Here is a 69,157-nt window from a genome sequence, read left to right on the forward strand (position 1 = left end):
GGACTTATCCGCTGCGACAGGCCCTCACCCCAAATAACAGGCAGAGATGATGGGACTGATAAAAACTTCAGAAACTTTATGGACGTTTCGACAGTACACCGGCTGACCGATGTGGCAGTGCACTGGGATTTGTCCTGGTAGTCGCTATGGCCAGTCCAACTATGTTGGAGAGACCTCTGAGAGTTGAAAGGCATGAAGATGGATGCAGAGTTTGTTCTTGTTTCTGCTTGATAAATTTGTAACATTAGCTTTGCAAACAGGCCAGTATAATTTTATCTTGTTTTCTAATGTTTGTAATAGCTAACTGGTTAGTTAACAGGCAGGTCTCACTTTGTGTGTTCGGTAACATTAAATTACTTGCCTATGGACATTCAGCTTAATTGCCAAGATACGCTGTTGGTATGATGTTAGCTATGATGTTAGCAGGAGATCTGTGAATGTCGCTGTCTGTAGCTAGTGTGCTGGCTATGGGAAACCGTCCCGTCCTCTCTGCAAGCAGCAACAGTAGCTGAAGTTTTATTTTGTTGTTTGCTCTGTATCATGTCATCTATTTGTACAACATGCAGAAGGTTTGTGTTTTGGATTGGATTTTGGATTTATTTGGTTGGATGAATAATTCAAAATGCTATGCCAGGTAATGTTACCTCCTTGTTAGCTTAGCTACAAACCTGTGGCCCTCTGTTTGGTCACTGTAGTTTTGTAAAAACAATCTAAACAACTAACTCTTTCTAGTTTTTACTCTGCTGTGTTTATGGTGCTGTGTTTGTGTGCACGTCATTTATTTGATGACGTTTTATAAGGTTTGTTTTGCTTCAACTATGAGGGTATCCGCTTCCACACAGTAGCCCATAAGACACCACTGTAGCAATACATGTCCATAAATATTTGTTTAGCTGTTGAGTTCAAATATCAACAGTCTGTCTCAGGCTCCAGCACTGCTTACTCTACCTTAAGAGTAACAGCTGACAGCAGCACTCTCACCACTGTGCTGCCACTATCACTTAAAGCTACTTTTTTTTTTAAGTTTGCTATTTCCTTGGTTGACTTTGATTTATGTACTATTACTCATTTGATTTTAATATCCCATTTTACTTATTAAACATGAAAATTATATTCTGCTCTTAACTAATAAAAGGCAAGAAAAAGAAAAAAAAAAGAGACCAAAGAAAGTCACATATTTAAAGTATAGCCTATTAATGTGACAGTGGGGAACTGTGAGTTTCCAGTGTTTGTATGTGTTCAACAGTGGGATGAGGTTGGAAACAACCATAAAACATGGGTTAGCGCAGGCTCCCTGGGAAAAGATGGGAAATCCAGGACTTTGCTGTCGAAAATCTCTGAAGATCTTTTTTAAGTCTGCTGATGGAAGCAAAGAAGTCTAAATGCTGTTGTGATCGGACTATCAGACTTGCATGAGCCACTGTGTACACTCCCTGAACTTCTGTTAGGGATAACTTCATTATGTCATTTATCTTTACTACATGGTCAATTTAATATGGGAATCTCTTTTAGCAAGTTAACAGATTCCCCAAATCCTCTGCAGAAACTGTAGCATTAACTATTATCTATGTTCTGCATTATAAACTCTGCAGTCAAATAACCATGCCTCACATAACCATACAGTTTGTCAATCTGACGTTTATTCTTTCGCTACCATTACCAAGTACTGTTAAAGGCGCAATACCGTGGTACAACCAGATCTCATCTGATGTTACCGATGTTAAACAGGTAAAGAACAAACAGATGAAAATATTTATCATAATATTATTAACAATACAAAACACAGCCACACAGGGACAAGTTTCAACTCAAAAGTACATTAAAATTCTGCATAAATTAGAGACCTAAAGAACAATATTCCAGAGAGGTAATATAAAACTGTACATGACAATACATTTGCAATACATTACAATATTTATTCAAATACGGCAAAATAGCACCAAAAAATAAAAAATTCTCATTCAAAACCAAGAACCACACAGTTGTAACAGTAAATACTGCATTTTGTAATGTGAACAGTGAAAGCACAGAAGGCATGTACAGAGTTTTGTTGACAGTCTGTTACCTGTGTTGATATTATATGGATGACAGCCTGGTGGTGTACTGTAAAAGCAAAGGATGTGTTGTACTCATGTGCCTTCATGTCATTACTTTGTTAACTGTGGTTATGTTTTGATCAAGGGAATTAAATTTATAAAAAATTCAAGACAAGTTTTTGTAAAATTGTAAACTACTCTATGTTTTATCATGGTGACACGATGCTTGTGATGGCCTAGTTTGGTCTTCCTCTTTCTACATTTCTTCTTCTATCTCTTTGACTTTCTAACAGGAACAATCACTGCTGATGACAATCGATCACAGGATCTTAATTAGTCATTTTTGCATGAAGTCCCTCCCATACCATCCCAGTTTCCCACCCTATTCCCTCTGACCCTCATCTTTCAATTTACTGGCATGTTGTTGTCATTAACCCTCCTTCCCCGGACATGTTGAGGTGTGGTGAAGAGTTGTACAGTTGTTCTGTCCTTATATATGCATGTTCTTTAATTCACAGGAAGTTGTTGGAAATCTGACGTTGGTGGTCAAACAAGTCCTCTACTTCTGCGCTGTAAGCATCACCTGAAAAAAACAGAAAAAGAAGAAAAGTGGAATACACAGTAGAAAATAGGGGGAGGTATATATATGATATGTCGAAAATGAGAGGGTTCATGTGCACTGACAAAGTCTAAACACTGTACCTGCATGGCATCCGGACATGTAAACTCGTGCTCCATCGTACTTGCACCGACAGCGCATCACGTTGTTCTGGAAATCAGACTCAGCCATGTCTAAAGAAGGGTTGACCTCAACCTGTAAAATAAAAGAGATAAGATGCTGTAAGATTAAAATAAGTCATACACCTCAGAAGAACCCTTTTAAACCAGCTGGACTACACACACACACACACACACACACACACACACACACACATATATATATATTTATATATATATATATATATATATATATGAATATATGAATATATGAATATATGATAAATATGAAACTCATCCTGTCCTTTTCCTAGATACAGACCTTAGTTAAAAGATTTTCTCATACTCTGAGTATCTGTGCAATAACAGGCACCATACTGTCTATTTCTATTTAAATTTTTAGGACAAACAAAGCTACCCCCTGTCCCCACAGCTCTTCCCCCTTGTGACTGAACCACTCACACAAACAGTAAGGGCAGCCCAGTGTATCTTTCCTACTGTACAAGACAGGCACAGGCATTGTATTTCCCCGTATGTGGATGATATTTTGTTATATTTGTCAAGGGTATAAGTCTTCTTTACACATTCACTTGACCTTTTTATTAAAGACATATCGGCATATAAAAGTAGTTACTGGTCTATGATTCCTTTACCTATCTGGGAATAAAGATTGGTTTTTCGCATTAAAGTGACAATTTGTTGATTAAGAGGGTATTATGGGTGGGAATATTTCTGGGCTGAGAGCAGTGACTTCCTGGAGTCTCCACTGAATGTACCTTTCTGTCTAAGTCTGGGGTGGCTTTTCATAAAGTAAGGGAACAAGTGAGAAAGTAACACTTTACTTCAGACAGTTAAAAACAACCATGGAGCCCAATGAGAAGCCGCAGGATTGTTCTCTCCCTTTCTATATAGCTCATGATGTATAAATTGAGGGTTGAAGTGATGCATGACATCACTTTCCACTGTTATCTCCCTGCAGGAAAAAAAGGCCCCAAGATGCAGATGACAGTTTTGGGTTTGGATTTAAGTTGCAGCCTATCATTAGGCTGCAGCCATGGTTGGTTGCCATGGTTTGTTGTTTTCCACCCTGTCTGTCTGACTGCCATATATAAGAAAAGCACACAAATGAATTTTCCTGATGCACACATCAAACAGATAACCTGACCACATATTCAATAAAGCAACCCAGTTTCATTTTTTTACGTACAGTATAAATTTTGTGGTTTCAATTAGCTATATTTACAGAGTAAGATTTAAGACTTAAAATATTCATTATAATGATTCTTTTTCATTACATTCAGCCATACAATACTTACAGCCAAATTTGGTGTGAAGAACTTCATATATTTTTTAATATTGAATGTTGAGAACGGCCAATAATTTCAGCACATACTTTATTGTCCCGGTGTAAAACACCATATTAAGTTGGTAGCAGTTGATGCTCTTCTAAAAGCTCTTGTAATAATGTGACACAAAGGGCCCACAGCTGGTTTTACAGAACAATGAAAGGTTGTCACTGTCATGTAAAAGGCAAAGAGGTTGTGCAGCTGAACGGCGTAATCAGGAGCAATCAAGCTGAGGTGGACGTGACTCATCAGTTTAAATGTATGGTCCTAAAAATGGTTGCCACCCTGCGACTCTTGGTAAACACCCAGCTGCATGAAAGACGAGCGAGCATTTGTGCCCTCCCTTAATCTCGCACTTCTTACACAAATTTATGAGCAGCTCAACTACTGTTCAACCACAGTAACGACCACAAAGTGCTGCCGGGTCACGTCGCCATGGCAAAGGCAGATCCCTGCTTTATGGCATATATGTGGTTTTATCTCTCAAAACGTGGCTCGTCGCATGTGTACTACTCATACAGCGCAGACGGACCACTCCTGTATGTAGCTTACGTACAGTCCATGCACCCACATGCAAGTCAAACTTAAACATCTTGATTTCATGTAAACACTCAGAAAATAATTAGAAACTGTAAACATCATCACTTTGCTGCCACTAAGCTGTTGGGAAAAAATAGAACAAATGACAGAGAGGGAGGACAGATGAGTAGGTCACCACAGCAGATTGGACGTCTAGAAAAAGGCGAGACATGTGAATAGGCTCAGCTTCCAAACACAAAAACTCGCTCTGTACAAATTTAAAGTGCTGACAGAGCTTTTCCACTGCCAATAGGCCCGTACTTTCTGAGAGGGTGTACTAATAGCAGGTCTACTTTCTATATAAATCCAGACTAAATTCACTTTCCTTAAATACGCACACACCCTTAAAACTACATACATGCTGTACACCTGAATGGCTGGAAGCACAGCCAAGAGCCATTTAGCTGAAATTACAGTCTTTTATCACAGCTTTTATCTCATGTGCGCCTTCAGATGTTGAAACACCAACCCTGGTGTTTGCCCTGTTCTTTACTTTTTCTTTTTTCACTTTCCTGAACTTAGCGATTGTGTAAGATAAGTTCCGCTCTTTCACCATGAACAATGAGGTGTGGATGACTTTTTTCTCTGCTTAATTTGTTCTCTATAGCCAACTCGACATACTGTATAAAAGAATCTGGGTAATCGAGCCTCCTGACCTGGAAGATGTATTCACCAGGTCGTACGTCTGTGATGTCGACCCACTGACAGTCAATGTCATGGCGGTAGGTGTCCCAGCAGCCAACTGAGATACCCTGCTGTCCCATGTTATAGCAGGCATACCGCTTATGGATACCTGGAAGAAAAAAACATATGAGGAACAGATAAAAAGAGATGACTATGATGTGTAAATTGTCTTTGCTGTCCATCACTGTGGATTTGAAATTCTACCACGAAGCTGTAATTACAACAAAATGATTTAAAAGCCTGAGCTTTTTTTGGGCAATATAAAATGAATAGAAAGGCTCTGAGCTGTATAAAGCAGACTGGGCTTTGTAAAGCCAAGATCAATTTGGGCTTGGCCTCTGATCTTACAGCTGACTTAGAATGCTCATTATGGGATTTCAGCTTTGCACTTTTATGTACCCATGATCCTCTTGTTGTCACGATTCTGCTGTCGTTTCCAGATTTCCTTCAAAAAGCAGATTTATGCAACATTAACCTGTAATCTGTCTCACCTTCGGGGCAGTAGGTGTCCTCCAGACAGAAGCTGGCTTTGTGGCCTTCAGCCACCTTGGTCCCGTTGAGGGTGAGCAGGTCGTAGTGGGTGAACACCTCAATGCTGTGGTAGTGCCTGAAAATGGGATCAGCGTGGTAAGATTAATAGATGAAGGAAGTAAATAATGATAGAAAGTCATAGAAAGAAAGTTCTCTGCTGATTCTGATGCTGTTTTTGCTGTTTACAAGTGTCACCTTTATCATTCTGTGAAAAAAAAAAAAAAAACGCAGGATGACGTGTATTTGAAATATAGCAGTCATAAATCCTGTTATGTTGTTGCGAAGACGTCAAACAGACACAAACAACAATTGTAAAAAGCACAAATTGGCAGATATCAGTTTGGTGTTGCCCTTTCTCTCATTATAGAGCCATTCCCAGAACAGACTCTACCAAAACTGAAAGTCAAACCATGTGTTTGCTGGTTGGGGAGGTAGTGATTGGGCTGTGGCTCGGAGACACAACGAGCTGTGCCTCTCGCTTTGGGACACGGAACCACAACCGCTGAGATAAGAAGCCAGGCTGCTCTGAGTGCAGTCATGGCTCTGACTGTAACAACTGGGTGACCAGTGAGGAGGATGTTTATTGTAAACATAATTTTGAAGGATAAAAGTTTGTGTTTATTGCGTGAAATAACAGACTTTTATACGTGTTAGGTTATTTTTAGTCCAGATCTTGAAAATATTGCTGCACTGTGCTGCACCCAGTGATCCAATTTCACTTACCAAATCTTAGATTCTCATTCATCTCTTGCTGCAGACATTTCATTTTTTGACCTATGGTAGCAACTGTTATTTTTGGGGGGTTTTTTTGTACAATGCTTCTATTTCTTGTGCCACCTCATAATGATGCCCTTCCCTGTGCCATGGAGGAGGTTAGGCAGGTTTTCTTTTCCGACCAAACCCTGCAGCAGCTCTAATCACCGTGTAGTTAATCCCTATCTGGGTTGAAGGCGTAAAACGACTGACTGTAAATGTCTGGTCCAGGTTAGGGATCCTCTGTCTAATCTTACCTGTGGCACTGGTGCCATGTCCAGCTTTCTCTGGTGGCCCGGGGTCGGAAGTCGGCACGACCCAGGTTCATGATGCGGGAGGAGAAGCGCAGCAGGCGGCGGTGTCCGTAGGGCCAGTTCATCCTGGCAGCGGAGGAGGACAGGCAGTTCTCCTCATTAGCGCAGGTCAGCAGGTGGAGGGGTCGATCCTCCAGGTAGGCCGTCTCTTGGACGAGCTGAGCGTCCAGGACAAGGTCGGGAGCAGCTGCAGGGGGTCGAGACTCAGAGTTTACTTCACAGTCATTGCACAACAAATACAAATATGCCCGTGTGTTTGCTGGTTTTGGCCTCACTCTCTACACATGTGACTCCTGCGGCCCTGCCGTCTCCTCCTCTGGGACAGTAGACATTTGTGTTTCTGCGACACTGCTGGATGGACATTTCATTGCCAATGCAGTGAGTCCCGCTCAGAACCACCTCCCCAGCATCTGCAGAACCAGGCCAGTACCAGGTTTCCTGCACAGGCACACGAGAAGAAATCATTAGAGCTCATTTGTGCGGTTGTCTTAAACACTTCTGGAATAATGACAAGAAGACGTAAAAAATATCAGCGGTGAAAGCAAATAGCAACCTCTGCTATATACAACGAAACTATTTATAGGAACTATCAGAACACATTATCACATTTTCCACTTTCTTTCACAATTTTAAAAGGGCCTGTTAAATGTTCCCAGCAGCCCCCCTCAAAACACACTCACACTGCCCTTTCCATGCACACTTCTATTTTCAGTTTGTTTGCTCTGTGAATTTCTCCCGATCTCTCTTTGCCTCACTTTCCCTCTTTTATTTTCGGTGTGCTGGAAGTGGACGCTTGAGAAGCCTGTAATTACCTCAGGCCTCGGTAATAACACAGCGCAGACACAAAAACAGCAGGACGGAGAGGGAGAGACAGAGAGAGAGAGAGAGAGAGAGAGAGAGAGAGAGAGAGGGAGGAAGAAATATAGGACAGATGCTTAGAAAAGGAGAGAATGAAGCAGAAACTTAAAAACTAATCTGATGCAGAAAGAAAAAAAAAAACATCAACATATTGTAATCTGTTGCTCACCTGATGAGCTCTTGAGGCGAAGCCCAAGCCCAGCTGTCGACAGACCACCATGGCCTCGTTGATGCCCCAGTTCTCACTGCAGACGGATCCCCAACGCTTCACTCCTCCGACCTCCATCAGCACCTCCACACGGCCCTCTGCTGGCTCTCTGCCTCCTGCCAGACGCACCTGAGTGTGAAGGGAGGAAGAGGTGTTTGCCTGTGAGTGATACTGCTTCACAGCCTGCCTCTGGATATCTAGGCATGTTTTGTGTGTGTGTGTGTGTGTGTGTGTGTGTGTGTGTGTTTTCTCACCGTGGTCTGCAAGCCAGTGTTGGGCACATTGCAGCGGATTGCTACATCCTGGTTGTGTTTGCAGCTGTAAAGCGGCACCACTCTGTAGTGGCACTCTGTAATCGACTTCTCCCTGCCTGTGCACTGGACACTGTTCATGTGGATGGGACCAGTACCTACAGAAGAGGGCGTGGAGTGACAGTTGATTGATTCACATGTCTCCTAGTAACCATAGGCCACATGCAAAGAGACTCACTCACACACACACAGGCTACATTAAAGTCTCTAAAACCTGATGGCTGCAGCCACATATGTCCACAGAGAGGGATTAAAAGCCCAGGCATGATCGGAACCTCTGATGTGGCTCTGAAACTGAGCTTAGCCAGAGAGCTTTCTGTCTAAATTACTGTAGTCTGTGCTGCACACTGCACACCAGGGCTGTGCTTTCTAAACCAAAATAGATACCAAAATGGCAAAACAGAGGAAAACCTTTGAACACATCTATGTTTGCGTAGGTGTGCGAGGCCAAGGCTAATGCTCTTTAAAGCCTATAATTTGGCCTTAAATAGCTAATGATGTCATCAAATCTAGCTTTGAGTTCTCTGACTGCACTACCCATGAGCCTTCACATGCCTCCTGCAATGCAGACTCACCTCTCGTACCTTATACAGTATATTTGCACGACTTTTGGTAAACAGGCCGGAGGAATTAAAAGCCACAACGCTCCTCTCTGACATTCAACCATGTTCATTATTGAGCGAGCAGCACCAAAGCACCTAGTTTAATAGAGCCCTAAAAGTAACACTCAAGCGGTTTCCATCACTACTTCATTAAGTAAAGTAGAGAGACGGAAATGCACCCACCATTATAGGACATGCTATGTGCTCATTTGGGCAGAGGGATAATGGGGGGAAATGAACGTGATTACAGAGTTACTGCAGGGGTGCAGCGAGAAAAAAAGGACAATAACTGAGTGTGAGAAAGTGGCGTCTATGGTATTTCCTAGGAAAATGCTTCACTGTATTATTGCTACACAATTTAGTGACTATATTTTCATACCCACAACAAAAGCATGGCCAAAATAATCACATCTTTCCTGAATGTTTGGTCGTGCTCAGTGCTGATTGCCTGACATCCTGGCTTTCAAAGCTGCGCTAACTGTTCACATACAACAGGTTTATTTTGACAACAATACATGGTCGCTGGAACCTCCTAGCATAGTTTACACTTGTATAATTGGTCATGGGTAGGGTTCCTCGACAATCAGCTTGTCCGATAGAAGTAGCAGGGAGGCTGTAAACATTTTCCCTGGGTTTATTTGTCTGCTCGGGCCCATGGTTCTTGGAGTGCTGCGTTTAGCAACAGACGTTTAAACTGAGAAGTGTTTAGTCTGAAGTTATCACTGAGCTCAACTGATCATGCTCAGGGTTCATGGTGAACTCAGGATTCAAAATCTGCGCCATTTAACACATAACTGATAATCATAACTGATCAGCAGCCAGGGGTCTTTATTGTACTCTATCACTTTCTGAATAACGATATCTAATAACTTAGGCAGACAAAGAAAGACCCAGTTATAGATTTGTTTTAAGATACTGTACACGTCTAACTAGGAACGTTGAGTAAAGTTAAATGCATCTACAAAGTGCAGTTTGACCTAATGTACACTATGTGTGTGGCTATGTTTATGTGTCCTATCCTACCCTGTCCCAGTTGAGCCTTAGTGAGGGCCTCTTTGGCTGTCCCGAAGCCCAGCTCCCTACAGACCACGCTGGCTGCAGTCATGTCCCACAGGTGGTCGCACACGGTGCCCCACTTGCCCTCTTGCAGCACCTCGACACGACCCTCCCCAAGACGGGGCCCCGCCTTCAGGCGCACGATAGGCTGGAATGAAAGAGGAAGAGCGTAGGTGAGAAGTGGTTTGGAAATCTTATTCTACTTTAAAGCCTCTTTGGATCTGGTGCAGTTACCTCCTGTTTGTGTACAGGTCAAACAAACCAGATACAAGGTTTTAATTAGAAAACTTAAGAGGTGCTGGGTTTTTGCTAATAATAGCTGTTTCCCCATGCTTCCTGTCTTTATGTTAAGCTAAGTGTCTCCTGTTTGTAGCTTCATATTTACTATACAGACAGGAACTTTTCATTTACTTGCTAACGTTTTAATTTTATCACTTTCAATAACAATCTATATTTTTCAACTGTCCTCCTCGACACTGACCGGGATGGCAGGTGGTGCAGGTACTCTTCCATAGCGTGCAAACTGGGATCCGGGGACGCAGCGGACTACAGCATGCATGCCCCCCTTGCATGGGGCATCACTCCGGGGGAGGGACAGCTGGGCCTGGCACTGTGACAGAGAGGGCTCCAAGCCCTGACACTGCACTTTCTCCACCCAGTAGGCCTTTTTACTGATCTGCGTCCTCAGTCTGGATGGGGGGATGAAGAGGAGGAGCAAGCAGAGAGACAGACAGATAGAGATAGAGATTTATGATTTTATTGATCACATTACTCATCCTCACCACAGGATATGAAGTTATTATGCTTTCAAAGCGAGCAGATGCTAATTTTACCTGGAGGATGGGTCAGCTAACTTGGAGTCCCACAGTTTCCTGAAAGACAGAGAACATCACACTCTGGATTTATTTCAGATTACAACTGTGCATCTTTACATCCAGTAGACTGAACAACCAGCTGTCCTATACACTCCCACGGTCTGCTCCTGTGCCCCTCCCTCCTGCCCAGTCTCCTCTTTCCCCCTCAGTCATCCTTCCTTCTCGTCCTTGACATCCCTACTCTTCCACTCCGTCTATCAAACCTTAAACAAACAAACCGAAAGCCGTAAATATGAAGGAGACACAACATGCTGGAGAGGGTGTGTGTTTTTCTGGATAAACATATCCCTCATGTAAGAGACAAAGGAAATTCACAATAACAAATCACATAACCCCACATTTCTTTCTTTCTTTCCCTCTCAAACCACCACCCTCTTGTCATAACTTTTTTTTTTTTTAGATCTTCTATGGATATTTCTGTTTCAGTGTTTGTCTATATGTCTGCCGCGGATGTCTGGTTTTGGGCATGCATGTGGAAAAAATAACTAAAAACATGAATAAACCACTATACATTAATCCCCGCAAGAAGCCCAGGTGAGATCTGCCAACTTCAACAGGGTTTTCATAACTGTGTCGAGTTTCATGGGTACTACCTTAAACTAGAGTCAAATCCTAAAGGGAAACTGTGTATACACAAAATGAGGCTCCCTGTGCCTGGGCACACACACACACACACACACACACACACACACACACACACACAGACATGCTCATACACACACACACACATGCACAAGAAAAATGATTCACAAACCAGGCAGAGTCTGGGAAGTGTCCATCTGTGACACACACACACACATACATTAGAGTTGACCACTTGCATCAGCCAGTGCGACCACAGACAGGTGCAGCATGACTGACGCCCTTCATGAATGTGCCTGTATTAAATGAGTCACAACACCAAGTATAGACAGGAGGAGAGTTTACTCTACGACCAGATTCATGATGCAATTAAATATTTAAAATAGGAGATGTTTCCTCTCCAGGAGAACCAAAGTACCCTGGTATTCCACAGGTTATTGATCCACTGAGGGAAATGTGTTTGAGGCTGGAGGGGCCTGTAGGGAAAGCCCACAGCAGGAATCCTGAGCCAGAGAAACTTCTATATGTAACATGTAAACCTCAAATCATTTATAATCCAACAACAGACCAGGCAGTGATGGGCAAACTTGTATGTATGTTTCCTTTCATGCTATATTTCCACCCTCATATAAGTTTACACAGTCACATATTAATATGTTGTGACAGCAGTGATGAACTGGAATTTGGACAACCAGTCTGGTCCAGACAGCTGGCTTCTTCTGGTGGATAAAAGTGTTCAAGTCCCTCTTCCACCATGTGCAGACTCAAAGTTGTGAGATCTGCAAAGAAAGGTATTGTACTACAAATATCTTAAACCTACAAAAATGTATCTTTTTGGCCACGCTGTGAACGGGCCACTGACATATCATGACCTTTTCAGTTGATATGGCGAGCACATTTACTCTCTTTTAGCTCTGTTTGGTCTTTTCCAACTCCTGAGAAAATGATCTGGCTCCACTGAGCAGGTTGTGCACATTGCGTTTTTTAATTAGCTACCTGCTGCATCTGGAAACGGGGTTGGTAAGAGTGCTAAGAGCCATCTATTCTTGCCTTATTTCTTCTCATATTTCTTTATCTTCTTGCCTTCCTTCCCTCTATTTTGCCTTTTCATTCACTCCACTTTCTTTTCTCCTTCATTCTTTTCCTCTCTCCCCATTCTTTGTTTCATTTCTTTCTTTTTTCCTTGCTTCTTCTCTCGATTCTTTTTCCTGCTTTGCTTCCACCTCCTCATGGGAATAAGACACATAATAGCACAGTGATGGATCTAGAAACACAGACTGTTTCAGGGTAGAAATTATAGATCCTATGACTTTTCTGCGGTTTAAATCTCTCTATATATGCGTGAGCTGTGCATGGCGTGCTGGTCTATCTGCTTGCGTGTGTCTGAGCTTATCTGTATTTGTTTGCACAGTTTAAATTGTTTCATAATTTGGTGGTAAATCAAAAAGAGAGCGACAGACTAGTGGGGGGTGTTAGTCCACGGTTTGTTAGAGGTGGAGGAGGAGGAGGAGGAGAAGGGGGGCGCTACCCATATAATTGCCTGTTCGGCTTGGCAGTGTGCTGTGCGGTTGAGCAGTAGCATGTTGGTTCACACACTCCAGACATGGAAATATGCACGTACATATCAACTTTCCCTGCCTTGCCTCTATAAAAACAAAGCTCTTTAAAACCGTTGTTACCCAACACTGTGACTGCATGCTGGGAAACACAGAGCGAGTGATGTAAGACTGAAGTTTCTGTGAACTTGGCTACTTTCATGAGAATTGCCTAACTTCACAGGAAGAGGAAAAGCATGTTCTTTTGGTTGTCAGATACATTTCAGTTGTCCTGCAGCGAGCTGAAATAATTGTGTGATACTCTTTGTCCAATCGGAAACACAGGTTGGAGCGGAGTTAAGGCTCTCTCAGGCTCATAAGGAGATTTAAAGGAAGGGAGGGGAACCACAGCATAAAGCCTCAACATGACAAACAGGTTGTGACCGCAGTACTACTGCCGAATCCTTTTAACCTGGAGAAGACTTCCTTACTTCTCAGGATCTTCATCTCGATGCCAGGTTTTTTTTTTATGCAGCTCTGACCACACAATCCCATAAGCCACACTGGAGAGAGGGGCTGACTGTCAGGAAAGCAGAGATGCAACCTGTTATTATGCTGCATGAATGCAAAGCTGCCTGACTGGAACAATCGGCTCACTCAGGAGACAGCAGGTTGCCACACTGAGTTCAAAGCAGCCTCTAAACAGTCCCATCAACCTCCATGGAACAAAACTCAAAGGGGTCATAATGATCTTTCCATGAAATGTGGGTTTTAGTATAATTGCCACTAAGGAATTAAACTTGGCCTTAAAAAAGGCTGTAACTGAGGACGGGAGAAACAAGGAGCAGGGGGTGAAAATAAATGAGAGGAACTGAATAAGTTACTGTGAGCCTCAAAGAGAGTGTGGATCTGACGAAACAAGGGAGCTGGAAAATGGCTTTAGCACTTGCCTTTTGTAAGCACGGCAAAGTGGGGGGAGTATTTAAACATCTGTAAAAACGCACTGAGCAACTTAACAGGCAGAGACAAAAGCAAGTCTCACCAAAAAAACAACCAAGGCCATAGTGGGAAATGCTGACACAGCAAAGGCGGGTGCAGCAGGTTCAGTTGAGAGAAGATTCTGGATTAGAGGATCTCTGAAACCATAATTACAGCTGTTCATAAGTGGACTCAAACCCCAAACAAGAGCAGGCATGGACGCCTGCCAGAACAATGAGTATTACCAGGAAGATGTAATGTCACTGTTGTCGTGAAGATTGAATGAAAATTTGGCCACTATCACTTTGGTTACTGTCATGCGTAAGGTACTGAATGTCACAATTTAAGTCATAAATGTGATCTTTGCACATATGTATTCAAACAAGTTGATAGGGCAACAACTTGTGAGTCCCACTAACAAGACTAAGCATACAACCATACTAGCGGCTCTTGGAGGCTTAGCACAGTGCTGCTTGGAGCTAAATGCTAACATCAGCATGCTAACATGCTTATAATGGCAATGTTAACATGTTGACATTTATATTGTTTACCATGCTCAAGATATTCACAATCTTAGTTTAGCGTGTTAGCATGCTAACATGTTCACAATGCTTATGTTAGGAAGTAAGTTACTGTCTGTCTTTTATTGAGCTAATGTTTGGTAATTAGCACTAAACAACACAAAGTGTAGCTGAGGCTAATGTCATTCGTTTTCGTTTTACAAGTATTTGCACAGAAACCAAAGTATTGGACAAACTGAAAATTGAATGCTAGATTAAAAGTTACTGATTTGCAGTTGTTATAATTAATGTTGAAGGGGACCATAAATATCTGAATGTGACAAAGAAAAAGTGTCAACATCTTGGTAGTGCTAGGGGATCACCAAAGTTGCACCATGGATTTCTGTACCAAAATTTCATGGAAATCCATTGAACAGTTGTTGAGACATTTCACTGAAAAACAAAGATGACAACGTCATGGTGGCGCTAGACTAAAGTTTAAAACATAACTAATCAGTCTAAAGAGTGGTCGACACACAATAATATAGGTTAGCTCTGTTACAGTTTCAAAAGGAAACATTTTCAAAAGCGTAACCCACATAAACATCTGACTCAGACCACTTGAATGAAGATGCCAGAGATCTGCCTTATGCTGCTTGTTCTTTTCTGCTAAAAAGACATTTCTACCCCCCTCAGCTGTTTACTGTCGGACAAAAATGGCTGTTTGATTCATCTCCCACGTAGCTGGGTGGAGGTTGACAAAAAACAAACAACAGTCTCTGGCCTGGTCCCGTCTTTACGCAAGCTGCTGGTTGTGTTCTTGGCACAGATGAATGCCGTTGCTCCTTGACGACCCTGAGGTGTTTTTCAGCAGAATTAGATTTAGAAATTTAGCATGATGGGCAACTAGACTCTGATGTTTTTTGCTCCATGACATGAAGGATCTTGTAGCTTCGCGAAAAGGACCCACTTCAGTGAAAGTGAAGACAAAGTGCGTAAAAGTCTCACATCACTGCATCTGAACTACACAGCTCTGAAGAAGCCCTGAGAGATAACACACTGTGAGAGTTATTAATTCTGAGGCAATGGCGGTGAGCAGGGCAGCCGAGGAGAAGCAGCTTGTATCGAGCTGCCAAGCAGAGCAGACTCAAGGGGTAATTATTGGCAACACGGAGAGACAGATGGTGCAGGGCAGGCCAGTGGTCAGTACAGTCGTCCTGTTAGCCAAGCCATAAAAAGACCTCTGTGGGCAGACAGACGGACACACAGAGGGTTGTGTTTGCGTGTGCACAAGCATGTGTGAGTGTGTTTGTGTGTTTATTTGCGTGTGCACGTGGCTCTTGGACATAGTTTATGTAAGGTCTTGTAAGATCCTGTGTGATGAGGGTGGAGCGAGGGATGTATTCGCGCGTGTGTGTGTGTGTGTGTGTGTAAGTGAGGTATTGAGGTTTGGATGGTATGTGTGTAGGAGCTTTGAAGGTTTGTGTAAGTGCTTCAGGGGGTATTTATGGCTAAAGTTAGACAGATGAGTTGGATTTATGGGGATAAAATCAACATAACAGTCTGACATTATTAGCATAGTGAATGATTTGTGTTTGAGGGACAATGAAAGAATTATGAAAACATTAACAAACAGAAAGCTTAAGTCCTGCCTCTTTTCCTCGTGAGCCTCCAACTCAGTTCGTTTTCTCATGAAAGGTTTATTTTTTCAGTCGGTCTGAAAAGCTGTCACGTGTCTCTGGCGTTATATGCTAAGCTAAATGTGTGTTTATGACTGTACCTAGTAAAATTTTAGCACACTGTAATTTTAGCAAATGAAACCCTATGATTGTGTTGCTAGGATTAAATAACTATGGCTCAAGTTTTCAGATTTTACTGACCAGTACATACCCAACTGCATTAAGTTTGGTTTTGCCACTTGGGGGCAGCGACTAGATGTGAAAACAATATCACCTTTTAGGTTGATTCGGTGAACGGACACGGAGGAACTTCTGCGTTTATGTGTTTGTGACGTGTTTCTGTCCACCTGATGAATGTAAGTCCAATATTCACTCAGCTTTTAGTTCTAGTTTGGTTCCTGACAACTCCTCAGGGAAATATTGGACTTTTTAGCTACTAAATGCTCCGCTACGTTCACCAGTTGTTACTTTATCAGCCTGCAGATTGGCGCTGGGCTGGTGTGTCGGGTTTTATCCTTTTTTTTGGTCAGGTCAGGATAAGGTTAGGTTCAGGTTAAGGCAAGGGGAAACAGATTTCGAAACCTGCTGTGTCTGGAAAAACATTATATATGGCAGCTCTAAAATATGATTGGAAAACCCAAAAGCAACTTTTCAGAAAAATAAAAGGAATCCTATTGAGTTATAAATGGTAGTGAAAGTCCTGGCCCTCTTTCAACTAGCTAGAAAACATGCCACTGCTTTATTATACAATGCTGTTGTTTAATCTGTTAATTGGTTTAAAATTTATGAATGTAATTTGTGATTTAATGTGATTCCTCTCTGTTCGAGGATTACTGAGTAATGATTGTGACAGATCCATACAGAGACATTAAATTGCCTCTTACACGCCACTCTACATTAGAAAGTGCTGCTGTGCACAGTTCTCTAGGAGTTTCTTAATTATATGAGATTAGAAGCCATGTATGGGAGGATTCACATGAAGACACACACCATTATGATGATGATGATAATCTTGTAGTCTGGATCTGACATTAATAACATACTCTCTCGAACTATTTTAAAGGCTTGTGTTGCACTCTCAGCCAGTGCGGCAGACTGGACTGGCGGCCACAGTGGACATGTTGTGCCAAGTGTGGTCGTACTAATGACAGCAGTTGTGGTTAACCTCTACTACAGGGGGGGTGGAACAGCAATCCAGGCATGGGGCCGCCTAATCCGTGAAGGGATGTGTAGTTCACCACAGTTTTCCATCCATTTCATAACCACACACACACACACACACACACACACACACACAAAGAGACACACATCCATTTGTACACACACTCTCTTTTTCACCCCTCTCCTGTCACTCTGCTGTGTCCACTCTCACATATTTCACCTGTAGCTGTTTTGGTCGAACGCCTCGGCAGCAGGGAATCCTAACATGCCACAGACGACACGGCTGCTGCTCAGGTCCCATCCCTTGTTACACACATGACGCCACCTCCCAGCATGCTTCACTTCCAGCACTCCCTCCGTCACCAGTCCGCCATGGTTGCTGGACAGCACAGGCCGTAGACGAACCTCCTCTAAGTGAACCCTCTCAGATCCCTGTCCATGAGAAAACATGCAACTTTTTGACTGATAAAAACATGACAGATAATCCAAGAACTGCTTTATTTTATTTAAATCTGTACAGACACAGGATAGAAAAGGATATTTTGTCACACTTGCATTACTCCGACCTCAGCACACATCCACCAAGCCTTTGTCTTGCTCTCCAAAACAGGATTAATTCAAGTTCATACACATGACTTCATCTATGCTCAGGCAACACATTGTGTGACTGAATATCTGCAGACGCCACCCAATCGAGAGAATGATAACATGAGATGACGTTGATGCTTTGTCTCTAATCATCACACTCTCTAATCATCTTCGTTACATACTCTGAGCAGCAGGAAGGAAACTAACAGAAAACACAGAGTTTGCCTCCTGTCGGTTGACGCACTGTGATGATTACAAAATGGTAAAGAAAGTGTAAACTCTGCCAGTTGAAAAGAAAGAAAGCCAAACACAAGTGATAAATGTCTTGCAATTTCCTCTGGTATGAAGTTCTTGCACGTTTGAAGAGTCGGAGCTGCTGAGCTATTGAGCTGCTGGTGGTTAAATTAAACTTCAGGGCCCGCTGCTGCGTATGAACTGGATTTCTAGAAGGTTTGGTTTTAGGTTTGTCTCTAATTATACGTTTCCACAAATGACATTTCTGTAGGAGAGTCTGAATAAAGTTAGATTGGGTTGCTGCTGCTTCTTTGGTGTGTGTGTGTGTGTGTGTGAGTTTGTTTACCTGTGTGTAATGCGCATCAGTCTCCACTCCCATGTCTGGATAAACCGGGTCTGGTTCAACATGGTTACCACTGAGCTGTTGATTTCTGTCGCTCCTCCGCTCAGACTGGCGCTGGGAATGAGGCTGAGTATCCCGTCTCACTCCCTGTGAACTGGTCCTGTCCTGCCTCTGCCTGTAGGTTGCACCGTTTGCCAGGTGTGAAGGGAGCTCGTGCCCTTGTGGCAGAAGCGGGTTCACCTGCTGGCTTGCTCTGGAACCGCCTCGACTCCGTCGCAAGATTTGGATCTCGTGGCCATTTTCCTGTGGTGAGATGCTGCTGCGACGGGAAGTAGTTGGGTTGCGATGGAGGGCGATCTCATGGCCTCTTGCAGAGGAGGAGATGTGGGCTGGGCCTGCAGGTGGACCTGGTAGGTTTCTCTGTCTTCCTTGGCTTGGCTGCTGCCTGGAGGATGAAGGGGCCTCCTGCAAGGAGACAGGGGGGAAGCCAGGCCTCCTCTCTGGACTGCAAATGACCCCAAGGTCCTCAGCGTGGGTGCAGTCATTGACTCCCCACCCATTGGAGCGACATTCTGCAATAGAGAACTCTGTGCCCATGCAGTGCACATTGTCCAACCAGATCAAACCTAACAACAAGAAAGGCCGGTAAGTCATTGAATAAAAACATTATTAATGAGCAGGGAAGGTGGTCAAATACTCTTGGCTGGACTTACCTCGTCCCTCACCAAACTTGGCACTGTGTGCCCAGGTGAAGCTGCGTTGAAAGCCCAATTCTCGGCACACCACATTGGCCAGGTTAAGATCCACCTCGTCATCACACACGGTGCCCCATGCTCCATTATAGAACACCTCCACACGTCCCTCATTTGCATTGCGCCTGCCTACACCTGCGAGACGTACACGCACCTCCTGGGCCGACAGAGGAGGAGGGTGGAGGAGAAGCAGGAGGAGGAGTGTGGACAGGTAGCTGATGCACAGCATCCTGCGGAAAAATGGAGAATAAGGAGTGAATTGGAGATGATGGGGATGAAAAGGAAGCTGCTGTGATGCGAGGTAAAGAGAAGTACAGCAGTACAGAAAGCAGAGAAGGTGCATGTAAAGCAAGAGTCCCATAAATAAAGATGCACAGTTACCACAAAAATCCCCAAAATCACGCAAAGCAATGGAGCTCACATTCCTTACTCTGACAAAACATATAATTAGAAAGTGCTCCTCTAACCCTAATGGGACATTCCACGGTAAAATGAAAGACTGATAGATGTTTTTTATCCTTTAAAATAATCAGAGTCATTTAAAAGACAGAGGCTTGAGAAACACTGTGAAAACGGAGCCCTCCATCTGAACCAGTCAGAGCAGAGGGAGTAATAACTGAAGCTAAAAGTAGCCTCTCCATCCAGCCAACGGAAACTTTGGCTTTCCGCAAACCCTCAAGTTTAGCTGCATGTATTTAGCCAACAGACACAAAAGCAAATAAACACAGTCAAAAAAATGCTCTCACACATAAATAAAGCAGCAGGTTCTGCGTCTGTGAGAGACAGTTTAGTTAATGAGAAATGATTAATTCATCCTTGGTCCACCTCTAAAACCTTGCTCTTCTAGTAAAGAGGAGGAAGCTGCAGATAAGGAGCAGTCTGTGGAAGAAGAGACCTGGAGGATGAGAGAAACACCTAACAGTGACTTAATCCACCCAAGGGGGTCAGGTTAGGTTCAGGTTAAGGCAAGGGGAAACAGATTTTGACACCTGCTGTGTCTGGAAAAATATTATATATGGCAGCTCTAAAATATGATCGGAAAACCCAAAAGCAGCATTTCAGAAAAATAAAAGGAATCCTATTGAGTTAAACATTACATATGGATAATGTGCATTCATAACATACGCTCACTGAAGAACACACATATGTGTAAGTAAAAGCAACATCTCCGACTACTGAGTGCTGAACTGAATTGATAGAGAAACGAATGTGGGTGAGTTCAGGTAGCTGCAGGGATGAAATCTTGGATTGTGGAAGAAAGATAAACCGAACCAAAAAAAAACCAAACAACTGACAAAAGGTAAAGTAAAGAGACAAGAGGGAGAAAAATGCTGAAGTTGAACTCACCTTGCCATTGAGCTCAGCCTGGAGTCACTGGGAGAAAGAAGGGAGAGAGCTCTGGAGGAAAAGAAGGCAGTGAGTTTGGTCCTGCTGTCTCTCTATTCTCCTCTTTTCCCTCCCTCTTTCTTTTTCTGTCACTCCCTCAGATCTGTTAATTCATCCATCCCTCCCCTTTTCTTCATTTAGGTAAGCTTTTTTTCCCCCCTCCTTTTCATCTTGTCACGTTTGTCCTTTCCATCACCCATCATCACCCATCAAACAAAACCTGGAAAAGGGAAACTGACCACGGAAATTAATTCAAACACAAAGGAAATACAATGTAAAACACAAATATTGTATCTATTTTTTTTCGCTCCTCAGCTTTTACATTTGAATATAAACATGTAGATGATTGTGGGATAATTAGTGCATCCCAACACAGTCCTGTTAACACGTGTTTTATCTACTTACCCACCCTGCAGCAGGTTCAAATCAAACCAACCCCTTTTTTTGCAGGCTGGTCACGTGGTTGAAAACACGGGACACGTGAGCTCAACTTATAAAAGAGCATGATTTCATAAGTATCTTTTTTTTTTTCTCTCTCTCTCCTTAATTCACACACACGCACACACTTAAACCCTTCAATGAAGATTCATTTTATTGTCTGTGTATCAGTGTTACCCTGTCCTCAGTGTCATCTCATCGTAAACCTTGATGTGAAAAGTCACTTTCCCCCTCTGATGTCTGAAAGTGTGCACACACACACACACACACACACACACACACACACACACACACACACACACACACACACGCACACCCACACACCACACACCCCTGGCACCATCCCATACCCACAGTTAGTGGTGTCATGAAATAAATACTATGTGTGCTGCAGTAAGAAAGGAGCAGCCTGTCTGAACTCCGTCTCTTTGCATGAAGTTCAGTTTCATAACATCCTCAGTCGTGGCACCTCCTCACTTCTCTCTAAGAATAGAGACGGATGTTGGCTCCGTATTTAAATGAAGAAGAGCAGATATTCCCAAAGATGAGGTTAGAGTGCTTTAACGCTTACAGAGCTAAACATCTCTAAAATTAAACATAGGAGAAATCCATGAAACTTACCTACAGCGATTTATATAATGTGTCTTTAAAATTCATAATTTTGATTATGCGTTGTTATTTATCACTTTTTATGTTGCTGTGATGCTTTATCAAACTTTATCTTCTCGAGGATTATATAGATTTTTTTTAAACTTGCAGTGCAGTCTAGCATTCAAATATGAAAACATGAAAGCTATTACAGTAAAGTCATTTGAACTGATAGTTGGTTCTTTAAAACAAATACAACAATTTTATAAAACATATTAGTGTCTCCAAAAATATTAAGCTTATTATAACATTTTAAATCATTTATCATGATGGAAAAATATTCCTAGTAGATTTTTATTCTACTTTTGTGGTGGAGGACAGCTGACTGTTACGAGATGTGACAGAGAGGAGATACTGAGGCTCAAGAGCTCGCTCTAGTGGAGCAAATCAGTGCTGTGGTCGAACGTTAGTCTGACATGGAAAGTAGCTTCAAAAGACCTTCCTCTCACTTGTTTTTAGTCCATGTTTTACTATTTGTATTGTGCTGTATATTATGTCATATTCGGTTTATTTCACTAAGTGCAAGTCAATTATTTGTAACCCAAGAATTGATTTTGTATACAAAGAATTGATTTATTTCTATGACCGCAGCATTTTTGCCACCAGATGACGGGAGGTCACAATCTTTACAGTGACATTCATTTGGACACGTTCATATCTTGCATCGTAAAATTTGAAAATGATATTACTTCGCTGAGTGAGCTCAAATACTGCAACTTAAGAACATCTTAATACAGACAGGCTGCAAGTTGTATATACAAGTTAAAATAATACTGCAGCAGTTTACTGTAGCCTACTATTGCACCTCACTGAAACTGGGATTTATGAGAGGCAGATTAAATATCAAATGGTCAAAATTGATGTGTCGGTGGCAGAGAAATCCTGACTTTTAGTTTCTAATAAGCACCACAGACACTGGATAATGAAAAGAGAGTAATGAGGAGAAGAGTAAAAATAAACATAGCTGTAAGTTATATCCAAGTTTGATACTGAATTTATTTTGTTTTTTGGTTTTGTTCCGTTGTGTTGTATGCTCTAAGCCGATATCATCAAATGTTTTGTTTTGTCCGACCAACGGTCCAAAAGATAAAAGATATTCAACTTGCTGTAATACAAGAGAAAGAAAAGCAGAAAATCTCCACATTTCAAAGGTGGAACCAACACATTTTCAGACATTTTTGTCAGAAAATAATAAATTATGAAAATGATTGCAGATTCATTTGCTGTTGATCGACTAATTGTTTAATCAACTAATCACTGCAGCTGTAGTTTATACCCACAATCTGACACACGTTTGATCTATGCCTTCGCTTTATTTAGTACACACACAGCCAACATAAACCAACATTTTATGGTCCCATAAATTTGATAATGAAAGAAGTGTGTCACTCAGTGAGCCATTTTATAGTTCAGTGCACTGTCACGGACAAACTGAGACACTATTTCCAAATGAACTCAGACTTATTTTTAACACTTCTTTCTTCATGTACCAGGGGTCAGCAGTTAGGTTCAGCCACAGGCAAGTTTTTACTACAGTGTTCAAAGGGGAGAGGAATTCATTTATTGAAGAATAACTGATTTATAATTGTATTTGTTTTAGGCTTATAACTGAGGACAGGTGTTATTGTTTTTAGGTCAGGACTAATGGAGAGAAGGTCACTATGTTAATTCTCATTTACCAAAGAATGAATGTGAATGTACTGAATCTTCTATGTTCCTCCATGAGACCTGAGATGTAAATGATCCACACAACATAAAAAAGTGGCCTCTTTTATGGTTGTATGAAAGATGTGTCCTTATTCGTTCAAGAGGAACTAGTATTGCTGCCTCATGGTTGTTTGCCTCCGCTACTCAGACTAGTTTCACATTACATCCTCATTTATCCAGAGTCATATAGAATATTAACCATTTGTGTCAAATTCTGTCATATTTGCCGTGTGAAGTCTTGAGTAATGGCTACAAAGTGTTTTGAGAGGTCACACTGACCTTGACCTTTGACTTGGCCAAAATCGAATCATTTCATCCTTGAGTCCAAATGAATGTTTGTGCCAAATTTGAAAAAGTTCCGTCAAGGCGTTACTGCGATATCATGTCCACAAGACTGGGATGGATGTATGGACAACCTATAAACAATATGCCTCTGGCGCTGGCTGTCACTGGTGTGAAGGCATACAAAAAATTAATAAATCATTTGTGTTACCAATAAAAAGATGTTGGTGTTTTCTGTGCTTCATCTTAAGAAACAAAAAACTTCATGAACGTTTAAAATGAAGAACAAATAAAATAAAGATCTTTGTTAGAACCTTGAAGTAGAACCCATGATGAGCACGTTCAGCTGTTATCACCTGAGACACAATAATGTTCATCCTGGTTGGATCCTGCAGGAAAAACTTCATTTGCCTTCAGCAAACTGACCCGCATCCTGTCTCTGGTGAAAACAAACCCTCAACCGTTGCAAAACAACAACAACCTATATCCACAATCTACTGTATATCCACAATTTGAACTTCAGTAACTTGAACAGCAACATCAGAAAAATTGTACAGCTCTGAACCTACGCCACAGTTTCAAGTGGAGCCTCAGCTGTACGAAGAACGACGGCTCTCTTTGTTGTTCAGTATCTTAACTGAGCTGAAAAGAAACAAGAATTTCTCATTTGACCTGGAGAAACATTTCATTTTTCAGCGCTGTGCCTCCAGCCTACTTTCCCCCGGTTATGAATTCATATTCAACTGGATCAAAACATGTGATATACTATTGAGTTTTTTTGATCAAAGAGCATTTTATTAATGCTAACAACACAGCACAACAGAAGAGACCAAACTAATTCAAGATTTGTGACTAACAGTTATCCTCAGTATCCTGACAGTGTGGAGATGGTTGGGTATCGTTTGCGGTGAGTCATGCACTTGTCTCTCTCGATGAACAGTGAGTGGGTTTTTCGGTTTATATCCTTCTCGAGGGCCATGCGCGACTCCTCCAGGTGGGACAGGGAGCCCCTGGCCTCGCTAAGCTGCTGCTGCAGAGACGCCAGAGTGGCGTCAATCTGCCTCACCTCCCCCTCCAAACTGCAGACACACAGGCGGCGAAGAGGTGACGGAGAGACAGAAAGGAGATAGATTGTCAGGTTTTAAGTGAGCTGGACCCAAACGCAGACAAACATGAAGGCTGGAAGGTGGAGTGAAAATACTTTGATAGTGAAAACTGTCCGCAACTAACAGGCTCTTTCAAAAAAAAAAAATTCTGAGCTACATGGTGAGAGCAGCATGACATGCAAGGGACGCTTCATGAAGACGCACAGAAACAAAACTGACAGAGAGACAGACTTAAATACAGAAGGAGGCAAAGGGTAATTGAACAGAGGTGAAACACATTAGGGCGAGGCAGACAACCACACTGGAGTGAAACAGGACAAAGACAGGAAATGAAAATAACTTGACACAAAAGAAGTGATTACAAAATGAAATGAGAAAGTCCAAACAAAGAGTCAACAGAAATAGTCCTATCAGGGCAGACCATGACATAGATGTTTTGTGTGTGTGTGTGTGTGTGTGTGTGTGTGTGTGTGTGTGTGTGTGTGTGTGTGTGTGCACCTGAGCTGGGGTTCATCCCTGCAGAGCTCCATGTTGGGTCTGAGTGAGCGGAGGTAAAGTCTGGACTGAGCTACTCTCAGTGGAGCTTCTTTGTTGTGGATGGCCTGCCGTAGAGCCACAATGTTCCTCTCCTGGCTCCCAATCTGCTCCAGGACCTGTACATACACATGATCACACAACAGACAGTCAATTCATCAACCAATCAATCACTCCATCTGTCTGTCTTTCTGTCTACCTGTGCGAGCCTCATCTCCAGCTTGGTCTTGGCCTCGACCAGCTCCACACAGCGCTGGCTGAAGGCTCGGTCCACACCGGAGCACTGGGCTCTCAGATCCTCAGTGGTGTCCAGCAGCACTCGCTCCACCAGCGTTCTGACACACACAAACAGCAACAGCAGTTACTGAAAACATGACATAATGTGCCACAGTGTCACTTTCACACATTCAACCACAGTGTGCTCTGACCTGAGACTGTTGCTGGCCTGTTCCTCCTGCAGAGCCTTGCTCAGGTTGTCCTGTGTGAACTTTGTCCACGATGTGTGGTTACACACCCTGCAGCAGACCACAGGGGTAGACAGTGTGTTCAGTATAAAGGTTATCGGCACAGTTCCACCTTTTCAGTGGTGACTTTATTTCAAGTATCCTGGCACACAGACTCACTGGTCGTGCATGGTGGCTGAGCTGGGGTGGAGCTGTGTATCTGGACTCATGTTGCTGTATCTGCCGCAGTGCTCGTCAAAGTTGTAGGCCTGGTACTTATCAGACCAGTCCAACTCTAATGTCTGCTTGGCTTCTCTGTTCATCCTGACACACACACACACACACACACACACACACACACACACACACACACACACACACACACACACAAAGAGACACACATCCATTTGTACACACCCTCTCTTTTTCACCCCTCTCCTGTTTGACTTCCTGTTTAACTTCCTGTTTACATGACTGGAGACTCACTTGATCTGAGTGACGACCTGAGCTGTAGTTCTCTTCAGAAGAGCCTGGACACTCCTGATCAAGTCCACCTCCTACAAAACACACACTCCGGCTTCTGGTTAGTGTCACACTGAGCCCTCTGCTGGTGCTGACCCACTGTTACACTGAGTATTAGACACTTGATCCCATGAATGTTACTGCGATATCATTACTGAAATCTAGTCTTACAGGGCTGCATCATATGATAATTATTTCACTATTGATTTATCTGATTAATATTTTCTCAATTATTAAAATCTGGTCAATAAAAACATCAGAAAAAAGTGAACAATGTTCATTCACTGTCTTGTGAGATGCGGAAAAGCATCAAATTCTTACATTTTAGAAGCTGCAACCATCCAGTGTTTACATGAACTGATTTTAAAAATAGTTACACATTCATTTTGTGTTGATTGACTAACTGATGATCATGATAGCTTTATTATTTTAATGGTCCATAGTCCATGAATATTGTTTTTGTGTACTTAATTTAATTGGGCCTATATTTGTCCTGTTCATGAGGCTGTTGATTGTACACAGAATATTCTTTATTTAAGACACTGATGTAGACCATTATTATCTTAACTTTTTTGATTACATATTCATGTTTATTTTATTGCCATGCACAGACAGTGATCCTTAGTGCTGCCCAGGACACAAAGCTTCACTAGGCTCGCACGTTACTGTACAAATATCACCTTTAGCAGCTCCTCCTCCACGGAGTCACGGACCAGGTCTGGTCCCGGTCTTCTCGCCCTGCAGTTCAGATTATCGGTGGCGATGGCATACGGAGTCTCGGTGGCGTCCAGCGCCTTCTCCAGCCGCGTCTTCAGCGCCAGCAGTGAGTCGGTGTCGGCCAGCAGCTGCTCGATGTGCCGCTGCAGCTCTGACTTCCAGCAGTGGATGTCTTGTAGTCTCTCTCCCAGAAGACGCGTTCCCTCGGCCTGTGTCTGCAAAGTGGCTGCCTCGGTGTCCTGGTACAGAGTTTTGGACTCTCGCTGGATGCTCCGGGCTTCGTAGCGGTCGGTACCGGCCTGTTGGAGGATGGTGTGGTAGTTGGAGAACCACTCGGCTGGTGTGTACTTAGCGGAGCGGTACCCCGCGGTGGCTGAGCCTGAGGACGGCTGCGGGACCTCCGGAGGAGGATTCTTCTCCGGGGCCCCCAAAGCCACAGCTCTGCTGTCATAGTGTGGCCGTGATACTAAAACGTCAGAGCTCATGTTTTTGTTAAGCAGATTCAGATCTAAAGAAAAAGTAGCATCAGAGGTGCTCAGGTCTCACAGTCCTGGAGCTGCTGTATGTTTGTTTGGTGTTGCCTGGTTACTCATGTTGGCAGGATCAGCTCCAGCAGCAGCTGGACTCAGGTGACTGATTAACTAATGAGCTGATGCAGATTAAAAGACAATTCTAGTCAAAAAAGAAGTGCAGCTGTTGTATTTGGTGCACAGCATGTGTGTTTGTGGCTGTAACTGTGTTTACACTCACAAGAAGATTCAAGAAAGTGTGATATCTAAGCACATATTAGCTGTCTGTGCTGATCTGCATTATTGCCACTTAGCAGCCACTGGGAATCAAACGTCAAATTTGCTGACTGACTGTTGAGCTGTAGAGATACATTCAGTCCAATACAACAGCAAATACAGCAGAACTGCGCTTGGACAGCTCAAGACCTAAGAGTGATCGTTCCAGCGTTTGAGGGGGCAGGAGATATGCCACAGATAAACTGTTGAACATCACTCTTGAAGAAATGACTAAGTGTTTTATGATGTGACAGTGGTAAAGGTTCATCTTAAACACAGGCCACTGCTAACAACAGGAAGGGGAACCTGTGTCTTTCTAAACTTGGTTTGATACATTTCCTCTTTATATGCTTTTTCGTGTCTTGACTTGAGATTCTGACACCTACAATGAATACAGGGCCTATAATGCCATGATCTGGTAGCCGGAGAAACAAAAGAGGGATTTCAAACTAGATTTGTATTTCAGGTCGCCTGAGAATCAGCGGCAGCAAAAGAAACAGTGTGATAATCTGAAGCTGATGAAGATGCTGGTCTGAAAAAGGCGTGTTCATGCAGATTGTGAGGTTTATAGTTCTCAGTGTCAAACACACTGCTGTTTGTGGTGTTGTCATCTCACTCTTTCTCACATGTGCATAAAGTTGTTTCCACCCACATCAGCTGTACTTTCTGTTTCCTCACAGTAATGTGAAGATGTGGAGCCTCAGATTAAATAAACATAATGATCTTTTTTTCTCTTTTTAATCAAAGTACAAAGGGTCTTTGCCAGATTAGTTTATCTTGCTAATGCCCTATCATGTCTTTCTCTTCTCCTTGTTGTACCTCTGCGTTGTTGTTGCAGTCAGTTAGTCAGTTGTTATGTAATGATGATGAGACTGCTGCTGATAAGACAGATATTTGAATTTTAAATCTTTTTTGACGATTTGGGAAATAGAGTAGAACTATTTTTGGATGTTATTGTCTTAGAGCCACCAGTGATCTGCCTTCATGTAAATGTCACCACAGCCGTCTCCAGGAAGTAGCCCAGTCAGTCAGTAGCGTGACATGGAGTGCTCTGCTGTGGCCTGACTGAGAAAAGCATGCAATACAACATGTGTGAAACTGTCTAGGCTTTATAGCGGACTCTGCTACACATCTATATATCTCTATGAAATACCCTTGGTACGGACACTTGACAGCATAGTTGTCTACATTAACACTAAACTTACCGTCAATTAATGTCACAAAAGACAAGACTACTGACAAGTACAGTATTGTCTGTTTATCCAATGCCTGATTAAACTTATTTCCCAGTGCCATTGAACATCATTGTTATCCAAACAACCATGTAGCTTGTTGGTCCCTCTGATACAACCCAAAGAGTGCTTCCTGAATTAGCGCCCCTGGTGGCAGGAGATATGCCACAGATAAACTGTTGAACATCACTGTTGAAGAAATAAATAACTGTTTTATGATGTGACGGTGCTATGGTGAAGATTTGGTTATAGGCAAAAAAACAACAACACAGTCACGCTGAGGGAAACATTATAGTTTGTGTTAAAATAACTTACAGAGTTAAGGTTAGAGGAACTTTGTTGCCATGGTTACAATAATTAACACATGGTTAAAGTTATGAAACAGTCCGAGGACTTTGTCTCCTTAATATAAACATGTTGTTTTTGGGGCTTCTGCCCAAAAGACTGATGCTGTCTCAAACAGCCGCTATGTGATGCTTAACATTAAAATGTAACTATGGTGACAAGCTGCTTGAACACGACAGTATCATCAAAACACACCAGTGAGTCACATGTAAATGTACACAAGCACACCAAATGTGTATTAATCCACAGCTGAAAATACTGCACTACTTGAGTCTGTTCTCTAGCCCACAGTCCCACTGCGCTGCTTCATTTCTCTTTTGTATTTCCACAACAACGTGCTGATGACGTTTCCATCACACCAATACTGATGAGATGTTTCAATGACGACTATGAAAACTCTGATGGTGTTTCTCATGGTTTTGTTTATTTTGTTCACAATTATATTCTTAACTTAAATTTGGGTTATTTTCTCCCCTTTTTCTCACAAGGAGTGATATATTAAGCTATTTATTTATATATATAATTATATATACTAATAATATTGAATATATATATTTAATTAATATATATATATATATATATGATATGATATTTATAATATATATATATATATATATATTATATAAATATCATTAGTAATACTATTAATTAAAATAAAGCAACCAAACAATCATAAGGAATGTAGATTCTGTTTGAACACAGTTCAGCTGTCAGTGTGGTTGTGCCAGACGTCCTCTGGCTTGGTGAAGTTTTGGTAGACAGTCTGCTTGTCTTCACCTGGATTGTCATCGTGATGCAGCACACTCTGTGGCCTAATGGAGCCCATGTCTGCATCTTCTTCCATGTTATAAATCTCAAATAGAAAAATAGAATTAAAACATAAATAAATGGAGAGGAACAGTCACATAGGGGAGAATGGTGGTCCATCAGAAGCATCAGTTAGGTGACACATTTGGCTACAGACTAATTGCACAACGACCTGGACAGTTTCATTATCATACATATTGTAAGTCTGGGGGCAACAACAACGGTTTGAACATGTAGTCATGTTAACTTACAATATTGTCCACAATGATTTCTTCGTTGGACCTGTTAATGCTCATGATGACTCTAACTCCTGAAACAACATTGAAAAACAAAGGAAATCATGGCTTATTTGTGCGTATATATGTGTGTGTGAGCGTGTGTGTGTGTGTGTGTGTGTGTGTGTGTGTGTGTTTGCGTGTGTGTGTGCGTGCGAAACATACCATGCACTTTGTTGCATTTGTCTTTACAAACCCTGGCAAGGAAAAATGTCAGGATCAACAACAGTCCAACCAGAACAGCTGGCAGAATGTAAACCAAAATTGAAAAGAGAGCAGCATCTGAAAAAAGAAAAAGCAGAACAAAGTAAAAATACATCCTTCTTAGAAACACATACTGGCAGAGGAATACTCACACATCTATTCTCTGAAGCACACAGCAGCAGATGTAAGTCACCCCAAACATGTAAACTGTATTCTTCCAGCATTTGGTGGTTTCATGTTCCTCTTTTATTAATGGCTTGTAAGGTTTGTCTTTACCCTGGTGTTGGTCAACTACACACACACACACACACACACACACACACACACACACACACACACACACACACACACACACACACACACAAACACACACACACACACACACACACACACACACACACACACACACACCTTCGATAGGATTAGTTGAGATATATGTTGATCGTGATGTGACAGGCTCTGTGGTGATGATAGAGATCGCGGTGCTTGTCGTCTGTGGAGAGACTGTTGGAAACTGTCAGACACCGATTGATTATCGCAGCTAGAAATCATCAACTAAATAACAAGAAAATCATCCTGTGCTGTAGTTTAGCTTCTGAATGGTGAGTGAAACTATCTATGTATGATGATCAGCAAAGTTTGAATTGCTACAGGGTGTCTTCATGGTTCTGCCATACTCATAATCATGAGGTGAAATCAATATTATTTCTGCTTGACTGACTTCTTCCCATGACGCCGCTCAGGCTGACTTCACACAGCACCACTCTGTCAGACAGTGTATAAAATGATTTAAGTCCCTAATAACACTGCAACCCTGCATTTTATATTTGTTTTATATTTCATATTTTTTAAGTGTGAAATGTAAAAGATCACCACGACATAATGAGGATGATCTGTGACCTCTCACCTTTGACTTCCAGCTTAACAGCAGAGAAAACACCCAGGCGATTGTTTCTCTCGACACCACAAAGGAACCACCCAGAATCCATTTGGGTCAAATTGGTGATGGTCACTGTGAAGTTCCCAGACTCCTCGTCACCAGTAAGTGTGAACTTTCCATTCAGTTTTCTGTTAGAGGTGACCACTGCCGTCTGCAGACATATGGAGGGCTGCCTTCCTCTGCAGATGTACTTCAGGTTGTTCTGGTACTTAGAGTCATATGGACAAGGGATGGACACTGAACCTTCCTCATGACTGTGGATTTCAGTGAACTGATCACAGCAGCTGTCTGTCAGTGAGGGAAACTAAATCAGCCACACAACAACCACTACAGCAGAACATGAAAATGAATCATCAAATGACATGAATAAGGTTTTATATTCAGCTCATTGTTTGATGTTTTCTGGTTCCTCCACATGATAAATAAGCAGTAATAATTAAATAAGTACAGTCAGTTTACAGTAGAACATTCAGGTGATCCTGCTCTATTTTCTTCAGTCAAAAGCCACCTCTAATAATCATTGTCTTCACAAACTATTTATTTATTCATTCATAACATTTTGTTTGTTTGTTTACCTGGCACTACGTCCAGTCTTACTTCAGCAGGGTAGTAATCCTTTCCAGTTCTGGTCACCCCACACCAGTATTTCCCAGCATCCACAGAGCTCAGATCAGAGATGGTCGTTGTGAGGACTCGTTTGTTTATGTCATCAGAGATGGAGTATTTGTTCTTGTTTGCTTGTGTAGTCATAATAAGAACATCATCATCATTGTAACAGTCATTCCTGCACAGGTATTTCTCATAAGACTCGTAACCCTCTCCATAGGGGCAGGAAACTTTAACATCTCTCCCTTCATATCCAGACACATGGATCAGTGGTGCTGCACCGCTCACACAGCTCAGAGCTACTGCAAAGAGAAGAAGACATGAAAGAGAAAAAACACCAAGAAACAAGGATTCATTCTTTATAATGTTTTAAAATCTCAGATTGACACTGAACAGAGATGCACATTTCATTCTCTCCATTCTGTATTTCATTTATTTTTTATTTGATCACATAGACATTAATGCTGACTGTGTTAAAGACATTGATCATCACAACATCACCAGGACAAAGCGATCCAATAGAAGCTACTTACTGCGGAGGATGAACAGCAGGTTTCGAAGGATCCACATCTTCACATTACACAAGAAAACAGAAACTAAGACAGATGTAGCTGTAAACCATGCTACATGCTGTGTGAACAAGGGAAACACTTTGAGCAAAGTGTTCATAATGTTACCAACCTCTGATAGTTAAATGTTCCACCCCCACCATGTGTCAGCAAAACTTCAGTTCCACATTTGTGTCACAGAATCTTATCAACAAATCAACACATTTATCAACCAGTTATCATTTTCTTTCTGTGGACCAATGAGGTGTTTATATGTTGTGCATATGGTTGTATGATTTTTATATGATCCACTTCACAGTCTTTATAAAATGCAATAAAAGAAAATGTTAATCAAAATACATTGTAAGGTGCCACAGAATCAAAAGCTTCTGAGCTTTGAGACTTTTATTCAAGTTTGTGTCTTGTTTATCAAATTGTAAATGACTTGTCCCGTCCTCCATGATGTGACTTTGTTCACTTCCATCTGTAGAGTGCTGTAAAGTCCTCAGGAACCTATCTTCAGTAACAGAATGTATTGAATCCTCATCACGCTGCATTTGGGCTGTCAGCTTCTCTGTGAAAGCCACAACCCAAAAAACCCCAAAACACCTTGACTATAGACACTGTGACAAATGTAGAAATATAATTTCCAAATCCCTTTGTGCTGCTTTCTCTCTCTCTGTGAGGATCACATAAATCTATAGCGTGTTTACTGCACATTCAGTTCAAATCCCTGTTGATCAGACCTGATGGCCACTAACAATGTGCTGTTATTCTTGTATGTATTTTTATATAATACAAACACTTGTTTTAATCAACAGTTTTTGTTTATTTATTCAACTTTACAAAAGCTACATTCATTCTGCTTTAGCTCATTGTGTACATTGAGTTGATACAGTTATCCACAAACATCTTATTACACTGACAGGAAACGTAAAAGCTGCAGAGTAAATATAAGAGCAAAAGCAATCAACGTGTGGTGAAGCACCATAATCGTAGAGCCCTTCATAGCTTCTGGCCAGACATTAAACAGGTTACACTGCAGTTACACGTGATTATTTATATCTTATTTCTTAATATCGTTGATATAAACAGGATGATTTGAAGACAATAATTTGGGGAGAAATGTCACCCCAAAATACAAGTTTTGACTACAGCCATGCATACTGGTCAGTTCCTGTATTAACGGTTGTATTGACAGACAGAGTAGATGTCTTCTGTCACACCGAGGCTTTGGTACACACTAGTTTGATCTTCAGCTGCTTTATCATCTCTGTGACAGGTGCTCTGCTGCTTTGATCCACAGACATCTTCTGGATTTTCATATACCTAAAAAAAAAGAATAACACATGATCAGATGATCAGGCAGTGCTACACAGAGGAGCTCTGTGTGCTGCACTTCTCTCTCTAACATCTAAATATTAGAAATTATCAACACTGGACTGTGGGTTTGTGTTTGATCCAGAAGTTGATATCTGCACATCTACAATCCAGATTGGCATGAAAGTTTGCATGAAATAGGAAAGTGTTGTAGTCCCACTGACTTTTCATTTAGCATGAAAATCAGGTGAAAAATTTGAATTGCGTCTCAGAAAAATCGAAATCTACAGGTAGAAATTTACTGAGCGCATTAATGTTTCCATGAGGATGAATGTTTTCCGTTTCAGACAGACATTATCGGGTCTGTTCACCTGTAGCTCTCCTGTAATCTAACAGACAATGAAAACTTTCAGGGCACATTCACAGTTTTGAGGTTTTACAGATAAGAACCTTTGTAATTTTACATAATGTGATGCCATCCTTTTCTCACAATGATCTTTCCATATTGTAACGAGTCGTGGCCACTTTGAAGTCTGTGGAAAAGCAGATGAATCAGTTTGTTGTGACTTTTGTTTAAGTCATGTTTTCTTACATTACCCACGCCCCTCATTTCTTCTCCTTCAGCCGTCTCTAGTGCGTTTCTGTTCATGCTGACGTCGGGTCCTGGAGACACACAGGCACACAGCACAACATACTGAGTCACAGCCATGTGTGAACCAACGTGTGTGTTTGTGCGTGTTGTGTTGTAATGTACACCTTTTGCTTTGCATTTGTAAACTATGACCACGGAAAATGTCAGTATCACGATCAGCAGCACAGCAAGCACAATGTAAACCCCCATGTTAATGGATGTAACATCTGAAAAGACACAGAACAGAGTGAAACTCTATGCTTCTTGAAAACACACACACACACACACACACACACACACACACACACACACACACACACACACACACACACACACACACGCACCTTCAATAGGATTTGTTGAGATATATGTTGATTGTGATGTGACAGGCTCTGTGGTGATGATAGAGATCGCAGCGCTCGTGTCCTGTGGAGAAACTGGCAGAAATAATGATTCTTAGGATTTTTTTCGCTGCAACATGACAAAGTTGATCTGTGACCTCTCACCTTTGACTTCCAGCTTAACAGCAGAGATAACATCTAGGCCCGTGTTTCTACGGACACCACAAAGGAACCACCCAGAATCCATTTGGGTCAAATTGGTGATGGTCACTGTGAATTTCCCAGACTCCTCGTCACCAGTAAGTGTGAACTTTCCATTCAGTTTTCTGTTAGAGGTGACCACTGCCGTCTGCAGACATATGGAGGGCTGCCTTCCTCTGCAGATGTACTTCAGGTTGTTCTGGTACTTAGAGTCATATGGACAAGGGATGGACACTGAACCTTCCTCATGACTGTGGATTTCAGTGAACTGATCACAGCAGCTGTCTGTCAGTGAGGGAAACTAAATCAGCCACACAACAACCACTACAGCAGAACATGAAAATGAATCATCAAATGACATGAATAAGGTTTTATATTCAGCTCATTGTTTAATTTTTTCTTGTTCCTCCACATGATAAATAAGCAGTAATAATTAAATAAGTACAGTCAGTTTACAGTAGAACATTCAGGTGATCCTGTTCTATTTTCTTCAGTCAAAAGCCACTTCTAACAATCATTGTCTTCACAAACTATTTATTTATTCATTCATAACATTTTGTTTGTTTGTTTACCTGGCACTACGTCCAGTCTTACTTCAGCAGGGTAGTGATCCTCAAAAAATCTGGTCACCCCACACCAGTATTTCCCAGCATCCACAGAGCTCAGATCAGAGATGGTCGTTGTGAGGACTCGTTTGTTTATGTCATCAGAGATGGAGTATTTGTTCTTGTTTGCTTGTGTAGTCATAATAAGAACATCATTATTGCCACAGTCATTCCTGCACAGGTATTTCTCATAAGACTCGTAACCCCCTGCATAGGGGCAGGAAACTTTAACATCTCTCCCTTCATATCCAGACACATGGATCAGTGGTGCTGCACCGCTCACACAGCTCAGAGCTACTGCAACGAGAAGAAGACATCAAGTATAAAAAAACACTGCTGGAAACACGTCTTCATCCACTGTAACTTGTAGTTGTTTTCAGTTACAGTAAACTGCAGGTCACAGATGTGTGTATTTACTGTAACACAGAACACATCTGTTGTGATGTCTTCATTCATGATCATTGTCACTCTTTAAGTTTAATTTACAAGACAAATTGACAGATATACAGCACATTTGTTGTTTTGTACAGTGTGTGACATTTTTCCTTCTTTTCGCATCTTAAACTGATCATAATAAAAAACAAAGAACTTACTGCAGAGGATGAACAGCAGGGTTTGAAGGCTCCACATCGTCATATTACTGCAAAGAAACAGACACTGCAGCTGATGTGGTTGTAAATAATTGATGCTACTGTGTGAATGTGGGAACTGATTCTTCACACGAACAACAGTGTATATAATATGTTACAGTTTTTTTTTCGATTGCTAACATGCATCGGTCAAAACTGAAGTCACATTGTCAAAACTCTTCACACAGTCAGTGAAACAGAAGTCTATGTGGACCAAACTGTGAATCATTTTTCATTGCTTTCACACAAAATGCATTTGATGACCACATCTTCCAAAATCCATGAACTATTTTCTAATTCATATTCCACCACCTAAACACTATATCTTTGCAGGGCATTTTTCAAATGCTAACGCACTGTTTTCAAAACTGTTAAAAAAACATGCAAAACAGAAAGATGGGCAATTTCATGCATTTCTGCAGTAACCATATTGAAATATATAGAAAATCTGAGAAGAATATTTAGAATAAAGTGAAAATGATAATCATTCCAAACACAGCTGATTGCAAGTTTAATTTGAAGCAGAAACAGTGAATGTGTGAAAAAAATCTGGTATCGATATGTCCAGGAAAGATGTCTGTTCAATAACCAAACAGGGTACATACACAGTTATGCATATAATGTGGATTTACTGTATTTTAGAGAGTAATGGAAATGGAGACCAGGCAAACTGCACATACATTCATCTTTGTGGATGAAGCTGGATTCAACCAGGAAAAAACTAGAACCCATACAGTACTGTATAGTATGAGTTAATACACTATACATCTTGATGAATTTTTTTTTCTGTAGTTATTATTGCAGGCCTGGAATTTCAGGAATTAGTTCTTTTTCCGTTTCCAAATTACTAAATGTGAGGATACAGAAAATAAAGGACATTGAAGCAAATTTCTGCATTTCTGATTTATATACTTTAGTACAGTCAATAAAGTGAAAAGGTGTTATTCTTATTCTATAATGAAATACTGATTTATGTGAAATCTGATTAAAACATCACAAGTGAAAGTTAATAGTTTATGTGATGCTCCCTTTTGCTCGTGTTTTTTTGAGTCGGTGTGTTATGGTTGACAGTGGATGCTTCCTGAGCGAGAATTGTTGTCAGTGTTATGGTTGAACAAGGTTATTTTGAGACATGTAGGACGTGTTCTGGTCGTTTGAGTGAGTTTTCGAAGTGAGATTAACTGTTTGATCAAGATGCTTTTTGGTAATGCAGACTGTATGAAGCGTTTTGAAAAAGTGGCCTCAGTCATGACCAATGCTTGTTAGCAATTGAAAAAAACTGTAAGAATGTCAATGCGTGCTAATTATAACACCTACATGATGTGTCAGAAAATGCTGGATATGTTGACGTCTCTCTGAGAGAACATCAGACTGACTGAATGACTGAATCATTTCATATGATTTCTTCATATAAAGATATATTTTAGATATTTTAGAGCTTGTATTTCCTGTCTTGTTTCCTTTGGTAGATTTTTATAAAGTGAGAGAGTTAATACAGTCTTCAGCAACTTGTAAACACTGTTGAAATATGTTTTATACATTGGACAATAATAGTTTCAAAACTCTAAAAAGAGGAACAGTGTGTGTGAGCCATCATGTCATTGACACTGGATATCCAAAGGGTCAATGACCACAGAGGAAACTGAAATCTAACTACTTCCAAGAATGTATCCTCTAAATAACAATTACCATTCGGTCTTATGCTTATGTGCCTGCACAATCAGTGAACAAAAAATATCCAAAAAGTTTTTAAATGAATGGACAGGGAGTCCATTTTGGATTCTTCTGTCTGTAGGATCATACAGTGTCATTCTGAATTTAGTGTAATGTTAAAAGATCACCAGCAGAGGTCCGACTGTGTGTTTTGGAGGAAGTGGGCCGCTACATTTTCAGAAAACTGTGGTTGCGTGTGTGCATGTGTGCGTGTGTGTGCGTGCATGCGTGTGTGTGTGTGAGTTTTTTTTTATGTCCCATTTATAGAGTGAACAAAAAACAATATCTTTGAATTGTTTTAATGATGATTATGATTCGTAAAGACGTGGTTTTGTTTATTTATTCACTTTTACCAAAGGCCCATACAAGTAGGTAACTTATATTTGGGGTATTTAGCTGAAATTGCCATTCTCAATTTCTTACAAGTAGTGCAGGTATGTTAAACTATTTGATATGCTAACAGTCAGCAATCAGGATGAGAGTAATGGGGAAAGCAAAAGTGTCAAATCAATGAAAGCAACTAATATGCAGGTTCTGAATATGTCTTATGGTAATTAAAAAAAACAATCTGGATATATAAGCTGTCAGAAGGCAGTGTGACTATATGTTGGAAAGTTGTTAATGTTAAAGAAAAACAAACAGGGTAACTTGTGTACAAATGCAGCACAACACTGCAAGGTTATCTTTTATCTCTTATTGCCTTTACTGAGAAATTCATTACAGTAGATGTCATCTGTTGTGGCGCAGTTTTGATACACAGATTCTTCTTGGTCTTCTGTGTCATCATAGTGGCGATAGTTGCTCTGCTGTTTGGAGGTCGATACCTTTGAGCACACCATGACTTCCTCATTTGCATAAATCTAAAAAAGAGCCAACAGACAACAAACATATGAGAGGACGACTTAATCACAAAATCATTATTCATATTTTTTGAAGAAAAGAATCAGTAATTAAACGTTTCCTTTTTCGAGAGAGTCTAAAAATGTCATAATCATCACTTATCCATGAATGTTTCAATTAACAACCACCACAACATCAACCATGAAATTTCATGTATATGTTTGTGCAACCAGACAAACTATCATGTTTTGTTGACCCCCCCTGACCTTTGATCGGGCAAATATGTCCACATGTGCCTGATTGAAATCCAAATCTAAAGGATACGTTCAAGAGGATAAACCTCTTCAGTTTGGAGGTTTTCTCAGCTCGCCCCACTAAGCTCATTAATCTAACATGTACACAAAGAGGCAGACTGCAGTACATTTGCTGAGCACATTCATAGTTTCAAGGGTATAAACCCTTTTGATTTTGATGATCCCACAGTCTTTCCAGTTGTACCGCCCTAAAAACACCCACTTATTTAGCCCCATGAATAGTGACATCATCAGTGAGCGGTTCTGCCCAACACTTTTATAATGTGGATTGTAAAGAACAACAAGGCTTTGGACTTTTGCTTTCTTACATCTTCACCGATCACTTCCTCTACGTCTGCCTGCTTGATTACGTTTTGGTTCACGATGACTCCAGCTCCTGCAAACACACAACCCAAGAAAAGGTTAGGCTACACAATTAGTTTGCATGCATTTGTATGTGTTTTTGCTTGTGGGTGCACAGTTCTGTGCATGTGTTTGTATGTAAAACGTACCTTTTACTTTGTAGCATTTGTATTTACAAAGTAGGACAAGGGCAAGTATCAATATGAGCAGCAGTACAGTGGGCACAATGAAAACCACGGGGTGTAAGAGTGAAGTCACTAAAAAAACACAGAGAGAGAGAGAACAGAATAGAACACACGCCTTCTGAAAATACACATCGGCAGCACAATCCTTGATCTGTTAACACAATCTTCAGGGCAGCAGAAGTGACAACACACATCATAGCTGTCGCCTCACAGCATTTGATGCTTTCATGTTCCCTTTTTTTTTTAATAACAGCATTGCGTGTTCTGACATAGACGCATGCAAACACACACACACACACACACACAGACACCCACACACACACACACACACACACACACACACACCCACACACACACACACACACCCACCCACACACACACACACACACACACAAACCTTCGATAGGATTTGTTGAGATATATGTTGATTGTGATGTGACAGGCTCTGTGGTGATGATAGAGATCGCAGCGCTCGTGTTCTGTGGAGAAACTGGCAGAAATAATGATTCTTAGGATCTTTTTCGCTGCAACATGACAAAGTTGATCTGTGACCTCTCACCTTTGACTTCCAGCTTAACAGCAGAGAAAACACCCAGGCCATTGTTTCTCTCGACACCACAAAGGAACCACCCAGAATCCTTTTGGGCCAAATTGGTGATGGTCACTGTGAATTTCCCAGACTCCTCGTCACCAGTAAGTGTGAACTTTCCATTCAGTTTTCTGTTAGAGGTGACCACTGCCGTCTGCAGACATATGGAGGGCTGCCTTCCTCTGCAGATGTACTTCAGGTTGTTCTGGTACTTAGAGTCATATGGACAAGGGATGGACACTGAACCTTCCTCATGACTGTGGATTTCAGTGAACTGATCACAGCAGCTGTCTGTCAGTGAGGGAAACTAAATCAGCCACACAACAACCACTACAGCAGAACATGAAAATGAATCATCAAATGACATGAATAAGGTTTTATATTCAGCTCATTGTTTGATGTTTTCTGGTTCCTCCACATGATAAATAAGCAGTAATAATTAAATAAGTACAGTCAGTTTACAGTAGAACATTCAGGTGATCCTGTTCTATTTTCTTCAGTCAAAAGCCACCTCTAATAATCATTGTCTTCACAAACTATTTATTTATTCATTCATAACATTTTGTTTGTTTGTTTACCTGGCACTACGTCCAGTCTTACTTCAGCAGGTAAGAAATCCTTTAAAAATCTAGTCACCCCACACCAGTATTTCCCAGCATCCACAGAGCTCAGATCAAAGATGGTGGTTGTGAGGACTCGTTTGTTTATGTCATCAGAGATGGAGTATTTGTTCTTGTTTGCTTGTGTAGTCATAATAAGAACATCATTATTGCCACAGTCATTCCTGCACAGGTATTTCTCATAAGACTCGTAACCCCCTGCATAGGGGCAGGAAACATTAACATCTCTCCCTTCATATCCAGACACATGGATCAGTGGTGCTGCACCGCTCACACAGCTCAGAGCTACTGCAACGAGAAGAAGACATCAAGTATAAAAAAACACTGCTGGAAACACGTCTTCATCCACTGTAACTTGTGGTTGTTTTCAGTTACAGTAAACTGCAGGTCACAGATGTGTGTATTTACTGTAACACAGAACACATCTGTTGTGATGTCTTCATTCATGATCATTGTCACTCTTTAAGTTTAATTTACAAGACAAATTGACAGATATACAGCACATTTGTTGTTTTGTACAGTGTGTGACATTTTTCCTTCTTTTCGCATCTTAAACTGATCATAATAAAAAACAAAGAACTTACTGCAGAGGATGAACAGCAGGGTTTGAAGGCTCCACATCGTCATATTACTGCAAAGAAACAGACACTGCAGCTGATGTGGTTGTAAATAATTGATGCTACTGTGTGAATGTGGGAACTGATTCTTCACACGAACAACAGTGTATATAATATGTTACAGTTTTTTTTTCGATCGCTAACATGCATTGGTCAAAACTGAAGTCACGGTGTTGTCAGCGTTATGGTTGAACAAGCTCATTTTGAGTCATTAAGGAAGTGCTCTGGTGGTTTGAGTGAGTTTTCGAAGTGAGATTAACTGTTTAATCAAGATGCTTTTTGGTAATGCAGACTGTATGAAGCGTTTTGAAAAAGTGGCCTCAGTCATGACCAATGCTTGTTAGCAATTGAAAAAAACTGTAAGAATGTCAATGCGTGCTAATTATAACACCTACATGATGTGTCAGAAAATGCTGGATATGTTGACGTCTCTCTGAGAGAACATCAGACTGACTGAATGACTGAATCATTTCATATGATTTCTTCATATAAAGATATATTTTAGATATTTTAGAGCTTGTATTTCCTGTCTTGTTGTCACAACCAGGCTTATACACAGGACGCAGATGCAGGGTATCAGAGTCTTTATTAGTAATTCAGGTTTAATTCCAAGGCAGAGAAAAAAAGCAGGCTATGAAATACTATCTATGACGTGCTTCTTCACGAAGAAGCAGGTTTAATCAATACCAAAAATAAAAATCACTCCAATAAGGGAGGAAAAAGACTACATGGAACATAAACGGAAAATCACTCTAGCTTCAGAGGAAAAAGGAACAAAAAAAAAATAGAAACAACAAAAAACTCTCCTAAAACTGGAGGTACTATGATATAAAAAGGTAAGTAAATAAAAATCACTCCACACGGAGGAAACAAAAGGCTATGCAAACATTAACTAGGAAATTCAACTAAGATATAAAACTTACAACAAAAAATCTCTCACTTGGAGGAAACCGACAAGAACTGCGGCAATGACTGTGATCCAAAACTGTGAAGACGGCTGGGGTGAACGCACATGAACCAAGACGAACACACTGGCACAAGACAAGGGGAGACGCAGACTATTTGAACACATGAGGGTAATGAGGAGCAGGTGAACACAATCGGGAATCAGGGAAGACAATCAGACCGGTGACACATGAGGAAGGGCAAGTGACCTGAAACGAGAGGAGAGTTACTTCTTTCAAAATAAAACAGGAAATGACAAGACAAAAAAGACCCAAGACAAGACAACCCCACCACGGTGTGACACTTGTTTCCTTTGGTAGATTTTATAAAGTGAGAGAGTTAATACAGTCTTCAGCAACTTGTAAACACTGTTGAAATATGTTTTATACATTGGACAATAATAGTTTCAAAACTCTAAAAAGAGGAACAGTGTGTGTGAGCCATCATGTCATTGACACTGGATATCCAAAGGGTCAATGACCACAGAGGAAACTGAAATCTAACTACTTCCAAGAATGTATCCTCTAAATAACAATTACCATTCGGTCTTATGCTTATGTGCCTGCACAATCAGTGAACAAAAAATATCCAAAAAGTTTTTAAATGAATGGACAGGGAGTCCATTTTGGATTCTTCTGTCTGTAGGATCATACAGTGTCATTCTGAATTTAGTGTAATGTTAAAAGATCACCAGCAGAGGTCCGACTGTGTGTTTTGGAGGAAGTGGGCCGCTACATTTTCAGAAAACTGTGGTTGCGTGTGTGCATGTGTGCGTGTGTGTGCGTGCATGTGTGCGTGTGTGTGTGAGTTTTTTTTATGTCCCATTTATAGAGTGAACAAAAAACAATATCTTTGAATTGTTTTAATGATGATTATGATTCGTAAAGACGTGGTTTTGTTTATTTATTCACTTTTACCAAAGGCCCATACAAGTAGGTAACTTATATTTGGGGTATTTAGCTGAAATTGCCATTCTCAATTTCTTACAAGTAGTGCAGGTATGTTAAACTATTTGATATGCTAACAGTCAGCAATCAGGATGAGAGTAATGGGGAAAGCAAAAGTGTCAAATCAATGAAAGCAACTAATATGCAGGTTCTGAATATGTCTTATGGTAATTAAAAAAAACAATCTGGATATATAAGCTGTCAGAAGGCAGTGTGACTATATGTTGGAAAGTTGTTAATGTTAAAGAAAAACAAACAGGGTAACTTGTGTACAAATGCAGCACAACACTGCAAGGTTATCTTTTATCTCTTATTGCCTTTACTGAGAAATTCATTACAGTAGATGTCATCTGTTGTGGCGCAGTTTTGATACACAGAGTCTTCTTGGTCTTCTGTGTCATCATAGTGGCGATAGTTGCTCTGCTGTTTGGAGGTCGACACCTTTGAGCACACCATGACTTCCTCATTTGCATAAATCTAAAAAAGAGCCAACAGACAACAAACATATGAGAGGACGACTTAATCACAAAATCATTATTCATATTTTTTGAAGAAAAGAATCAGTAATTAAACGTTTCCTTTTTCGAGAGAGTCTAAAAATGTCATAATCATCACTTATCCATGAATGTTTCAATTAACAACCACCACAACATCAACCATGAAATTTCATGTATATGTTTGTGCAACCAGACAAACTATCATGTTTTGTTGACCCCCCCTGACCTTTGATCGGGCAAATATGTCCACATGTGCCTGATTGAAATCCAAATCTAAAGGATACATTCAAGAGGATAAACCTCTTCAGTTTGGAGGTTTTCTCAGCTCGCCCCACTAAGCTCATTAATCTAACATGTACACAAAGAGGCAGACTGCAGTACATTTGCTGAGCACATTCATAGTTTCAAGGGTATAAACCCTTTTGATTTTGATGATCCCACAGTCTTTCCAGTTGTACCGCCCTAAAAACACCCACTTATTTAGCCCCATGAATAGTGACATCATCAGTGAGCGGTTCTGCCCAACACTTTTATAATGTGGATTGTAAAGAACAACAAGGCTTTGGACTTTTGCTTTCTTACATCTTCACCGATCACTTCCTCTACATCTGCCTGCTTGATTACGTTTTGGTTCACGATGACTCCAGCTCCTGCAAACACACAACCCAAGAAAAGGTTAGGCTACACAATTAGTTTGCATGCATTTGTATGTGTTTTTGCTTGTGGGTGCACAGTTCTGTGCATGTGTTTGTATGTAAAACGTACCTTTTACTTTGTAGCATTTGTATTTACAAAGTAGGACAAGGGCAAGTATCAATATGAGCAGCAGTACAGTGGGCACAATGAAAACCACGGGGTGTAAGAGTGAAGTCACTAAAAAAACACACACAGAGAGAGAACAGAATAGAACACACGCCTTCTGAAAATACACATCGGCAGCACAATCCTTGATCTGTTAACACAATCTTCAGGGCAGCAGAAGTGACAACACACATCATAGCTGTCGCCTCACAGCATTTGATGCTTTCATGGTCCCTTTCTTTTTTTAATAACAGCATTGCGTGTTCTGACATAGAAGCATGCAAACACACACACACACACACACACACACAACACACACACACACACACACACAACACCCACACACACACCCACACACACACACACACACACACACAGACAGACTATTGGTCATTTAGGAGGATATTGCCTTTGCTTACATTCACTACCTGAAGACTTAAGTGTGTGTATGTGTGTGTGTGTGTGTGTGTGTGTGTGTGTGTGTGTGTGTGTGTGTGTCATCATTGCAAAATGTGACACCTGCTGTAGTGGGAACAACCAAAAAGGGGTTTTGAGTACTTTGGTAGGTATTTATATGTCTGTCTGTCTGGATAGATTTTGGGTGTGGTTCGACATCCACATCGTCCCAAGATGGCCTTTAGTGTGACTTTGATAACACACACACACACACACACACACACACACACACACACACACACACACACACACGCTTACCTTTGATAGGTTTATCAGTGATCTGGGTTGATTGTGATTTGACAGTTGCGGTCTGACTGGTGATAGGGATTATTGTCCTGGTTGGAAAAACTGCCAGAAGAAAATATTCTTTGTAAACATTGTTATTTTTAGTCACGCCATCAGGGGGCTCTGGGGATATTGACATCAGTCATTAGTGACGACGAGTCGGTCATCGGTTATTCAGTGGCACCAACAGGTTAAACGTTTCACTTAACCAGTGAAATATCTCCTGGTGCAAGTAAAGCCACTGTGCAGCCTTGAAGGAATATAAAAACAGTTTTGCTACTTTTCAGTTTAAGTAAAATCCAGAAGGAAGGAGGAGGGGTTAAACCCATTATGTGATGGTGACATGATACAGACCTGAGCGAACTGAACCACCAGGACACTAAGTTTATACAACAGAGATCAAACCTGGATATAACAACTGCATTTATTTTTACCCGTCTCTGACACTCATTACTTTCATAATCTTACCTGCTGACAGGTGAATCTTGGTGTAGTCTCCAATACTCCACTGTGAGTCTGAACCACACCAGTATGTCCCAGCATCACCTGCTCTCAGCTCTGTGATCCTCACAGAGAAAGAGCTGGAAGAAGCGTCATCCTGCAGTGTGAACCTGTTCCTAGTCTGGCCTGAGTTCTGACTCGTCACCTGGATTTCACAGTTATTTCGGCGGTTTCCCTTACAGAGGAACTTCCTGTTTGTCCTGTGTTGGCTTGGATAGGGACACTGCATAGTAAGAGGATGTCCCACGGTGCCGCTCAGGCTTATCGACTTCACACAGCACCACTCTGTCAGACAGAAGGAGGGTTGAGTTAATTTATTTAATAACAAGGTATCCTGTATTCAGCTCAGAAATGGATTACATGAATTTTCTACAAGAGTAAGAAACAAAGTTTTGTCAATCTTCATACACCTTTGGTTCTTTAGTCATTTTTTCTCAATATCTGTGGTTCACTGCAGGTATTGTTCACTGTATTATGAGGATGATCTGTGACCTCTCACCTTTGACTTCCAGCTTAACAGCAGAGAAAACATCCAAGCCATTGTTTCTCTCGACACCGCAAAGGAACCACCCAGAATCCTTTTGGGTCAAATTGGTGATGGTCACGGTGAAGTTCCCAGACTCCTCGTCACCAGTAAGTGTGAACTTTCCATTCAGTTTTCTGTTAGAGGTGACCACTACCGTCTGCAGACATATGGAGGGCTGCCTTCCTCTGCAGATGTACTTCAGGTTGTTCTGGTACTTAGAGTCATATGGACAAGGGATGGACACTGAACCTTCCTCATGACTGTGGATTTTGTTGAACTGATCACAGCAGCTGTCTGTCAGTAACATAAATATGACATAAATACTGAGGTTTTCATGTTCAGCTGATTGATTGATGTTTTATGGAAGAACCAGTAATAACAAATTAAGTAAAGTCAGTTTACAGTAGAAAATGCAGGTGATCAGAAAAAACAGGGTATTACAAGGAGAGACAACTATATGCTTGAGTTATTCACAAGTATAGATTTAGAATAAAATACAGAAGTATCATGAACTAAACATTGCACAAGCATCGAAAGTCAAGGGTTCACTATACACAGACAGAACGAGCCTTCACAGTGTTGTATTACTAATGGAATGGATGTTAACCTGGAGCAAGCTTAAACTTAAATACTGTTACGCAGTTTAACCAAAGACACTGAATCAAATTTTATAGGATGAAAATCTGTTTGTAGATAAAATATTCATTTAAAAACTAACTCTATATATCAGATAAATTAATGAAGGAAACATATTTGTATCTGAAATGCGTTAGGCTAATGTAGAAGTATACAGTAAAAAAAAAAAAGAAAAAAAAGATCTCAAGTAAAGTACATGCACCTGAAAACCTGAAAACTGATTTACTTAGTAAGGAGGAGGAAGTAAATAAAATGGTTTTGATAACCATAATGAAATAATGAATTTACTTGTTTACCTGGCACTATGTCCAGTCTTACTTCAGCAGGGTAGTAATCCTTTCCAGTTCTGGTCACCCCACACCAGTATTTCCCAGCATCCACAGAGCTCAGATCAGAGATGGTGGTTGTGAGGACTCGTTTGTTTATGTCATCAGAGATGGAGTATTTGTTCTTGTTTGCTTGTGTAGTCATAATAAGAACATCATCACCATTGCCACAGTCATTCCTGCACAGGTATTTCTCATAAGACTCGTAACCCTCTCCATAGGGGCAGGAAATTTTAACATCTCTCCCTTCATATCCAGACACATGGATCAGTGGTGCTGCACCGCTCACACAGCTCAGAGCTAATGCAAAGAGAAGAAGACATGAAAGAGAACGTGTGCACTTTGAGTCTAATGTGGTGTCTATGAAATGATTCTTTATCATATGACGTAAACATAAATGCCACTTGTGTTACAGGTGTTTAATGAAATGACCAAATATCTAGCCACAGTATTCTGCTATATTTGCATAAATACAGATACATTTACTCATTGAATCTGAAGAACTTACTGCAGAAGATGAGCAGCAGGTTTTGAAGGTCCCTCTGCTTCATGTTCTTCCAAAGAAATAGAAACTCTTCAGAAATTGTGTCTAATAAAGAAAACGTCACACCCACAATATGTGTCAGCATGCCATGCAAACGTTGAGGCATTTCACTTCTGCATTTATATCAGCCATGTTTTATCAGCTTCAAACTCTCACACAGTTGCATCTGTGTGTAGCAAATACATTTCCTGTCTCGTGAAAGCCAAGGACTGACTCAATTGTTTTTAGTATTTCCTGATTTTCATTTGTAAAAGAGGAAAACTATGAGATTTGTCTCATGACAGTGACACTTACTGTGGGGGCATGAAAAAAAAAAAATCACCTTTATGTGAATCAGTTAAACATATGACTTCATTTTTCTTTTCTTTCCTAAATATATACAGTACATCACTGCAGGCTCAGAAATACCGACAGTTACTTTCGCTTTTGTTGGTAAGTATTTAAATGAACTGTTCACATTTCCGCCACTGAGGGGCACTGTGGCTTAATGGCTTCATACTCGGACAAGGTACATGGTACATGAGTGCAGCTGGACAGGAAAATAGCCTTTTTATTTTCTATATATATTTCTTCATGAAGAAATTATGAAGTTATTGGTTAAATTTTATTTCAGTGACACAATTGAGAAAAAAAATCTGATTATTACATTTCTATTTCATATATTTCTTAAAGTAAAGAATAGATTCATTTTTCTAAATGTATTCATACATATATATATTTTTTTTAGGGTTTTACTATTTGTTGTCTCATTTACCAATGTACCTCCCTTTAATTATTATTTTTTTTTGTGCAAACTGAACCACTGACATTCCTGAAATTTCCTTCATTGTTTTCCTCCACACTCCTCGTTCAGCTCCAGCCAAAGAGCCATTCACAAATCCATTTACCAGCCACTCAAAGTCTCGAAGTCCTGCACACGTTCTGTTTCTCAGAATCACTGGGGTCGCCTGAAAATGAAGAAATATCTGATTTTTAATCAAGATTCAAAGATGAATTGCAGAATTTAGTTTTGCCTTCAAAATGTTTGTTACAAACTTCATTTTATTTAAACTCTGGAGGCGTCAAATATCACAGCTGATGAGGGAACGTCAATACAACTAGAATGTGAAATGTGTGAGATTTTTGGTGCCAGCAGCTTTGAGCAACAGCGTCATAGTCAACAACAAAAACTGATCAAATGCAACAATGAACATTTACTCAAAGTAAATTTTACTCAGGTTTTACTGAAGTCTCTTTTAAATCTTTATAGTCTCTTCACATGGATCATCATGACAACATGCAAAGAGGGGTTGAAACTTGTGAAAGCTCACGTTTCTGTAAGGAGCGAGACTGATGGCAAGATAGTCCAATCAGCTCATGTGCAAGCCCCGCTTCAACAGTGGCCATGCAGTGCTTGATGTTTTTTTTTTTTAAAAAGGGCTTTAAACAGAATAAATGAATGAATGAAGAATCATTAATTAATACAATTAATGATCATTTTAAATTTTTGAAAATTGTTTTCATGGATTCGCTTCAGCACAGAAACTTTTCAGTCACTTAATAGAAAACAGAAACATTAATCATTATTACAGTGGCAGGCCACAGCTTCCATATAGTTGTTGTTCCAGTAGTTAACACTAACTTAAATGTAAAATATGCCTGTACTTCAATTAAAATTCTCATATTTTAGTTGATTTGATTTCTACATGTGAACTTCGAAGTGCAGTAGTCTCAGATAGTTTTCATTAAAAGTATTAAATGTAAAGTTTTTATACTCTGAAGTCCAGTAAAAACCAGACATGCTAACAACTTAAAATATTGTGCCACCATTTAAGACTCCTGACCCCACCCTGGCCAGTGCATTATAAAATGCCGGTGGTGGTATATGTGGGTGAAAGCATGCCTGTGTATTTTCCCTGAGCTCAGCCATTCCCTCGACTCCAGCTGACCACTCAGCTGTGCCTGTCGCATACTGCAGCACAAACTGTTTCCATATCTCACACACTCTCACACTGAAAGGTTAACATTAAGACCCCTGTGCGCAGGGATAAGTGTGTCCCGAATTAGCGAGGATGCCAAGGCGAGCTGGGCTGTTGCCAGGTTGGGTTGCCAAGGGGCACATGGGTGCTGCTGTGGTGGGTTGGGTTTCTGCAGTGTGGCCTGTTTGCATGTTGGCAGTGCGCAGGGCGCGTGTGCTGTGGTTGTTTCAAACTACAACTCAAGACAAACACACACACACACACACACGCACGCACACACACACACACACACACACACACACACACACACACACACACACACACAGCCCTTAGTGTGTTTGAGGGGGCTGGGGCTGTTATATATAGGTGATCCTCTCAAGTCTTCAGGGTCTATCTTAAACCTTCAAGCTATGTGTTAATGTCTCCCTCTACGTCTTACTCTCTGCTCTTGCCTTTCTCACTTATTCTCGTACATTCATGAGCTTTTTTCTACATTTTTTCTTTTTCATTTTTTATCAGGTACAACTATGAATACAAATTTTAAATAAAGAGCCAACGTTACAAACTGGAGGCATGAAGTTTGAAAGATGCTAGGGAATTACCCCCTGGGGAAAGTCTAACAAAATATGTAAATGAGTTGCATTATGGCAAGTGAATGATTTAGGGTTTTTGGTGCCAGGGACTAGATGTCACAACATCTCTTTAAAATCTATCAGTTATAAGTACCCCCAGATTTATGTGGAGTGCAATACTAAATCACTGAAGTGTCCTTTTAAGTGTTTGAAAGTGATTGACAGTATTTTAGCAGCCATGCTGTTTATCTCTCATTCTCTCTTTGTGCTCTGTAGTAGTGGCATTACGACAGTTTTGGGTTTCAGAACACGCCGATTGTATGATGCTGGACAGGAATAAAGAATGATTGATTTGATTCTGTAACACAGCACAAGTGGTTTGTCTCTGCAGAGGGAGGTGTGTGTGTGTGTGTGTGTGTGTGTGTATATATGTATGTGGGAGGGGACATTCCTTCCATTCTTGTTCTTCCTGAGGAAAGAGGGAAAGCATCACACACACACACACACACACACACACACACACACACACACACACACATACACACAAACACAACTGCTGACGGCAGGCGGAGGGAAAGGTGCACATACACCCCTCTAAGGTTATTCACACATCCGCCTTCCTTCTTTCAGCTCTCCACCCATCAAGCCCCAACAGTCTCAACCATCCATCCATCTAAAAGTAGCTTTTTATTTTGACAGGCAAGTTTCTGTTGCTATAAAGCTACATCACTGAACCCTGTCCTGTAGCTTCAGCCATGCAAAGGTCTATATGTTAAGACATACAGGAGTTTACAGGAGTTTAAACTTATGTGATGGTTCAGGCCACAGGAGTCCTCTCTCATGAAACTCAAGGGAAAAACATTAGCACAGTAGCTATTGAACTGTACCTGGTTGACTGTGGTGGAAAATATAATTGCTTCTCCTTCTTTCACTATGCAGTGAATGAATGCGCGCGTGCACACACACACACACCAGGGAAAGAGGATGCCAACTAGAACAGTGGCTCGTCAAAGCTCCGCAGGGGTAGCAACGCCAGCACTGACGCACTGCTGCTCTCCTGCCAGCTAATGGTCACTGAACACTCATAATGGTTTTTTCTTTCGGGCAGTCAGGTGGACAAAATCTCTTTGTCTGGATCCATGTGTGCCAACATAAAGGCTAATAACTTTTGGTCCTTCATTTTACAACTAACTTCACTTGCCAGTTGGTTTTAATTATCTGCACCCCAACCTCACCGAGCCTCAGTGTGACATACATAATGTGACGCACAGGGCCAGGTTTGTTAATAACATGTGATGCCGTGTCCTTATGTCAGGATATATAGTTCATACTGGCACATTCACAAACAAACAGAGAGTTAAATGGATAAATCAAACAGACGGGCAGGTTGAAGGATTGCGTTTTATTCTCTGTAAATATAAAGACCCTTTGAACTCATTAGCAAAAACACACACACACACACGCTCACGCACACACACACACACACACACACACACACAAACACAAACTTAGTACATAAAGACTCACAGAGCTGCATACTGTACACTTCTGTCAGAAGACTCCTAAATTTTACAGAGAGCTTTTTACAAAGCAAACTTTCATTTCAAGAATGATCACACAAGCGGTATCGTCATGAGAATAAAAACTTGAAGCAGTTAGGCACATATTTAATTTAAGCTTATCATCCATTCCTTCGTTTGCTGTCTCACTTATGCACAAACACATTTACACACAGTCATATGGAGACATTTCAGATTAGGCAACGCTTTGGCTGCTAAAATGTCCAACCGTCTTTTCTGCTGCAAGGTAAAGGTAAGTTGTGCAGCAGTGCAGAGTCTGAAGAAGTAGCCTTTAGCAATGGCCGGGGGGGGTGGGGGGTGGGGTGTGTGTGATCCTGCTTATCTCTCTGACAGTGTCCAAGATAATGTCACTCCATCCTGATCTCTCAGTCTGTGTCTATTTGACAGGGGTTTGTTCCCACTTTCTGCGCTCTGGTGTACAGCTTCAGGAAGTCCTTGTAGCGAGGTGCACAGCCGAGCCAGGCTTCACCAAAATGGACAGAGCCAGTTAAAAGGTACTCGTCCTCTCCAGGATGGACGCCGCACTGCAAGGGAATATTGACATGTCCGCTCCAGCTCCGCCCTCTGGCTCCACCCCAAGCAAACACCCTGCTCTTCTGACGAAACAGCCGGCTCAGGGTCACCACGGCGGTGGAGTGGCCGTTAGTACCTGACGCCACACCTCGAAAGATGCCACTCCCAGCTACAGACACAGAGAAGATCAAGTCAGTGAATCCAGCTTAAGTTATCGAGTGTGAATTAAAGCAAGACTAAATAACTTTTGGAAACAATCAAAACACAATCTCTCTCTAAATGAAGTTGATTCAAAAGGCAATAACACAGAATAAACAATTAAGATATAATGTGTTATAGTTTTCTTATATCCCGTTTTTCCAGCCCTTGTGCTAAGCTAACCCTCTGCTTGTGGTAGCTTCATATTGACATGACAGTGGAATTGATCCCAAAATGTGAGTTTGTGTATTTATTTACCAAAGTCACTGGTACACACAGCCATGAGGAGTTCTTCGTCTGAACAAGGTTTACAGGTGACTAAAATGGAAAAGATGAAAAAAAGAAGATACCGTAAACATTGTTAATAAATATAATTTTACGTAACATCAGAAAGCACAAAAGTTCTTTCCTCATTAGCTTTTGTGTTATCCCGAAATATGTTTAACCCTTCAGTCTGTTTCCTGCTCTCTCTGTGTTGGTGTTTCGGAGACATCAAAGGAAGTAGAGAATATGTGAATGAGAACAGCAGGTGAGGCAAGAGACGTAATCAGAGAATTACCCCTTGACCCTGTCAGCTATAAAAACAGCTATAAAACGCCAAGACACACACACACACACACACACACACACACACAGACACACACACACACACACACACACACAGGCCTGGACAGGCTGCAGTCCAGCCTTCCTGTCCACCCACTGCCCGTCCCCTCCACCACATCGCTTTATTCATACGGGTGGGCTACCCAAAATTCCTTGCTTTTAGCAGGGATCTGTTCTTGATTGACAGCTGAGAGACGATTGGCTGACCCCTGTGCTTGACCCGAACAAGACCTTTTGATTGGCATGCTTGTTTTCATAAGACTGTCTGAGACACGGGGGTGTGGGAGGGAGGAAGTGGGGGAGGAGAGAGTGTCAAAGAGGGGCAGCATGTAGGTGAGATGAAGAAATGAGGGTGAAACGACCAAGGGGCCTGTTGCACCCAGAACCTTTTTCTCTTAACTCAACTCTAGTCTGTCACATTCACTTAATGTCAGTGAGCTGTGTCAGGTCCAAAGAGTTTAAAAGACCATTTTAGCCAATTATCTACAAATTGCATATAATTTAGAAAACAATTGACAGCGTGAAGGTCAACTACCAAGAAAACTGAAACCTATGAGACAGTTAATTGATCACAGTGAATAATTTGCCTTTTTTCCAGCTCTTTGTTCAGTGTTATGTTTCAGTGTTATCATTAATCGTCATCCGGTGACAATGGCACAAGCAGGAAATGTATTTAAAACTCTTGCGTGTTTGTGCATTCAAGTGCAAAAACATGCTGCCCTGTGGTTTTGAATTTTGCTCTTCACAAAGCTTGTGTGCTTATTGTTTATCTTACAGATATTATTTTTATCCACCAATTATAAAAGCAATGAATTTTGACAGCCAATTCGTCAAGAACTGGATATCAGAGTTACCTTTTAAGCACCAGCAGTGAAAAAGTTTTAAACAGACCTCGTTTACAACTGCATTATGATGCAAATATCATCAAACATGTGGGAGAAAACTTAAAAAAGAAAATTAATTTCTCTAATGATACAGGATTAATGCCATCTGCATAACACAAGAGCTGAATGCAAATAAGAACCACATCTTCTTTTACTTGAGGAACTTGTGTTTAAGAAAAAGATGTGTGCATGCACTGACTCACGTACCTACACCAGGGTGCAGGAATGGGTACATGTGTGCCCCGGGCCCCTGACTGGGCACCAGTTCATACTGGAAAGTGGTGATCCTCCGGCTGATATCCGTCTGTGGGATGGCTTCCACAAAGAGAGCCCCCTCTGCCAGGCTGAAACAGTGCACTGTGCCATGAGCCTGGTCCCTCTCTGCCAGCAGCAGTCTCAGGTCCCCGGCATGCTCCAGATACACATGAGAACCCTGAAGCAGGAGGGCCAGGAGGACACATATTCAGAAAAAGCTACATCCACTGGACACATCATGCTGCAAATTTGTCATTCTGATTGTTAAACCTGTAAATCAATAGAACTCCAACAGTGAGTCATGCAAACTCTAGATATGCTGAGGCAAAGGTGGTGGTCATACTCTACCTGGGAGTAAGTATATGGTTTGATGCACACATGGAGACCTGCCATGTGTCCTGATGAAGACTCAGTGTTTGGCCGCAGGTTGACAATGATGGCTCCAATGGGGTAGAGCCACTCCAGAGACCCCTGAGAGCAGCGAAGGTAGACCTGCTCCACATCTCTGCGGTGCGACTCATGGCTCAAACCACTGCATACGAAAAGACAGGTTGATTTTTTAAATTTATTTATTTTTTACATCTTTCACATTAGGCTTGTTGACCCTTATCCAGAGCACAGAATAACATCACAACATAACATCAACATTCACTTAGAAAAAACTCAAACTGGACTGATGCGGTCCCCTGTCTCTGATGCGCATAAGCTACCTCAGCACCAGGAACTGATTGGGCTATTAAGCCGTTAAGAGCTTTACAACAGAGTATAGGCCTTCATTTTTATGACTTGGGGACTTTGAGGTATGATCAAAGGTGCCATATGGCTGTATTTACTTAAGATAGGAACTGGAGCAGAGAGATTTTTGAAATCTTCAATGAAGCATATTTTAGATGTTGGACTATGGTGAGATTCTTGTCAAAAATAGCCCCTTAAAGTCAAATGAAGGCACCTTTCTTGTCTACATATGATTTGTTTTAGTCGTTGTGTGAGACATTTTCTGAGGAATGACTAAGGGTAAAAAGATTTAGATAAAAATTTTCATACTGAGATCTGACAGCATTACATTTCTGAGAAGTCCCCACAAGTTACGGTACAAAAAAGCCAAAAACACCCTCAATCTCAACAGCACATCTTGTAACAAAAACAACAATAAAGTTATTTTACTCTAACCTTTCAGTGCCTTTCCTGAGAATTACATAAAATCTTAATTAAACATCCATGCCTCTAATGACTCCTTTGAGCGTCAAAATCCAGTGTAATGGACTCACACGACTCAGGCTCCTGCGTTTCCAGAATTGTACACAAAAAGATGATCCTTCCTTATGGTCTTCTTTAAGAAAACAATGACCAACCCAACCTACGACATTCATGAATGAACTTCTCTTTGTCACGTTTGATAACGGTATCCGCCTGTGACTGATTGATATGATATCCGCTCCTCAACTGACATTGATCATTAGTCCTTTGTTCAGCTCCATCCTCACCTTCCTCGCCAGCTACACTGGTCGCTGGAGTACTGTGCCACCGCCCGACACAGGAGCACAGCTGTGATCCAGTGCGCAGCCCACGGCCGGAGCATGGTGCAGGCAGTCCGCCCCGGCGGTCACCGGATCCCGCACACCAGACCAGCCAGCCAGCCAGCCGCGCACTCTGCAGCTCCCGAACCGCAACGATCCGGTGAAATATCCCCCCTGAGCTCCGTGCAGCGCGCGCAGCCTACATGGCGGGTTCAGCCGAGGCAAAGGCTGCGTCTGAGCCACGAAAACATTTTGACAAGAGGTTTGTAAAAGGAGCCGTGTGCGCGCGCAGCGGGACAACAGAAAAGTGTTTAAAAAACTTTTGCTGCGCGAGCTCCGCTTCACGTCACCGGGGGGCGCGTGCCAGCAGCTGACTCCGCTTGAGTGACACGCGAGCGCTCGCTCCAAACCACACCCACACGTTCCCCTGAGAGATGAGCCCTCGAGCTCTCATTTCAACATTTCAAACACCAATGAACTTTTACACAAATTAAACTGGACTCATAACTCGTGATAGCATACTGGCTTTGAGTGAATACTGTAATATTTTGAAACATAGACAATAAAGAACAACAGAAGGAAAGAAAAATGTAACTTGGCTCAGAAACGGCAAAATACATTTAGCAAAGTCCACATCTGTTTGCCAAATAAGTTCTAGGATATTCAGCCTGTCAGCTCCTTATGCAGGCTACAGGTTCCTCACAATACCACAGACAACAGTACAAGCCTGTGTGTGTGTGTGTGTGTGTGTGTGTGTGTGTGTCTGTGTCTGTGTGCGCGCGCGCGCCTGTTGGCTTTATGAACAGATGGATCATATTATCTCAGTGAAAATTAGAGCAGCATGCAAATCTGGAGCAACAGCATCCTACGTCTTCTACAACTCCCTCAAACACCAGCACTCATGAAATAGTCAACCTCCTGCTGTTGAACACTGTTCACATATTTGACGTTACCTGACCGCAGGATAAATAATTTAAGTGTGACTTGATCCTTTGATGCCAGTATTAATTGTAGGCTGTAAGTAATATTCCTGCACCATTCCCATTATTGCCCCGCCGTGTTATTTCCACAGCCCATCCTCTCTTTGGAAAAAGAAAGCCCCTGACATAATAACACAAAGTCACACATGTGCTCTAAACGCCTGTTTGGTTCTCGAGCAGTTTTCCCGTGAGAAAACAGTCGGATCGGCAGGCATGTTACTGACTCGTCACATTCCCCCGCACAGCCAGAGCAATGTAACGCATTTCGAGAAATACCGAGACACAGACTCCCTTACACCCCCCCACCCCCCTCACACTCAAACACCCACATACACCCTCGCTTCTATAACGAATTCTCAATCCTGATACTGTTGTTTATGAAGCTCGGACTCCCAGTTAAAGGAGCACGACTTGTTCAGGAGCCTCATCTTATTATACATGAATTAAATTAAATACCATTTTAATTATTGTCTATTCATTTCCAACTTCAATGATTGTAACTGATGATTCTGTACATTGTGCAATAAGTGAAAGTAAAGCAACAACTGCCTGACTGAATAACTGCATGGAATAAAAACATAAAAACTTTATATATTTATAATTTGTTTTAATGTTGTAAATAAAAGGCTTATAAGTTGTTATTAAATTATTCGCTAAAGCTTTATAGATCAGCTTTAATCCATAAAGGAAGACAACTTTTGGGATGCCAGTTTATGATTAATACCTTTCACCTTCTAAGGGCTGCAGAAGATCAAAATGTATTTATTAACGACTCATTAAGCATTTATGAATAAATGAATGAATGTGTACAATGGCATATACGAACTAGAAAGGATGAACACCAGCATAAAGGATTTTTCACAACCTGGCAGCCTAGAATTTTTTTTTATTTGGCTTATAATTGATCAATAAAGCATTATCATATGATTTACTGACCATTAATAAAGCCAGTAGTTATAACTTATAAACCCTTCATACAAAGGGACTTATTAGAAAGTGATGCTACTTTAAAAAAAAGAAAAAAGGATTTGCAGTGAAGGATGGCCCTATTCAGCTCAGGTGTGCAGACAGTCAGTCCCCGTACTGAATGAGCAGGCAGGTGGGTTATAAACCACAACATCTGTTTCACTGTAAAACACATTTCCCAAGTCCCTGGATTTGAAATAGATTCAGTTTCACCATAAACACAATTGAAGCCCAAAGATCTGGAGGCTGCCGAGGAAGCCTGAGCTGCTGATGTGCTGTTTGACCTCATGTGCTCCTTCACCATGTGAAGTATTTACAGAGCAGTGGAGCCTCTGACCTGCTCCCCCTTATCCCTCTGCCGTCACCTGGCTCTTCTCAAGCGGCCTGACAGAAGGAACGCTCCGTCTGTCCACACAGTACTTCCTCATGAAGCCACACGCACATTCCTCTATCTCTGATTTCAACCTTCGTGACCTTTATTTCCTAGTCACTCGCGAGCAGCACACTCCTCTCTCTTTTTGAAAATCTTTATTTATTCACAGGGGACAACTGAGTAGCTGCACTGGATCTGTTGGGAGGTTGGGTCCCTTGCTCACGGGTAGCTTGACAGTTGTTGTTGAAGAGGGAAGAAGATAACCTGTAACTTCATAAAGGAAGAGAGCAGGAACTACAGGAGGAGTATAACGGAGAGAAATGGGGCAGTGTAGCCCGAGCATGTTACCAGTCTCTCTTTTTCAGTCAGTCACGCACGCACTCGCACCCACACGCACGCACTCGCACCCACCCACACGCACGCACTCGCACACACACACACACCATACTTGGAGAAAGACAGAGATGTTGAAACAAAGGAATGTGGTAATGTTCCAGGTGAATGAAAAAGCCTTCAGTGTCTGACCTCTGTGAGCTCTATTCACCCAAACACACCCGCCTGTTATCTCTCTCTCTTATCAGCCGCACTGTCAGAGAACATGCAGCTGTATAAGAGTGTAATTATGTGTGTGTGTGTGTGTGTGCATGTGCATTTTTTTTCTACACACGTGCAGGTTTATTTGACCAGTGAGGGCAAGGGGGCTCCAGGGTCAGGGTCATTCATTGTGTGTGTGTGTGTGTTATCAGGTCTGATGTGTGTAGAGAGACAGAGTATAAACACTGAGTAAAGCTCTGTTTACTCTCTTTCTGAGTCTCTTTCATAGATTCTCCATTAGAGCGAACTCTGATCACCTACCAAGTGCTTTATCATGAGGGCAGAGTGGGTAAAGGAGACAGGATGTATTAGACAGAGTGTAGTCTTACTTAAACAACTCACTTCTATTCTTTACATCTTAAAAAATATGGAGTCCATTTGGTGGACATTTATCCAAAGCACCTTAAAGCTCCATGACTGCCTACACTTTAAATATGAGTGGCCACAAAGAAACATTGAGCCTGCTGTTTCACTCAAATACAGTATTTGGCAAAAGGCATGGTGAGCTGAGGTGATGTATTCACTGTGCGTTCAATAGCTAAAGTATATTTGAGGTGGATGGGAATGTTATTAGTTTATCAGGTATTTGGTCATAAACCATAAATTGAATAAAAGTAAAAATTTGACATGATGATGGCGCGAGAAACATGAAAATGATTCAAGTTCATCCTGTGGGAACTATGAATGTCTGGACCAAATTTCATGGCAATCCATTCAATCATTGTCGTGACCTTTCACTCACAAATGTAAGCGTATTGTGCCACTAAAGGAAAAGTCAGAGGATCACCAACATATCTGTGCGTATACACGGATATATGTACAAGATTTCATGGCAAACTATCCAAATAGTTTTTAAGATATTTCTGTCTGGTCCAAAGTGGTGAACTGACTTCTCTACTGCAATACTGGGTTGTTGCAATTGCCAGCCCACTAGCATCACTAAAAAAACAAACAAACAATGAATACAGATGTATGTCAAAAAATGTAAATCCTGCAAATGTAGCAGAAATAATTTGCTGATTTAGTGACCAACAGAAAATTAAATTTCAAATTATTTGCAGATTCTTAATTGTGAAAATGTACTGATCTTCTTTGACTTTTGTGAAAGTAAACTGAACATCTTTGGGTTTTAGTTTGTTGATATAGATCGTTGGTATCACTTTAGGAAAATGTAATGGGCATTTTTTGCCTTTTTTTTTAAATAGAAAAATGATAAATCTGTTAATCAGAAACTAACCAGACTAATCGATAATGAAAATAATCAGTACTTCCTGCCCTGTTGCAAAGGGGAAGACACGTCCTTGTTTAAGTGTTTGTGTGTAGAAACAGAGAGGGAAGAGGGGTCTAGGTGGAGACTAAGTGCTAAGTGGATGTGATATTTTTCTCAGCTCCTACACAGCACTGCACTGTGGGGGCAGAGGTCTGGGGTTTTTACCTCAAACCTGACTGTTTGGGTTGAATCAGGCCCAAACATTCCCATAATTTATTAAACACAATGAATCCAAGCCTAACTGGGTTCTGTACATCCACACCACTGTGCGACTTTATCTTCTGTATCTTTGACTGTAGTGACAAAGGTAGTGAAAATAAAAGTTTGGCAGAACTGAGGACCCCTCGTTCATTTTTTTTTTTTTTGTAGCATCACTGCTTCGTCCTTACAAACTGCTGTGGCCAGATTTACAGTAAGGCAGACCGCCTCTCTTACCCAGGAAACACTGGGGGAGATTTTGTGGGGAAAGGTCTGTTTACCTTTGGGCAGAAAAACTCCTCAATCTGTGAGGTAAAATAAACTTTTTGTGTGTGTTTACGTATCAGAACTGTGCTTTCTTAAAGAGGTTATTGTTCTTTAGATTTCATGAGACCCAGGGAAAGAAAAACAAATACGCAGGGAATCCATGTTTGTACATTTATAGCAGATGTGTGCGTGTATCTGATTTTGCATGGTTGCATCAGAGAAGTTAAGAAATCAGTACAAGACTTCTGGTCATAAAACATCCCACCCTTTGTAAGTTAAACCTTCTGTCTGATGACACGCTGACTCCAGTTGCTTCCTTTAACTTCGGCACAAGTTCAAGAATACAGGATGACAAATACCACTCTCAGTCCACACAGGGTTATCAAACACCATTACATTTTATTTTTCCAATGGTCGACACCGGTAATTTGTAATGTCCTCTTGCATGATAAACAGCTGTCCTCTGATAAATAAAATATAATGGTCCAAATATGCTCTTCTTGCTAATTCAGTTACCAAAACATTGCTCCACTTCTCCACATCAACATAGCTGCCTGGCTCAGTCAGAGGTAAAATAAAAAAAAATCCATTTTAAGGCAAGTTTGAAGCTCAAGCATGTATTTGTTTAATCTATGAAAAGTGATTAAGTGTTATGGCATGATTAATTCACTTCATCTGTTTTTATCAATACACCAAGCCAAGCATATAAACAGTTTTGCGAAATTTAGACATTTTTGTGAATTTTTGTTTTCCATTTTTATGCACACAATGTGCATATGTTTTTATGTATAAACAATAAGTGAACTTTAGACTTGCAGGAGGATAGATCTGTTTTACAGTTGGACAGAGCCAGGCCAGCTGTTTCCCTCTGTTTCCAGTATTTGTGCAAAGATAAGCTAAGCTAAGTGAGTCCTGGTTGTCGCTTCATACTCAATGGCGAGATATGAGAGTGGTATCAATTTTATCATCTAACTCTCAGCAAGAAAGCAGATGAGCGTATTGCACCAAAATGTCAAACTATTCCTCTAAGGTTCTCTGAAAACTGTAACAGCTCCAGTGCTGTGGTTCAGGTGTGAGATAGAGAAAGCAGAGAAATCGCCTCTGTTCCAGTGTTCACTTGCCTCTCTTCCTGTTATTACCTGCCTCTCCCTCAGTTTGTGTTTACGTAGTAAATAATCCACTCCTCTGCAGGGCTCCTCTTGTCTTCTCCATCTCTCAAAGCAATCAGTTGAAATGGTAGTAATCTGTTCCTTCCTTCAGATGCAAAGAGTTAAGGTTCTCCTCCAAAACACCTCCTGTCATGTCCTGCAAACGAAACAATATCTGAGTAAAAAGCAGGAACAGAAAACATGGTGGAGGGCGCAAATCTCCTCAAAACAACATAAGAAGCACTATGATTTGTCCTACTGGCTAAACTTGCTTGCTTTCCTTCTTGTCTTCATCGTCTCTGCTGCACTGCACTAATGCCAAAGGTTGTACACAGATTAAAGAGATTCAGACTGACCTACAGTTAATTAGGTTTAACCTTGGCCTATGAGAAAAGTTCAGTTGAATATATTTGTTGATTATATGGTTATTTGACATCTGGGTCGAAAATTTGTCTGATTGAGTCCAGGTGTTCGTGTATGTGTATGTGTGTGTGTGTGTGTGTGTGTGTGTGTGTGTGTGTGTGTGTGTGTGTGTGTGTGTGTGTGTGTGTGTGCGTGAGAGAGAGAGTGTAGAGAAAGAGAGAGAGTATGATTGAGTCCAGGTCTCCTTGTCCTCTGACTCTGATTACTTCTCCCAGTTTCCATAATTGAGCAATTAGTAGCCCCCATAGGTGGGGTCACTCTAGATTTGATGTCTGGATCTGGCTGGGTGATAAATAGGTAATTAGTGATTTGCCTGAATGTGTGCGTGTGTGTGTGTTACTGTACATAAAAAAAAAAAAAATGAATAAAAGAGAATATGTATATCTTAGAAAAATGCTCTGCAAAAATTAATACATTTTTTTGAATACAAAATATATGCCAAAACATCATACGTGGAAACTGACCAATGGCAAAAACATGAAATGTTTGTACAAGCATCATGTGATCAAAGATCAGGCTGCAGTCTCTACTCAATTCCTGACCGCCTCTCCTCTGCGTGTGTGTTATGTCCTGTGCCGGGCACACGCCCTCGATTATTATGTCATTAACTTAGATTACGGACCTGAGGGACACACGGTCAGAAACGGCAAACATACAACACACAAACACACTTTCTCCTCACCAGTTTAACACAGATGATGAAGGGCGCGGAGGCGTCTTTATAGTGCAGAATTGGGATTTTTGGCTTTGGTATTTCCTGAAAAGATATCAGCCAAAAGAGAGTCAAACAAATCATTTATCACTGTTACAGCTTCATAGAAATTCAGTGAAATAAAATATTTGGGTAAGCATTATTTTGAAATGTTGCCTTTAAGCTAATATCCCTGGTTTGATGACCTTGCATCCCAGCTAACTGTAACATTAAATCACAATAAACATATTACACTTATCCACAGTGGTTGACCTCACCTTGGATTCCTCATATGTGTAAAAGCCTTTCTTGATCTTGTTCTCGTCCACATCACAGAAAGCTTTGACCTGATAAATGAATCAGTGAGGCGGGGAATGCTGTCACACACTCGCATAACACAACTTCTCCCAGCAGTTCTATCACAGAGGGACCAATAACAGTAGAAAAATATATTTTAGTTATTGTCTCACAAGTGGAGGTAACGTACTTTCTTCTGATTGGTCGGGCTCAGGCCTCGGTACAGCTTCCGGCCCTGTTTCCCAGCATTCCATATGGTGAAGCTCTCCCATTGGCTGAGTACTCTCTCCTGCAGGAAGTCCACTCGTAGCTTCCAAATGGTTTCCCTGACAACAGATGAGGCGATGATCAGAGGATGGGCTCACAGAAGCATCAGGAGTACAAACTTAAAATAAGAGATGTTGTCTGTAGACGTAATTGCTTTATTTTGTCTGAAATTTAGGAAAACTAATCTAGAAAACTCGTAAGTACACGCTGAAAGAAACATTTGATAGAAGAAGTGCTCATACAATCAGATCCAATTTTTTTTCCATCATTTCTCTCAGTAATAAGATTCTACCTAATAAGTACATCTGCTGACATCTGACGGGACGTTGGTAAAAAGATGTCTGACACAGCAGGAACTTGAACTGTGACATGCTCAGATCTAGACAAACTTAAAGATAAGAGTTAACTTTTATCTCAACTCTTAAAACATTCATCAGCTTCAAGGATGCAGCTAATGATTATTATTATTAATGATTATTTTCATGATTGATTAATCTGCCAGTTATTGTCTCAACTGACTTATCGTTTGGTTTATAAGACATCAGAAAACAGTAGGAAGAACCTGAAACCATCACCTTTAGGTATTTTTGCTTGAAAATTTACTTTAAAAATGAATCAATTATCAATATAGTTGCCAATTCTTTTCCTTTTGATAAGATAATCAACTAGACAACAAATTATTGCATATCTAATCAGCTTATATATCAACCTTCTGGTTTAACGTTTAATCTATTTGCTGTAGTTTTTTTAGCAGATTATTTCCTACGAAATTAAGACTATTCCTGGTCTTTCAGGTGAACTCAATTCAAAAAGATTTTTACCTCCAAACAGAGGTTTAAACATCTGGCTTAACTGTTGGTTTACAATCTGTTGATTGTCTAAATGCTTGTGTTTTGTGCTTGTCGGACTTTGTTTTAATGAAGTTAACATGTTCCCAGATTACAGCAATTACATCATCATATCTATAATAACTGATAGAAATGATGGCCAAAAATACAAAAATTACATCCAGGTTTGCTTTTTTTATGCTTTCAGTGTCTGACCACAATCCACCCTCTAAATCTTCCAAAAGTATTTATTGTGTTTAATAAAAGCTATAATTGAACAGCAATAAAGTACTGTCTGATTTTTCAAGTAGACACCTGTACACCTGCTTATTCGTGCATTTATCCAATCAAATGCTTAAAACCCTGCAGATACAGGTCAGGAGCTTTAGTTAATGTTCACATCAAACATCAGAATGGGGAAAAGATGTGATTCAGTGACTTTGACCATGGCATGATTATTGGTTGCAGACTGGCTGCTTTGAGTCTTTCTTAAGATGATGATCTACTGAGATTTTCACACACAACAGTCTCTAGAGTTTGTGGTGCCAAAACCAAAAAAAACATCCAGTGAACGAGCAGCAGTTCTGCAGATGGGAACGCCTTGTTGAAGAGAGAGGTCAGGGGAGAATGGGCAGACTGGTTGCAGCTGATAGAAAAGACTAAGGTAACTCAGATAACCGCTCTTCACAACCGTGGTGAGCAGAAAAGCATCTCAGAATGAACAACACGTCCAACCTTGAGGTTGACGGGCTACATGAATGTAATCATGTCAGCATGACATCAGCAGAATCTCAAAGGAACGCGTCCAACATCCTGTGAAAGCCATGCCACGAAGAACTGAGGCTGTTTTGAGAGCAAAGGCAGACCCAGTATTAGTAAGGTGTTCCTAATAAAGTGTCTGTCTTGATGCTCTCCTCACGCTCTTCACCTCTTCCTCCTCCCTCACCCTCTCTCTCACACAGAGGCATGTGCTGAGTAATTATACGCATACAGTCACAGGAGGTACTCCACTCTCATCTCCTGATGTGAGCATCTCAGTGTGTCTAACAGTGGGCCTCATATGACAAACAAACCCTAACCCACCACCATCGTGGAGTGCGGGTGGTCCATGGTTTGCTTTCTATACAATCTCTATACAGGCTTTGATTCCAAGACATGGCAGTAACATGGCAGAGATTTACTGTAAACTGTATCTGCATGCACATACTGAAGCCTCCATCTCCTTAATACCCTGCAGATCAAAAGGCAAACACTTTCACAGATTCTAGTATAGATTCACACACATGAGGGGTGCACAAACATATACACACTCATGCAGGCACGCCCACATCTATAAACACAGCCTTTCCACGTTAAGAACCCTCTCAACTCAGTTACTCTATGACACCATCTTAACTAATTTTTTAAAAACATTTCTCACATACAAAAGATCTACACTCAGTTGTCAGTTTATTAGGAACACCTAGCTAAAGCTGGCGCAGCCTAACACAGCAATCCTACACTAAATCTTCCCCTCATGAAGACTATGATGTTCAACTGCATGATCATTTTGGTGGCTGCGATTTGTGGTGCTGTAGAATTGTACTGCGTTATGTTGACATGTGTTCCTATTATTTTGTCCACCTCATTTATATCAGTGAGGGCAGGCCAAGTTACAGAAACACAGTCAGATTAAAAACTGAACATTAGAACATTAGCCTGCATTAGTCTATACAACTGAGCGTACAATTACATCAATGTAAGTGTGAGAGAGAGAGACAGACAAAAAGAAAGAATATGATGGCTTAATTTAACTAGAGAGGAAGTAGGTAGGCTGTGATAGGAAAGGGTGACAAGAAGTGGGGGAGAGTGGAAAGTAGGCAAGGCGAGCTTGAAATAGGCCTCCAAAAATAGACAGATGATAGATGAAGACAGAGAGGAGGATGATCGGTGAAGGACTGCGTCAACACGGGCAGATATACGAGCAGTGGACAGATGTAGGGGAGGAAGGAAGGAAGGAAGGAGGAAAGGAAGGAGGGACAACAGGAAAGAGGGGATGAAAGGGAGGGAGGTGCGTGTGTGTGTGTGTGGTTGGGGGTTGGGGTTGGGGGGCATGAAAGACCTTCTCCTTTTGGTGCATTTTACATTTTGATGTAGAAACACACACACCTGCAGACGCTACATGACCTTGCTGAAGCACAGGCAACAGCAGGAATGTCAGCTCCTTCAGACACACACACGCACACACACCACGTTCACTTCTGTCCACAACAAGTTCGGATTCCCTCTGAGAGAGACTAAACCCTGAGAACAACACATGGTGAAATTCCTGAATCATACGCTGGGAAAGTGAATGAAATTCCAAAAACATATTCTGAAAATGTCAAGATTATGAAAACATGTGTCTCTGTGTGTGTGGGGGTGTGTGTGTGTGTGCATAATTGTGTGAGAGAGTGTCGAGCCCTGAGAAAATGTGGGATGGCAGCGGGGCAGCTGTGAGTAGGTGGATGAGCAACACTGCATCCAAATATGTGTGTGTGAGTGTAGCAGAGTGGGGATGGGAGTGTGTGGAGATACTGACTCTGTTACAGAGTGTGTGGTGGCCTTCTCGTGGTAACGGTAGATCAGCAGGCACTGGCTGACCCTGGACAGACCCCCTCCCTGACGGAGACTCTGGTAGAAGAAGATCAGATCCTCAGGGACTCCCTGGAGCGGAGGAAGTAGAGTGTGAAATAATGGTTCCAGATGTATATTCGATATTTGTTAATGGTGGCTGTGTCAGTTTAGGTAAAAGCATAATTATAAAGAAGCCAGAGCGAATCTAAAATGTTATTGTTTAAGTGAAGGTTTTAGTAGTCATCGATTAGTCGACTGAAAAAAAATTCATTGACAACTAGTGTATTATGATAATCAATTAATGATTTCAGCTGGTTCCAGCTTCTTAAATGTGAAGATTTGCTGCTTTTCTTTGTCTTTTTATGACTGTAAATGAAATGTCTTTGGACAAAAGAAGCAATTCAAAAACGTCACTTTGGGATAACTGTGATGTTTTTCATTTTTCAATTTCAATTTTAACATTTTATGGATAAAACATTTACTCGATGATTAAAATAAGCATTAGTTGCAGCCCTAGACCGAACTGACAGAACAACCTGACTGACAATGTGTTCACGAAGGGAGGCATATTGCTTAGTTTTGCCCCACACTGTCAGTAGAGTGATGGCAGCAGCTGCTGAGAGCAAAACTTAATGTTTTTGACACTGATCAATAAAATTATTTGGATTTAACAGGGAACTCCACTGATTTTACCGATACAGTCTGTTTCCAGCTCTTGGTGAATAACTACTACTGCATATGTGAAAGGATTTGTAAAAAGCCTTTTGTGTCCCCAGAGGGAGCCGCGAGAGGTCTGATGAAGTGACGTCACTTCAGTTAGATCTGAACACACCACAAATTTGGAAAAGGAAAAAGCAGGGGGCATCAAATCTAACTCTGAGTCCAGAACCAGGCTAACATTGTAGATGTTGAAACTGAACACGGATGGAGCACTGAACATGGAGCCCATCTGAGGACGCGCCGATGCTTGGACTCTGTGTCATCTAGAGAGGAATCGGGAACACAAAAAGAGAAAAAGGAACATTGGGTGCAAAGGCTTTGGGAACTCTCACCTTGCCTCCCTCGTCAAATGGCCCAACCTTCAGGAACCAGTTCCTTGAGCAGAACCATGTCGGCATGACAACCGTGGGGCCATGAGATGTGTACACCTGAGACATAGAAACAGTTCAAACTGTAACAGAAAACACTTGGATACATATAGGCCAGAAATCCCACAATATCAGTTACAGTATATTATACTGTGACTTGAGGACATACTGTACATGTCCATACAGGTCACTGTGAAGGGACAATTTTAGGTACATTTTGTGTCACTTTGTCAAATCCTTAAACACCAGGGATTAATTAGATGACATGCTACATGTAGATGCTCACCCAAAGAACTTGGGTTATATTTATAGGTCTATTTTTTTACTTCTTGCGCCATCTGAAACAAGGTTTGTGTGAGAATGGGGAAGCACTGGAGAGATAAGAGATCACATCTTAACCAACAAATGCAGATGGACGACGGAAAAAACAACTTAAATGTCTTAATAAGTCATTGGATGACCACTTGTGAAATAACATGAACACTATCTCTGATCATCATTCAAGATTTGATGACTGTGAAAGACAAAATGAAAATCCCTGTCAGAAAGCAGAAATCATACAGTGACCATATCAACTAGTGCTAGAGTTGAGAAGCTTTAAATAAACCAAATACGAGCGAGAGGTTGAGTAAAAGCACTGCAACTGATCTGAGGTTGAATAAAAGTCTGTTGTTGGTAAAGAGAGAGCATTGAGGAACAGAAAACCTGCAGCATCAACCTAAAATAAGCTTGTAGAAGTGAGAAAGCAAGAGAAACTACAGCATGACCAGTGCACCTGAAAAAACAGTATTAGTTGTAATGAGTATAAGTACAGTTTTATTTTAACATATATCAATAAATATATCTTGTATATGTTTAATGTAAACACACAAACAAGTCGGCACTCAGGCTTCTACAATCACATCCTGTAACAGTTATCAGGATATGTAATT

General features: G+C 41.2%; 7 protein-coding genes across 9 annotated transcripts in view; all 7 read right to left on the minus strand.

The window, feature by feature from the left end:
* Nucleotides 1–1,612: 1,612 nt before the first annotated feature.
* Nucleotides 1,613–21,032, minus strand: LOC130163079 (lysyl oxidase homolog 4-like). Its single transcript, XM_056366978.1, has 16 exons — nt 21,014–21,032; nt 20,570–20,620; nt 19,184–19,452; nt 18,474–19,096; nt 17,526–17,737; nt 10,829–10,867; nt 10,477–10,684; nt 9,963–10,143; nt 8,281–8,435; nt 7,988–8,155; nt 7,236–7,398; nt 6,904–7,147; nt 5,854–5,969; nt 5,335–5,471; nt 2,739–2,850; nt 1,613–2,619 (listed from the first exon to the last, which is right to left on the minus strand). The coding sequence occupies exons 2-16, from the start codon at nt 20,575–20,577 to the stop codon at nt 2,549–2,551; spliced, it is 2,706 nt and encodes a 901-aa protein (XP_056222953.1). The 5' UTR covers nt 20,578–20,620; nt 21,014–21,032; the 3' UTR covers nt 1,613–2,548.
* A 1,738-nt stretch (nt 21,033–22,770) lies between these two features.
* tekt4 (tektin 4) lies at nt 22,771–28,518 on the minus strand. Its single transcript, XM_056369786.1, has 7 exons — nt 26,969–28,518; nt 26,253–26,323; nt 25,947–26,090; nt 25,752–25,838; nt 25,523–25,658; nt 25,288–25,442; nt 22,771–24,762 (listed from the first exon to the last, which is right to left on the minus strand). Exons 1-7 carry the CDS (start codon nt 27,488–27,490, stop codon nt 24,549–24,551), a joined length of 1,329 nt encoding a protein of 442 aa, XP_056225761.1. The 5' UTR covers nt 27,491–28,518; the 3' UTR covers nt 22,771–24,548.
* A 1,159-nt stretch (nt 28,519–29,677) lies between these two features.
* Nucleotides 29,678–33,555, minus strand: LOC130166628 (polymeric immunoglobulin receptor-like). Its single transcript, XM_056372320.1, has 7 exons — nt 32,733–33,555; nt 32,169–32,501; nt 31,561–31,881; nt 31,065–31,157; nt 30,615–30,731; nt 30,426–30,484; nt 29,678–30,220 (listed from the first exon to the last, which is right to left on the minus strand). Exons 1-7 carry the CDS (start codon nt 32,866–32,868, stop codon nt 30,071–30,073), a joined length of 1,209 nt encoding a protein of 402 aa, XP_056228295.1. The 5' UTR covers nt 32,869–33,555; the 3' UTR covers nt 29,678–30,070.
* A 4,958-nt stretch (nt 33,556–38,513) lies between these two features.
* On the minus strand, nt 38,514–43,396 carry LOC130163439 (uncharacterized). Of its 3 annotated transcripts, none has more exons than XM_056367665.1 (8): nt 42,618–43,396; nt 41,662–41,708; nt 41,036–41,197; nt 40,428–40,748; nt 40,266–40,358; nt 39,833–39,940; nt 39,650–39,717; nt 38,514–39,047 (listed from the first exon to the last, which is right to left on the minus strand). In XM_056367665.1, exons 1-8 carry the CDS (start codon nt 42,764–42,766, stop codon nt 38,874–38,876), a joined length of 1,122 nt encoding a protein of 373 aa, XP_056223640.1. In that variant the 5' UTR covers nt 42,767–43,396; the 3' UTR covers nt 38,514–38,873. The 3 variants fall into 3 exon arrangements, with proteins under 3 accessions (XP_056223640.1, XP_056223633.1, XP_056223624.1); XM_056367658.1 differs by having other exon boundaries at nt 41,036–41,362; XM_056367649.1 differs by having other exon boundaries at nt 41,036–41,365.
* A 451-nt stretch (nt 43,397–43,847) lies between these two features.
* LOC130163434 (polymeric immunoglobulin receptor-like) lies at nt 43,848–48,234 on the minus strand. The gene is made up of 8 exons (XM_056367637.1): nt 48,123–48,234; nt 47,585–47,914; nt 46,626–46,946; nt 46,094–46,411; nt 45,599–45,688; nt 44,849–44,956; nt 44,666–44,733; nt 43,848–44,063 (listed from the first exon to the last, which is right to left on the minus strand). The coding sequence occupies exons 1-8, from the start codon at nt 48,163–48,165 to the stop codon at nt 43,890–43,892; spliced, it is 1,452 nt and encodes a 483-aa protein (XP_056223612.1). The 5' UTR covers nt 48,166–48,234; the 3' UTR covers nt 43,848–43,889.
* A 3,837-nt stretch (nt 48,235–52,071) lies between these two features.
* On the minus strand, nt 52,072–56,579 carry LOC130162918 (meteorin-like protein). Its single transcript, XM_056366796.1, has 5 exons — nt 56,209–56,579; nt 55,073–55,256; nt 54,677–54,902; nt 53,238–53,297; nt 52,072–52,950 (listed from the first exon to the last, which is right to left on the minus strand). The coding sequence occupies exons 1-5, from the start codon at nt 56,301–56,303 to the stop codon at nt 52,634–52,636; spliced, it is 882 nt and encodes a 293-aa protein (XP_056222771.1). The 5' UTR covers nt 56,304–56,579; the 3' UTR covers nt 52,072–52,633.
* Nucleotides 56,580–61,046: 4,467 nt separating this feature from the next.
* The window catches only part of b3gntl1 (UDP-GlcNAc:betaGal beta-1,3-N-acetylglucosaminyltransferase-like 1), a 15,795-nt gene continuing 7,684 nt past the window's right edge, over nt 61,047–69,157 (minus strand). The window contains exons 7-12 of the mRNA XM_056367834.1: nt 68,190–68,285; nt 67,103–67,227; nt 63,639–63,774; nt 63,430–63,498; nt 63,143–63,217; nt 61,047–62,194 (exon numbers count right to left, since the gene is read on the minus strand). Of these exons, the coding sequence (XP_056223809.1) occupies nt 62,114–62,194; nt 63,143–63,217; nt 63,430–63,498; nt 63,639–63,774; nt 67,103–67,227; nt 68,190–68,285 (582 nt within the window). The 3' untranslated portion in view covers nt 61,047–62,113. The remainder of the gene's footprint in view (nt 62,195–63,142; nt 63,218–63,429; nt 63,499–63,638; nt 63,775–67,102; nt 67,228–68,189; nt 68,286–69,157) is intronic.

This window comes from Seriola aureovittata, chromosome 3, assembly GCF_021018895.1.
Source record: "Seriola aureovittata isolate HTS-2021-v1 ecotype China chromosome 3, ASM2101889v1, whole genome shotgun sequence".
NCBI lineage: Eukaryota > Metazoa > Chordata > Actinopteri > Carangiformes > Carangidae > Seriola > Seriola aureovittata.

Bases quoted from the DNA above. Each gene is read 5' to 3' on its own strand.
- LOC130163439 (XM_056367649.1), bottom strand. From the start codon at position 42,766: ATGTGTTCAAATAGTCTGCGTCTCCCCTTGTCTTGTGCCAGTGTGTTC. The intron at 40,749-41,035 runs GTAAACAAACAA...CCTCACTGACAG, and splicing joins AAGACTGGACGTAGTGCCAG to ACAGCTGCTGTGATCAGTTC. The intron at 39,048-39,649 runs GTAAGAAAGCAA...GCTCTTTTTTAG, and splicing joins AGGAAGTGATCGGTGAAGAT to ATTTATGCAAATGAGGAAGT.
- LOC130163434 (XM_056367637.1), bottom strand. From the start codon at position 48,165: ATGAAGCAGAGGGACCTTCAAAACCTGCTGCTCATCTTCTGCA. The intron at 47,915-48,122 runs GTAAGTTCTTCA...TCTTTGCATTAG, and splicing joins CCTGCTGCTCATCTTCTGCA to CTCTGAGCTGTGTGAGCGGT. The intron at 44,957-45,598 runs GTAAGCGTGTGT...GTGTTTTTTTAG, and splicing joins CACTGATAAACCTATCAAAG to TGACTTCACTCTTACACCCC.
- LOC130162918 (XM_056366796.1), bottom strand. From the start codon at position 56,303: ATGCTCCGGCCGTGGGCTGCGCACTGGATCACAGCTGTGCTCCTGTGT. The intron at 54,903-55,072 runs GTAGAGTATGAC...CTCCTGCTTCAG, and splicing joins AACCATATACTTACTCCCAG to GGTTCTCATGTGTATCTGGA. The intron at 53,298-54,676 runs GTACGTGAGTCA...TTTCCATTTTAG, and splicing joins ATTCCTGCACCCTGGTGTAG to TCACCTGTAAACCTTGTTCA.
- LOC130166628 (XM_056372320.1), bottom strand. From the start codon at position 32,868: ATGAACACTTTGCTCAAAGTGTTTCCCTTGTTCACACAGCATGTAGCA. The intron at 30,485-30,614 runs GTATGTTTCGCA...ATGTTGTTTCAG, and splicing joins CAAATGCAACAAAGTGCATG to GAGTTAGAGTCATCATGAGC. The intron at 30,221-30,425 runs GTAAGTTAACAT...TTTCTATTTGAG, and splicing joins AAATCATTGTGGACAATATT to ATTTATAACATGGAAGAAGA.
- LOC130163079 (XM_056366978.1), bottom strand. The intron at 17,738-18,473 runs GTAAACAAACTC...TCTCATGGACAG, and splicing joins CTGATGCGCATTACACACAG to GGATCTGAGAGGGTTCACTT. The intron at 10,868-17,525 runs GTGAAATATGTG...TCTGTCTTTCAG, and splicing joins TTCGACCAAAACAGCTACAG to GAAACTGTGGGACTCCAAGT.
- tekt4 (XM_056369786.1), bottom strand. From the start codon at position 27,490: ATGAGCTCTGACGTTTTAGTATCACGGCCACACTATGACAGCAGAGCT. The intron at 25,839-25,946 runs GTGAGTCTGTGT...GGTCTGCTGCAG, and splicing joins TCAGCCACCATGCACGACCA to GGTGTGTAACCACACATCGT. The intron at 25,443-25,522 runs GTAGACAGAAAG...GTGTATGTACAG, and splicing joins TGGAGATGAGGCTCGCACAG to GTCCTGGAGCAGATTGGGAG.